This window comes from Triticum urartu, chromosome 1 (genome assembly GCF_003073215.2).
Source record: "Triticum urartu cultivar G1812 chromosome 1, Tu2.1, whole genome shotgun sequence".
NCBI classification, from domain to species: domain Eukaryota; kingdom Viridiplantae; phylum Streptophyta; class Magnoliopsida; order Poales; family Poaceae; genus Triticum; species Triticum urartu.
The window spans coordinates 218,643,672-218,715,499 of NC_053022.1; the positions used below are offsets into that span (position 1 = coordinate 218,643,672).

The following is a 71,828-nucleotide window of genomic DNA, read 5'->3' on the forward strand; positions in this document are numbered from 1 at the left end:
GGTGAACATCAATATGTTGATCATATCTACTATATGATTCACGTTCGACCTTTCGGTCTCCGTGTTCCGAGGCCATATCTGTTATATGCTAGGCTCGTCAAGTTAAACCCGAGTATTCCGCGTGTGCAACTGTTTTGCACCCGTTGTATTTGAACGTAGAGCCTATCACACCCGATCATCACGTGGTGTCTCAGCACGAAGAACTTTCGCAACGGTGCATACTCTGGGAGAACACTTATACTTTGATAATTTAGTGAGGGATCATCTTATAATGCTACCGTCAATCAAAGCAAGATAAGATGCATAAAAGATAAACATCACATGCAATCAATATAAGTGATATGATATGGCCATCATCATCTTGTGCTTGTGATCACCATCTTCGAAGCACCGTCATGATCACCATCGTCACCGGCGCAGCACCTTGATCACCATCATAGCATTGTTGTCGTCTCGCCAAAACTTATGCTTCCATGACTATCGCTACCGCTTAGTGATAAAGTAAAGCATTACAATGCAATTGCATTGCATACAATAAAGTGACAACCATATGGCTCCTGCCAGTTGCCGATAACTCGGTTACAAAACATGATCATCTCATACAATAAAATTTAGCATCATGTCTTGACCATATCACATCACAACATGCCCTGCAAAAACAAGTTAGACGTCCTCTACTTTGTTCTTGCAAGTTTTACGTGGCTGCTACGTGCTTTAGCAAGAACCGTTCTTACCTACGCATCAAAAAACCACAACGATAGTTTGTCAAGTTGGTGTTGTTTTAACCTTCGCAAGGACCGGGCGTATCCACATTCGGTTCAACTAAAGTTGGAGAAACTGACACCCGCCAGCCACCTGTGTGCAAAGCACGTCGGTAGAACCAGTCTCGCGTAAGCGTACGCGTAATGTCGGTCCGGACCGCTTCATCCAACAATACCGCCGAACCAAAGTATGACATGCTGGTAAGCAGTATGACTTATATCGCCCACAACTCACTTGTGTTCTACTCGTGCATAACATCAACGCATAAAACCTAGGCTCTGATACCACTGTTGTAGAACGTAGTAATTTCAAAAAAATTCCTAAGCACACGCAAGATCATGGTGATGCATAGCAACGAGAGGGGAGAGTGTTGTCTACGTACCCTCGTAGACCGGAAGCGGAAGCATTAGCACAACGCGGTTGATGTAGTCGTACGTCTTCACGGCCCGACCGATCAAGCACCGAAACTACGGCACCTCCGAGTTCTACCACACGTTCAGCTCGATGACGATCCCCGGACTCCGATCCAGCAAAGTGTCGGGGAAGAGTTCCGTCAGCACGACGGCGTGGTGACGATCTTGATGTTCTACCGTCGCAGGGCTTCGCCTAAGCACCGCTATAATATTATCGAGGATTATGGTGGAGGGGGGCACCGCACACGGCTAAGAGAACGATCACGAAGATCAACTTGTGTGTCTAGAGGTGCCCCCCTGCCCCTGTATATAAAGGAGCAAGGGGAGAGGCCGGCCGGCCCTTGGGGCGCGCCAAGGAGGGGGGAGTCCTCCTCCTAGTAGGAGTAGGACTCCCCTTTCCTAGTCCAACTAGGAAGAGAGAAGGGGGAAGGAAAGAGAGGGAGAGGGAGAGGGAAAGAGGGGCCGCGCCCCCCTCCCCTAGTCCAATTCGGACTCCCCATGGGAGGGGGAGCACCACCTCCTAGGCTGCTGCCCTCTCTCTCCCCTCAGGCCCACTAAGGCCCAATACTTCCACGGGGGGTTCCGGTAACCCTTCCGGCACTCCGGTTTTCTCCGAAATCACCCGAAACACTTCCGGTGTCTGAATATAGCCGTCCAATATATTGATCTTTATGTCTCGACCATTTTGAGACTCCTCGTCATGTCCGTGATCATATCCGGGACTCCGAACAACCTTCGGTACATCAAAGTATATAAACTCATAAGGAAACTGTCATCGTAACGTTAAGCGTGCGGACCCTACGGGTTCGAGAATAATGTAGACATGACCGAGACACGTCTCCGGTCAATAACCAATAGCGGAACCTGGATGCTCATATTGGCTCCTACATATTCTACGAAGATCTTTTATCGGTCAGACCGCATAACAACATACGTTGTTCCCTTTGTCATCGGTATGTTACTTGCCCGAGATTTGATCGTCGGTATCTCAATACCTAGTTCAATCTCGTTACCGGCAAGTCTCTTTACTCGTTCCGTAATACATCATCCCGCAGCTAACTTATTAGTTGCAATGCTTGCAAGGCTTATGTGATGTGCATTACCGAGAGGGCCCAGAGATACCTCTCCGACAATCGGAGTGACAAATCCTAATCTAGAAATACGCCAACCCAACAAGTACCTTCGGAGACACCTGTAGAGCACCTTTATAATCACCCAGTTATGTTGTGACGTTTGGTAGCACACAAAGTGTTCCTCCGGTAAACGGGAGTTGCATAATCTTATAGTCATAGGAACATGTATAAGTCATGAAGAAAGCAATAGCAACAAACTAAACGATCAAGTGCTAAGCTAACTAAATGGGTCAAGTCAATCACATCATTCTCCTAATGATGTGATCCCGTTAATCAAATGACAACTCATGTCTATGGCTAGGAAACTTAACCATCTTTGATCAACGAGCTAGTCAAGTAGAGGCATACTAGTGACACTATGTTTGTCTATGTATTCACACATGTATTATGTTTCCGGTTAATACAATTCTAGCATGAATAATAAACATTTATCATGATATAAGGAAATAAATAATAACTTTATTATTGCCTCTAGGGCATATTTCCTTCACATTTATGATAAGTTGAGCCGGCCCTTGGGGATTACAGGTGAAGTTTATGCTATTCTATTGGACTTTTGATAAATTTAGAGAAAAAGTATCAACCTATATTATAAAGTCTACAGATCATTCAAGTTAATCGCCTGAAGACTTGGGGGCTGGCAGAGTATAAGTCAACTGGAGAACATACCTCATATTTTAACTGCAATTGCTTGACCATCTCAATTTCCGACTCACGGCTGGTATGCACATGACTGAGATAGCCGGACAGTATATCACTAGCATTCAGATGAGTATAGCGAGAGATATCAAGATGTACTTTCTGCCTTTCTAAGGCCTCCTGTTTGGCAGAATGCCTGGCTAGCACAGTCGGATTACCCGACGCAACAAATCTGCTGCCAGTAATCAGAACGTCATGATCAGAAGACGTTGGCGGGTTAACTGAGCCGGATGGTCTGATAGTAGAGGGATTAATAATAGTTTCATTAGCTGACGGCTCAGGAGGGTCCGATTGAGCATGGACAGTCGGATCTTCTAGCACTTCAGATTGAGCGGGAGGAGTTGATGTCTCCGGTTCAGGTGCAAGATTTCTTGGGTCTTCTGCTGGTTTAAGAACCTTAGCTTTCTTGGACTTCGCTTGACCACTGAGAAAGATTTTTTATAAGACAGTTAGTATAAGGATGCAGTTTTAAAGATGCAGAGGAAAGACGATTTTCCTTACCCAGGGGCAGTCTTGAAAGCCAGAAATTGAGTCTGGGATGAGTCGCCAGAAGAGCGAGAAACCTCCTGCAAAGGTAAAATAACGTCAGTGAGGCAAGGGAATAGTTTCATTTAATGAAAGCAAAAGATGAAGATGAAAGAAACCTCATTCGGGCGCTTTCGAGGAGTTTTTTGTAAAACAGAAGGCGGTTCATCGTCGTCATTATTCCGGGCCTGACGGCGGCTCTCATGTTGCTGCTTTTTCAAAAGAAAATGAGGGTCCAAATAAGCCAAAGGGTGTGAAAACCTTACTTTCCGGGTTACCAGTCGAAGTTTCTGTCTTGGCAAAGGGTCTGAGTCGGAGGAAATAGTTACCTCTTCTTCTACGGCCTGGCTGGCCCTCGTGTCGTCCTGGCAATAGTCAATGTCAATAAGGTTATTAAAAAACTGGCCAAGGGAGTCAAGGGCTACCTCCGACTCAGAAACATCGTCAAGCTTTAACAGGTCTGAAGCAGTGCTCCTTTTCTTCTTGGACCTCCGGGTCATCTTCCTGGTGGTTATGGCGACGGCTCTAGCTTTCTTGGCAGCTTCATGGTCATACTTGGCCTTCCAGAAGTCAGATTTGGCCTGTAAAACAAGTAAACAGGATGAAAGGTCATGCAAATGTTTAAAACTACTGAGGAAAACACAAAAAGAAAAAAGAGGTAAGGGTTTTTTTCACCTCTGGTGCCGGGTTAAGTTTGTAGAAGGGGTTTAATCCAACCTTACTGCAGTCCTCATATTTTTCGTTCACAAGGATGATGGACATTGCAACAATGTATTCTTCAGTTAGTTGTGCAGAGCTGTGACATAGAGAGTCATTTGGGCCTCCGCCATATTCATACATCAATTTGGATCGACGGCTTAGAGGGATGACCCGCCACGAGATCCAGCAACGGATCAAGTCAACTCTGGTTAAGCCATTCCCCAGTAAGGCATTAATCCTTTTAATAGATGGAATGAGCTTCTTGCGTTCAGAGGCAGTAGTTTGTCAGGGAGCACAAACTTGGAATCCAGACGCTCTGCACGATAACCCGACAGTGGTTTTTCATTGGCTGGAGACGTATCTTGGCAATAGAACCAGGTCTGATTCCAATCTTGGGGATGACTCGGTAAGACTATTAAGGGAAAGACGGCACCCTGTCGGCGCTGAATTGAGATTCCACCGAGTTCCAAACTAGGGCCATTGGTACACTCATTCTGGCGGTTCAGATAAAAGTACTCTCTGAAGAGTTCCACAGTCGGCTCTTCTTGTAGATACACCTCATAGAGAACTTGAAAATTGCAGATGTTGGATATGGAATTGGGTCCAAGGTCTTGAGGGTGAAGTTTGAAAAAATGAAGAACATCTCTGAAAACCTTTGAGCCGGGTGGTGAAAAACCCTGATTCATGTGGTTAGTGAAGACAATAACTTTACCGTCTTTGGGATTAGGTCGTTCCTCGTCCGGGTCAGGAGCACGGTAAGACATATCGTTTCTCTCTGGCAAAAATCCAATGGTGACAAACTCTTTTAAGTTATCCTCAGTTACTGTGGAGGGGACCCAGTTGCAGACTGTCGGTGCTTTTGACGACATGATGAAAAAGGGGAAGCTGAAAAGAAACTAAATTGCCGGTTCAATTTATTTTACGAAGTTACAGGTTCATGATCATGATACAGATGAATCATGGCGGCTTAAATAAGGGCTAATGACATATAAAGGAAAAATGAGCTGGCGTGATAAACCGCCATGACTATAGATAGTTGAGAGATGCCAGAGACAGAATTGGCTAAGTGTTGAGACAAACAAGTTTCCTAATTTCTCGCTATTATTCTGGATCAAATGGCCGTTCAAAAAAGAAAATATTCTAGACCTAAAAGTCTAGCACAGATGAGTTCGTAAGTTTTAGGAGGCCTTTATACCACAAAAAGGAATCTACTGGTATCAAGAATGGGCACAAAACAACTACCGCACGAGTATGTATTCTTTTTGGATCAGAAAAAGCTGCGGTGGAGGAACTACGAAGAAATTGTGAGGAACTATGAAGAACAAAGAGAGAAACTTAGAAACCCTAATGCAGATCTGAGGTGCAGGGAGATGAACACTTACAGCTACAGATCTTCTATGGAGAGTCACCGCCGTTCTCTAAACCGATTCAGGTTGATGCAGCGGATAAGGTCGACGAAGATGAGGAGCTCTGTGACGGCGGCAGAGCTCGAGCAGCAGTCGGGTCGCGAGGAAGAAGACGAAGAAAGGGAAGAATGAGGAAGGTCCAAGCCAAGCCTATTTATAAGGGGATAAGTGAACAGGCAGGTGCGAAAATTGAGGAAGACCAAAATAATGATTATCCAGCTAAACGGACGCCTAGATTCTCAGAAGACATTAAAAGATAAAAGATCCGTTGAAGATGACGTCATAGTAGGCTTTCATGTTTTCAGAAGATGACGTCATGGCGGGTTACAGAGTTTTTCAGACAGTGGAGGATGGATTGCGTCTAAGTGTTGAAGATTGACAAAGAACAAATTTCAAGTCAACCTGGGGCCTAATGTTGGGGATATAGCTACCACGTATGACCCGCCCAGGAGGGGCCCGGTCAACCCCAGCGGCGGGTTACAAAAGAAGCCCAGTAATATTCAAGGTGATAGTCTATTAAGACTTGTAGAAGGCCTAAGCCCAGAGGCGGCTTAAGGCCCAATATTGTAAACCGCCGTATGTAAAGAAAGACTTGTAAAGAAAGGCATATAAAAGAAGTCACCGAGCCAGACACGTTTTATGAGCCGGCCGGGACTCTGTAGGCCGCCGGGCGTCAACCCGTGTATATAAGGGGACGACCCGGCAGCGGCTTAGGATAGAAAAACAACAACTCGAGAGCCAGGCATAGCGGATTCGCTCCCTGGTCATTGAAACCCTAGCAATTACACAACAACTGGATCGTAGGCTTTTATCTTCACCGCAAGGGGCCGAACCAGTATAAACCCCTCGTGTCCTTTGTCCCGATTAACCCCTTTAAGCTTCCTAGTTGTGATGGCCCTACGACTAAGTCCTTTCACTAGGACATCTGTCATGACAATTCCACGACAATTTTCGATCATCAGTATGTCATTCACATATACTTATCAAAAAGGTTGTAGTGCCCCCACTCACTTTCTTGTAAATACATGTTTCATCGTAAGTCTGTATAAAACTATATGCTTTGATCAACTCATCAAAGCGTATATTCCAACTCCGAGATGCTTGCACCAGTCCATAGATGGATCGTTGGAGCTTGCACACTTTGTTAGCACCTTTAGGATTGACAAAACCTTCTTGTTGCATCATATACAACTCTTCTTTAAGAAATCCATTAAGGAATGTAGTTTTGACATCCATTTGCCAAATTTCATAAAATGTGGCAATTGCTAACATGTTTCGGACAGACTTAAACATCGCTATGAGTGAGAAAATCTTATCATAGTCAACACCTTGAACTTGTCGAAAATCTTTTGCGACAATTCGAGCTTTTGTAGATAGTAACACTACTATCAGCGTCTGTCTTACTCTTGAAGACCAATTTATTCTCAATGGCTCGCCGATCATCGGGCAAGTCAATCAAAGTCCATACTTTGTTCTCATACATGGATCCCATCTCAGATTTCATGGCCTCAAGCCATTTCGCGGAATCTGGGCTCATCATCGCTTCCTCATAGTTCGTAGGTTCGTCATGGTCTAGTAACATGACTTCCAGAACAGGATTACCGTACCACTCTGGTGCGGACCGTATCCTGGTTGACCTACGAGGTTCGGTAGTAACTTGATCTGAAGTTTCATGATCATTATCATTAGCTTCCTCACTAATTGGTGTAGGAATCACTGGAACTGATTTCTGTGATGAACTACTTTCCAATTCGGGAGAAGGTATAAATACCTCATCAAGTTCTACTTTCCTCCCACTCACTTCTTTCGAGAGAAACTCCTTCTCTAGAAAGGATCCTATTCTTAGCAACAAATATCTTGCTTTCGGATCTGTGATAGAAGGTGTACCCAACAGTTTCTTTTGGGTATCCTACGAAGACGCACTTCTCCGATTTGGATTCGAGCTTATCAGTTTGAAACTTTTTCACATAAGCATCGCAGCCCCAAACTTTAAGAAACGACAGCTTTGGTTTCTAGCCAAACCATAGTTCATATGATGTCGTCTCAAAGGATTTAGATAGTGCCCTACCTAACGTGAATGCAGCTATCTCTAATGCATACCCCCAAAACGATAGTGGTAAATCGGTAAGAGACATCATAGATCGCACCATATCTAATAAAGTATGGTTACGACGTTTAGACACACCATTATGTTGTGGTGTTCCAGGTGGCGTGAGTTGCAAAACTATTCCACATTGTTTCAAATGAATACCAAACTCGTAACTCAAATATTCGCCTCCGCGATCAGATCATGGAAACTTTATTTTCTTGTTACGATGATTTTCCACTTCACTTCTGAAATTCTTTGAACTTTTCAAATGTTTCAGACTTATGTTTCATTAAGTAGATATACCCATATCTGCTCAAATCATCTATGAAGGTCAGAAAATAACGATACCCGCCGCGAGACTCAACACTCATTGGACCACATACATCAGTATGTATTATTTCCAACAAGTCAGTTGCTCGCTCCATTGTTTCGGAGAACGGAGTCTTAGTCATTTTGCTCATGAGGTATAGTTCGCAAGCATCAAATGATTCATAATCAAGTGATTCCAAAAGCCCATTAGCATGGAGTTTCTTCATGCGCTTTACACCAATATGACTTAAACGGCAGTGCCACAAATAAGTTGCACTATCATTATTAAACTTGTATCTTTTAGCTTCAATATTATGAATATGTATATCACTAATATCGAGATTCAATAAACCATTTATATTGGGTGTATGACCATAGAAGGTTTTATTCATGTAAACAGAACAACACTTATTGTCTGACTTAAATGAATAACTGTATTGCAATAAACATGATCCCATCATATTCATTCTCAACGCAAACACCAAATAACATTTATTTAGGTTCAACACTAATCCCAAAGGTAGAGGGAGTGTGCGATGGTGATATTATCAACCTTGGAATCACTTCCAACACACATCGTCACCTCGCCCTCAACTAGTCTGTGTTCATTTTGTAACTCCTGTTTTGAGTTACTAATCATAGCAACTGAACCAGTATCAAATACCCAGGGGCTACTATGAACACTAGTAAAGTACACATCAATAACATGTATATCATATATACTTTTGTTCACTTTGCCATCCTTCTTATCTGCCAAGTATTTGGGGAAGTTCCGTTTCCAGTGACCATTTCCTTTGCAGTAGAAGCACTCAGTTTCAGGCTTGGGTCTAGCTTTGGGCTTCTTCATTGGAGTAGCAACTTTCTTGCTATTCTTCTTGAAGTTCCCCCTCTTCCCTTTGCCCTTTTTCTTGAAACTAGTGGTCTTGTTAACCATCAACACTTTATGCTTTTCTTGATTTCTACCTTCGCCGATTTCAGCATCGCGAAGAGCTCGGGGAATTGTTTTCATCATCCCTTGCATATTATAGTTCATCACGAAGTTCTAGTAACTTGGTGATAGTGACTAGAGAACTCTGTCAATCACTATCTTATCTGGAAGATTAACTCCCACTTGATTCAAGCGATTGTAGTACCCAGACAATCTGAGCACATGCTCATTGGTTGAACTATTCTCTTCCATCTTGTAGGCAAAGTATTGCCAGAGGTCTCATACCTCTCGACATGGGCATGAGTCTGAAATACTAACTTCAACTCTTGGAACATCTCATATGCTCCATGGCATTCAAAACGTTTTTGAAGTCCCTGTTTTAAGCCTAAAGCATGGTGCACTAAACTATCAAGTAGTCATCATATCAAGCTTGCCAAATGTTCATAACATTTGTATCTGCTCCTGCAATAGGTATGTCACCTAGCGGTGCATCAACGACATAATTCTTCTGTGCAACAATGAGGATAATCCACAGATCACGGACCTAGTCCGCATTATTGCTACTATCATCTTTCAACTTAGTTTTCTCTAGGAACATATCAAAAATAAAACAGGGGAGCTATACGCGAGCTATTGATCTACAACGTAGATATGCAAAAACTATGAGGTACTAAGTTCATGATAAAATAAAGTTCAATTAACCATATTACTTAAGAACTCCCACTTAGATAGACACCCCTCTAGTCATCTAAATGATCACGTGATCCATATCAACTAAACCATGTCCGATCATCACGTGAGATGGAGTAGTTTTCAATGGTGAACATCACTATGTTGATCATATCTACTATATGATTCACGTTCGACCTTTCGGTCTCAGTCTTCCGAGGCCATATCTGCATATGCTAGGCTCGTCAAGTTTAACCTGAGTATTCTTCACGTGCAAAACTGGCTTGCACCCGTTGTATGTGAACGTAGAGCTTATCACACCCGATCATCACGTGGTGTCTCGGCATGACGAACTATAGCAACGGTGCATACTCAGGGACAACACTTATACCTTGAAATTTAGTGAGAGATCATCTTATAATGCTACCGCCGTACTAAGCAAAATAAGATGCATAAAAGATAAACATCACATGCAATCAAAATAAGTGATATGATATGGCCATCATCATCTTGTGCCTTTGATCTCCGTCTCCAAAGCACCGTCATGATCACCATTGTCACCGGCTTGACACCTTGATCTCCATCGTAGCATCATTGTCGTTTCGCCAACTATTGCTTCTACGACTATTGCTAACGCTTAGTGATAAAGTAAAGCAATTACATGGTGATTGCATTTCATACAATAAAGTGACAACCATAAGGCTCCTGCCAGTTGCCGATAACGGTTAGAAAACATGATCATCTCGTACAACAATTTATATCTCATCATGTCTTGACCATATCACATCACAACATGCCCTGCAAAAATAAGTTAGCTGTCCTCTACTTTGTTGTTGCAAGTTTTAAGTGGCTGCTGCGGGCTTCTAGCAAGAACCGTTCTTACCTACGCATCAAAACCACAATGATTTTTTCTCAAGTGTGTTGTTTTAACCTTCAACAAGGACCGGGCGTAGTCAAACTCGATTCAACTAAAGTTGGAGAAATAGACAACCACTAGCCACATGTGTGCGAAGCACTTCGGTAGAACCAGTCTCATGAACACGGTCATGTAATGTCTGTCCGGGCCGCTTCATCCAACAATACCGCTGAATCAAAGTAAGACGTTGTTGGTAAGCAGTATGACTATTATCGCCCACAACCCATTGTGTTCTACTCATGCATATAACATCTACGCATAAACCTGACTCGGATGCCACTATTGGGGAACGCAATATTTCAAAAAACTTACCTACGATCACGCAAGATCTATCTAGGAGATGCATGACAATGAGCGGGGAGAGTGTGTCCACGTATCCTCGTAGACCGAAAGCTAAAGCGTTTAGTAACGCGGTTGATGTAGTCGAACGTCTTCGTGATCCAACCGATCCAAGCACCGAACGTACGACACCTCCGCGACCAGCACACATTCAGCTTGATGACGTCCCTCGAACTCTTGATCCAGTTGAGGCCGAGGGAGAGTTCCGTCAGCACGACGGCGTGGCAACGGTGATGATGAAGTTACCCGCACAGGGCTTCGCCTAAGCACTACGACGATATGACCGAGGTGTGTAACTGTGAAGTGGGGGCACCGCACACAGCTAAGAGAAGACTTGGTGTGCCCTCCTCCCACGTATATAAAGGGGGGAGGAGAGGTGGCCAGCCCAAGGGGGGAACGCCAGGTGTGGGGAGTCCTACTAGGACTCCCTAGTCCAAGTAGGATTCCCCTCTCCTTTTTTCCTTTTTTGGAATAGCAAAGAGGGAAAGAGAGGAGAAGTAGGAGAGGGAAAGGGGGGCGCCGCCCCCACCCCTTGTCCAATTCGGACTGGGCAAGGGGGGCGCGCGCCACCTCCGTGGCCGTCCCTCTCTCCTCCACTAAGGCCCATGTATGGCCGGGTTCCGGTAACCCCCGGTACTCCGAAACTCATCTGATATGACCCGAACCATTCCGGTGTCTGAATGTAACCTTCCAGTATATGAATCTTTACCTCTCGACCATTTCGAGACTCCTTGTCATGTCTGTGATCTCATCCGGGACTCCGAACAAACTTCGGTTCATCAAATCACATAACTCATAATACAAATCGTCATCGAACGTTAAGCGTGCGGACCCTACGGGTTCGAGAACTATGTAGACATGACCGAGACACATCTCCGGTCAATAACCAATAGCGGAACCTGGATGCTCATATTGGTTCCTACATATTCTACGAAGATCTTTATTGGTCAAACCGCATGATAACATACGTTGTTCCCTTTGTCATCGGTATGTTACTTGCCCGAGATTCGACCGTCGGTGTCATCATACCTAGTTCAATCTCGTCACCGGCAAGTCTCTTTACTCGTTCCGTAATGCATCATCCCGCAACTAACTCATTAGTCACGTTGCTTGCAAGGCTTATAGTGATGAGCATTACCGAGAGGGCCCAGAGATACCTCTCCGATACTCGGAGTGACAAATCATAATCTCGATCTATGCCAACTCAACAAACACCTTTGGAGATAGCTGTAGAGAATCTTTATAATCACCCAGTTACGCTGTGACGTTTGATAGCACACAAGGTGTTCCTCTGGTATTCGGGAGTTTCATAATCTTATAGTCAGAGGAACATGTATAAGTCATGAAGAAAGCAATAGCAATAAAACTACACAATCATTATGCTAAACTAACGGATGGGTCTTGTCCATCACATCATTCTCCTAATGATGTGATCCCATTCATCAAATGACAAACACATGTCCATGGTCAGGAAACTTAACCATCTTTGATTAATGAGCTAGTCAAGTAGAGGCATACTAGGAACACTCTGTTTTGTCTATGTATTCACACATGTACTAAGTTTTCGGTTAATAAAATTCTAGCATGAATAATAAAAAATTATCATGATATAAGGAAATATAAATAACAACTTTATTATTACCTCTAGGGCATATTTTCTTCAGACTTCTTTAGTGTGACCTTGATACATTCCCCACAAACTTTTGTGGTAGTTCTTCCATTGCCAATGCATGCAATCAATTGATCTGAGCATTTCTAAAAATCATTGTGTGGCCTCTCAAATAGCCCACAACTTTTCTGTGTCCTGCATATTTGGTTATCTTAAAATACTCTGCTCCAAATACCTGCATCATGGCGCGGGCAAACTTGACAGCGGTCTTCAGTCATGTGCTCTCCCACATCCAGACCATCTCACCAATGGCATCTGCGGCCTCTGTTGGAAAAGGCAGTGCCTAGGAGACGCTTAGGCACGCTTAGGCGCTAGGCAATGGCCAAACACCTCACCTAGGACATAAGCGCAAGTCTAGGCAGGGCTAGCAAGAAGTTGTCTACCCGAGTGAGAAATCTTGTGATATTGCACTGATATGCCAAACATGTCATATTCAAATGGCAGTAGCTGGTAATTAAATTATTAATGTGACTTAAACTAATATTGACACACATATAATACCACAAATACATTCTGATTGTAAAAACTATATTACCGCCTAGGCACTAGGCGAAGGCCAACTGCCTTGCTTACGCCTACCGCTTTTTCTAACCTTGTCTGCGGCAGTACCAAGTGCAAGCATCCTCAGAGCAGCCGTGCATTTCTGCTTAGCAGAAAAAGAAAGTTGGTTGCACCAATTCCTTGTGAGGTTGAAGTAGTCATCGTGTGCCTCCACTCCCTCTAAAATGCGCAAAACCAATGGTTTGCGCATCCAAAAACAACGAGAAACCATGGATTATCGGGAAAGTTAGGTCCGGAGCAAAGTAGTCCCTGTGCAGTAGTCGTGCTTAAGAGACCCCATCCCAGTTGATCGTTCTTTCTTTCTTTAGTTGAGCCCTTAAAGCTGAGAATGTGCTCCACTTGTCGGTTCATTTTCTCTTGCATGGTCATAGCATGATCATATCCACTTCTTCGTTTGAATGTGACAAACTAAAGAACTCGGCTTCAATCATTTTATCAAGCTCCGTCGGTCCATACTCCTCGTTTGACGAAGCATCGGAATTCATTGCTTTCTATACAAATAAATCACAAAGTCATGGTCAAACAATGTGTCGAACACACAGGGCGCAAAGGGCAGTACCACAGTGGCGTCCGTGCCAACAGCAATGTCCGCGGTGGTAAGCACGGGAGAGAGGACTCTTGTGCCCGTGTCCGGACATTTGAGACCCATTTAAAACACCCGTCTGAATCAAGTTTTTTTTTTGATTGGTCACTGACCGGCCCAGGCATTTGAGGTGCCGGGCTGTAGAGGCTCTAAAAGGGTTATTATTGGGAACTTGGTGAAAACAATCTCAAAAGCCTTCCCACTGAGGGGCAAACAAGTTTTTTTTTAGGCGAAGGGCGAAACCGTATAATCCATGCGTGCCATTGTTCGATCCGGTCGAAGTTGGGTCCACGGAGTAGGTGACTATGTGACTCGGATACGAGTCGGCCAGATTTGCGTGACCGTGCGTGCTTATCCTGACCATGACCCGGATCGATCCATCTCCGGCCTGGTCGTACATGAATAAACAACGGGAGAAAAGGGTCCGCGTCGGCGTGGTTGTCAGAGAAACAAAACGGTGGAACGGTACGGACTGGATAGATGGTCCAGCCGCGTCGACGTGCCTGCCCGCCGGGACACGGCTGGTCACAGGCACGCACGCCCAAGCGCAGGCGCCAGGCACCCACCCGTGCCGTCCGCTGCTCATGTTGTCGACTCGCATATACGGTCAGCTAGTACTCCCTCCGTCCAAAAAACTTGTCTTAGATTTGTCAAAATACGGATTTATTTAGACATGTTTTAGTGTTAGATACATCTATATCTAGATAAATCTAAGACAAGCTTTTTGGGACAGAGGTAATACACGTTTTCTCGCTTGTTTTTTACAACTTTAATTCTGGCCGCCTCTGTATAACTTTTTTTTTGCGATGGAAATAGGGTGCAACAAGTTCAGAAATAAAAAGAGGGAATTGGTTAAGCCAGCACACAGTGTTATTTGCTAAGCAATGTGTAACTTTGTTTTGATCACGAGAAACTTTAACACGAACAAACACTCTATTCTCCAGTAAACCTTTAATTTCTGCCAAGAGATGACCATATGCTGATCTGTCCAGTGAATCATTAGACAGTGTTGATAAAGCTGCCAAACAATCAGATTGTAAGTCGATTCGACCGTTGAATTGCGAGACTTACTCCTTCCATAATCGCATGTAACTGCGCTTCCAGCGCCTCATTACAGTAATAAATGCGTCGGTAAGCCGCAAAAATAACACCACCCTTGTCATCACGTAAAACCATACCTGATCCTGCAGCTCCATCTTCCGTACAATAAGAACCATCAACAAAGAGAGCTATCCAGCCTGGCGGAGGAGCCGGCCAAGGAAGACATGGCGATGATGACCGAGTTTTCTCAATCACTGGTTCCATCAACATTAGAGCTTTACCTTTGATCACCTCTTCCACACCCATACAGCTTAATTGTAGCCTCTGTATAACTGTATTGCTTGTCTCTTTATTATCTAGACTTACATTGAAAAATGAGATAAAATATCAAAGAAAATAATATTCTTAAAACTTATAAATAGTTTGGATTGCTTACCACAAAACTTGATCTTTTTAATGTCTATATATTCATGTAGGGAGAGATGTTCGAATAAGTAGCGTGCACATTTGTTTTGCAAAAATAATAGTAAAAAAAGCGTCCACACTTGGAGATATGCGAGGTAGAAAGGTATATATTTCCTCCGATTCAAATTAATTAGGAGTAATAGAATTCCCGGTCCGGTGAAACAAGTCCACCTGGTTTAAGTCTTGGATTTCATATGGATGTTTGTATTTTTCTGGATTTTTTCATGCCTTTACAGTGTTTATTTTTCGTTGCTAAAAGACATCTGCAAGGCCAACACATCATCACCAACAGGACGTCCATGACAATATTACAACTATTTATGAAATTCACGACATCATCCTCAACCAAAATCAACATAAATTATCAACTGATTCCGGCCACGCCTTAAAGATGAGGGAGAAACGGGATCCCCGAGGCCACCAAGCAGAGTCAGTCTCGACGCCACAACGATTAGGATCTAGATGAGCGCGGTGGGTGGCATTCGGGGGTTTCTTCCCGAGCACCAATTGGCACTGAGCATGGGTACCAACTGGCACGGCCCATCAACCCCAAGGATGACCGATGGGTATCGAGGGAGCCCATGCTGCCTGGCATGGCTCACATCGTAGGGATGCAATGATGACACGAGGGGTGTGTTGTCTAGGACGCATCGTTGAAGGCCTCAAGGAGCAGGTAGACTAGCATTGACGTGTGTCACGAAGATGCCACTTCCAAAGACGACTTCTCTGCACGCCCAATCCCTAATGGGTCACCTATGTGACATGCAAGCTAACATTGTCTCACTACCGAGTTGTTGTCATCATGTTTGGACCAATGATGTAATCTTCTCCGCGCTATATAAGTCGCAAAGGAGACCGTCTACGAGGATGGATCCCCATTAGAACACTTAGAGCTTGTTGCACCCTTGTAAGCAGGAGATCTCTCAACATACAATCAAGAACACAAGGCAGGAGTAGGGTGTGACACCTCGTCGGTGGCCCTACGAGTCGTTGGATTGGACCGAAGCGTACGTCCAGGATTGCGTTGACTAGGCCGTCTTTTACCACCCGCAATGCACATCCAACGACTAGGGAAAAAAAATCCCCCAACGTCTCCCCGCGCGCCTTCCCCCGACGAAAAAAAGTCGCAACACCTCCGTCGCAAAAACTCGCTGTAGGAGCACAATGCATTCACCGCTTGATGCGGAGCATTCTGCGGACATCACCATGTCAAGAGTTCCATTATCAAGTGACACGTGCCACATCTACTTCATGTACATAAAGATGAATAATCTCCTTTACACGTGTTCACTTGATCCTTTCTTGGATGGTATACTACTTAACCCTCCATCGGCATATATAGGTTTGAGCCAAGCTTCACGAATTGTCGTCTGTAGTGATGACAACATCGTTGCCGCATTAGCATGCTACGACCGCCACACATGGCTAGCACCGCCACCCCCGTTGCAACACTACTTGTCTCTGGTAGTATTGCGCAGCGTTGCCGGTTGCAGGAGCGGAGATCCCTTGTCCTAGCATCTTGCAGCAGTTGGGTGCGGTGCGGGCCGCGATTCCAACATGTGGTTACCGTGGTCCCAGCATTGATAGATGTCGGTTCCAGCATGTGGTTAGCGCGGTCCCAGCATCTTGCAGCAGCTGGGTGCGGCGCGGTCGCTCGCAGTCCCAAAATTGATCGATACCGGTTCGAGCATGTGATTACCGCGGTACCAACATTCACCTATGTCAGTTCCAGCACGAGCTGACCGGGGTCGCAACATCCATCGATGCCGGTTCTAGGACGTGGTGACCGTGGTCCCAGCATTCGTCAACGTCGGTTCTAGCACGCGCTAACCGCGATCGTAGCATTAGTCGTAGCCAGTGGCGGAGCTAGATGCAGACTACGCCTGGGGCTGTGCTATGTTGAGTGATAAACTTTTATGATTTTCTATACTTTGCATGAAGAAATTACAAAAAAAGTTGTTTCTAGACCTGGGGCTATAGCCCTAGCTACCCCAGGCCTGTCTCCGCCGCTGGTCGTAGCTGGTTCCAGCACCATGGTCGCCTCGCGGGTGCAACTTTGTCGTAGCATGACAACCTCGCAGCAACACTGACCATAGCAGAAGCACGGAACCGCACCAACACCAATCGTGTGCGAAGCCGATGACACATCATCACCCCGCTTCGCAGAAGTACTTGGACCTGCCCGAGGCCGGCCCTTTGCAACACATGTGGCGGCGTTTCGCAACATCAGCGGCGGCCCTCCACGGCAGCGGTGGGTGCCTCTCGCACCGAGCGGCCATAGGCGGGTGTGGCTACGACGGGTTTTAGATGTGACACGAATGAGAAGCCTGAGCACGTGAAAAAGAATGGAGCGGATAGCTGCGCGTGAAAGAGATAGGAGAGGGTATGGACGGTTCACGGGCCCCACGCGAGGACTCTCATCGTGCACGAGGCAGCCGGCGGAAGCTGAGACCGGTCGGCCGGTTTGAATCACTTACATAAAACTAGGAGCTGCGTCTGTACTACAAACATAATACTACTTACTATGGAGTAGATTTCCCTCGCCGTACCCCGTCCTATTTTTTCTTATGCACAACAGCACATACCTAGCAACACTCGCGCACCCACACAAACTCCCCATTTCTCCCCCGCAGCGACTGGCACTTGCTCTTGCACAGTTTCCTCGACGTGTCTTCGGCCCCAAAAAATCATCCGTACGTTCACTTACGAGCTGCCGCATTTTTTGCACCCTCCGTCAGGAGATTCATGCCAGTAAAAGGTCTTTGTTGAACAATCTCCTTTCGTAGTCAGGGCCGTGTAGGAGCAAAAGAAGAGATCCGGGAGAACTGTCTCGTCATCTGGACAGAGTTCAGCTGCCAAAACAAAATACACGAAATGTCAAGTTTCGGCACAAGGTATATTTCACAGGGCGAAAAAACCAACGCGTGGGTGGGGGTCGGAGCCGGTACCCGTATCAGCCGCTCGTCACGGAAGCTTGGAGCCCTGTGCTTCAGTTCTCCACGGTGAGTCGTGAATTCCTCCATCACCTCGGCAGTATATTCAGAGGGATCTTCGATGCCTCGTGTGATGGATTCGCCATCACCCTGGGCAAGGGAACCAAATGAAATCCTAGCAGCAGCGACATGCTAAACCGCACATGAGACTAAAAGATGCAGTAAATGCAATCGGGAGTGACAGAAGCCCATACCTCTGGTATCGATGGGTCACGGTGCACCCCCTCGCATTCTTCGTACTCGGACGCATCCAGCTCCCACAGGTGGCGCGTGTCGAAGAATTTCGGGAGGAGATGCTCCCTGATGATGACAAGGAAGAAGAAGAGGAGCGGGAACAGGATTCCCGCCACCGGTATCCATGTCATCCCCCAGACGATCAACAGATAAATCAGCTGGAAAACGGTGAAGGCCAATATCTGGTTGAAAGGCACCGACTCCAAGAAGGACGCATGGGCGCCTTCAAGAACCCTGTCCAAAATTAGAACAGATGAATATTCACCCCAACTCCCGGTTTTCCTGAATGAACCGAATGAGACCAAGATGCATAAGGCTGCGTTGCATATGATGGAAAGAAATGAACAGACACAAGAGTCGCCAATAGAGCGTACTTGTAGCGCCGCCGAGGGGCGATGAACAGAAGTTGTAAGCGCTCCCCGAACTGGTTCCCAGGCAGGCTGTCGATGGACATATAGCCAAAGTACCCCCACAGGACTGATGTGGGTATCTTCTGAATGACCGGCACAACTCCAATGCAACCCGCGACCAGCAGGGACTGAAGCAGATTGCTTACTCTCTGCTCATTCACCCGTACAGGCAAGTAAGCTTCCAGATGTTTTTCAGGGTCAAATACCTCAGGCGCAGTCACTGCCCCATTCCCCTCTGTGATTTTTTTCCCCTCTGTGATAACGGCGTCTTTCAATTCCTTGAGCTCTTTGTGAGCAGAATCCTCCTGCGCGACGTTAAAGATATATAGTTTTAAGTAACAAATCTGAGATCATATGATTCTTACATGCATATTTTGGCGAGTGACTACTTACGTTGCCTTTGTCGTCCATTTTAATGAAAACTTCTTGCATCTTGCCGTAAACTTCTGAGCTGCTAGCATTGTTCATCATGCCTTCCTTGGCGGTTCGGACCATCTGTTTGCGGAGCGCCTAATTTGAGCCAAGAGAGACGGCAGATGAGCAAGGTGAAACTGAATAGCTCATTGAAAAGCCAAGAAGACCACAAACTACCAACCTGCCTCCTGAGGACAGCAAGACTTCGCGTGTGCATGGGGGCCTGGGGAAGGACTCCATTAGATGGAGGAATGCCAAGAAGGCCACAAATCAGCACCTGCGTAGCATTTCTATACCATGAGAACAGTAAACAATTCTCCACATGTTGCCTAATTTATAACAGTTTTTCTATTTTCTGTAAGCACTTGGAATTCACAGATAAGATCTTCAGAATTCTATTAGGACTGACATCCATAATGCCAGAAGAAGAGAGAATAATAGATCATACTGAAAAGCTCAGGACCAAAATGTCGTAATGGTATGCTGATGGGTTTTTCAAATTGAACTCTTTCTGCTGAGCCATCTGTGAGGCTACACTATGGTCAAAGAAATAGAGCCCCGCAACCATCACAGCAGGCACAATCGCCAAAAGTATGTAGGCTAGAGGGACAGAAAATAACTCCTGCATGTTCATCACCACCCATCAGGATTATGAGTTCACATTTGTGACATATCTACTGTTTGATCCTGGATCCAAGTAAAATGCCTTATTACCTTGGCTACCGTCCAATGTTGCAGTGACTTGGGTTCCCAAGGAAGTGGGGTGAACAGCCTCCTAGGAACACCTGAAGGTATCTTGGTGGGCAACGAATATGACAACGCGGTCCACAGTATCACCATAAGTGGAACACCATAGTCAGCAATCACGTTCCTTAGCCATCCTGAAAGTTTTACCTGAAGCATTGATAGTTTGTACGTGGAGAAGATTGGTTGATCAAATGTACTACATGGAGAAATATGACAAACCAGCTCCGTAGAGCGATGACCTTGCACTTCTGCTCTTTAACGCAGTATAGAGCAGTCCCATTGAAAAGATAACTCCAAGCAGACCATTAATATATACCCATTGGAATTGGTATATGGGTAGGCTCTGATCTTTACCCTCAGGCACACTGAATTCACTCAACATTCCCTGCGGAAAACAGGCCACGTAGTGAGTAAGCGTCTACCAGAATGCTCCCTTTACTCCAAAATATATAGTGCTTTGAACAAGGCACAATCTTCAATAAGAAAAACCTGACAATCTATTTTTATGGTTATATATTAATTATCATGTAATTTTATTATTTCGAGAGCACTTTTCTGCTTTCATGTTTCTAACAGATACATCTTTTTTTGAAGTAACAGATGCAATCATACTATTTTCATATAACTAACATGAATAGTTTTGAGGTAAAAGCAGCTGCTGATGCAATTGAATGCTCGCTTTTGCCTAACCGAAGCAGTAGCTGATCCTAGTTCGGTTATGGCTCTCTGGCTCTGACCCAATTCAGTTTCGTTTTGTATGATCATAAATATTAGCGGCCAAAGTCGAGAAAGATGGACCACCCAACTCCTAAAATATCATATATCTCTAAACATTGGTAGCAGTACACAGTAACATTTAGCAAATTTTATACCTTGATAGCTTCTTGCATGAACAGGATTGTGATCAACATTCCAAACAATTCTCCCGCAAATCTTGTAAATCTATTCAAAGCAGCTGCGGCATTAAACATTGCCATGAGGAACAACATGACCGCAGTCCAGATGCAAACCCTATCAGAGGATAAAAATGGAAAACAATGAAATAAATATAGAGGTACCATTTGGCGTAACTGAAAGACAATCACAAGAAGTAATTCTTATTTATTTATCATCCCTTACCATCCAGCCCATGCCAGGAATAATCGTTCTCCAAGGTTTGGCTGATTTTTGGCAAAACTGTACAAGTATGTGTACATTATAATTGTTGGTTCTGCAACTCCCACAATCAGCAGTGGTTGTCCGCCCAGTACAGAATGTATGATGCCACATATAGCAGTTGATGCCAACGTCTCAACTGTCGTTAGCGTACCATCTGAAACACGACAAAAACTTATTTTCATTCTTCAGTGCCTAAGAACAAGGATCCACGACTACATTCTCCTTATCTTTGTCAAGTGCCACATGCAAAGATAAAAGTAAAGGATGTAGCATATCATGACAGTATTTAGAAATGGGAAAAATGCTACTGACCTAAAGTTCTTGACAGTGCAAGGAAGAATAAACAAACCTGTATCTTTACTTAGTTGCTCCCCAAAGGCGATAACAGGTAGTGCAGATGCAAAGAAGATGTACAGAGTAGGTGCCAATATCCTGACAGTAAGTAGGTTGCATTCAACACAGTCAACACAACTGGAAAATTTTGGTAAGTGTCGTAGATTTAAATAAGCATTGACTTGTTAGGTGCAGCAAACCTGAACCCAGAACTGAACCCATTGTGCCAATCTTGTTTGTAGCAAGATGCTCTTCCTCTAAAATCCTCAATCACTCCCTTAAATAGGGTTTTCTTAGGTTCCATTGCCTGAAAGGGGGACTAAAACATAATCAGATATCGTGCGTGCAAAGGCATGGTGTACAGAGATGAGTCATATATTCCCTGTCTTAATTTTTATAAGACATCCACAGATTTCTAATTCAAGATATAATGTTTACCAACAGGGAAAAGATGTGGCTATACCAACAACTATTTCAACAATACTTAGGTTTGGCAGAAAAAAAGGTGGCACCTCTTGAGTCATATTTGAAACTACTTGTTCATGATCACAGTTTTGTGATTATGAACAACATCATGTAAAAATGAACTAAGACTAGAAGTTCTATTTTGGACGCCACAACAAGTAAAACAGCATCTCGTAAAAATCAACTGAAGATGTCATGTTGTTCCCACACAAACAAAGCCAAGAGAATTTGCAAAGAAAACTGTGCATGAAGACAATGGACAGAGCTGCATTACCCCATACAATGTTGCTTCATAACTTGAGATTTCGTCTGTGAAAGAATACGATAGCTAGCACGTGAAGCATCAGCCAAAGGAAATAGCAAGGTTGGCCCAATTTGGCTTGCCTCTGTTTGTTATGCTATATTTAGCATGCTGGATGGGCCAAATTTTGACTGGTCATTAACCACTGAATGATAGCCTTTGGTATGCCCAGTATCCTTCATTTAACAAGATAGCCAAAAAGGGAGGGTTTTCAACTTTCAGGAAAACCAAAAAAAAAAGGGAGGGTCATTAAAGCAGACCATTTGGACCAGCTGAATTAGGCAGACGCAAGCATCCTATCGACCAACAGACATTTGAAACTAGCCCCAAAGGCTGGGGGCAAATATTATGTGACAATAGGCCATAGCAAAGGGAAGCAAACGCCATACATGGATGAACATGATACCACAAGCTTATGCGATGGCCATGCTCTGCTTAAGGAAATCAATCAAGCTGCCTGATCTCCTCTGTATGCAAGCTTCACGCACCGCAATCGTGAAGAGAAGTTGAAGCAAGCTCCAAATTCACATAAATAAAAAGCGGGTACAAATCATGCATGTTTGGGGCCATGTTAATAACAACCAAAAGTAGTGAAATGACGCTACAATTTTGCAGGGGATTGCATATTTGCATCCATGCGACAAAGCTGCAAGTAATTAGAACGCTTCAAACAGAAGTGCTAGGAGATGGCCAAAGAAATGTTACAGAGATAGAGAGAAATTCACCCTACGTGCTCATTGCTGCTGCTGCAGATGAACAAATTGGCGAAGAATCGCATTCTTCCAAAAAAACATGTACGGCATCAAATTCAAGAGCTACATGGAAACATTTCCTTCAGGCGCACATAATCACCCCGAGTTGAATCAACAAGAGCAACAGACAGAAACACGGACGCGTCAAATTTGACATATCCGCACGGCTGCACCCAGCAAACCCAAGCAACCAACCCGTGGAGGACCTTTCGAGGTGAGGGGATTGAGGGATTGGAACGGAGCGGAGCCTTACCAGCAGCGGAGTACCAGGTCGAGGCGGGGTGGGGGAGGCGAGGCGAAGCGTGGCGCCGGAGATGCGCCGTAGTGCAACGGCAATGCCGCCTCCACCGGCGACGCAGGGTGCGAAACCCGGCGTCGGCAGGCGGAGGAGGCGAGCTGGGGCCGGGGCCGGGCGGGGTTGCAGCCTTCTTTCCTTCCTTCCCACTCATTTCCTCTGCAATGGCCGCCTATTTGTAGACCCCGGCGACCCCATCGGGGAGAGAAGACGAGTGTGCGCGCGCCTGCCCCCCGATTTCCCTCTCTGTCACGTGGGCCCGATGAAAATAGTAAACGTGGTGCCGGGACTGCGTGGGGCCGAGGTGTCACCGGCGCACGGCCCTTGCGGGTTTGAATCGAGGAGCATCGCGGCCGTCCGTTCGAGCCGATGGTACGATCTGCGTGGGGCCAGTGCGAGTCACCGCGCGTGTCAGCCAGCAGGACAGCTGCCCCCGATCTGGTCCACATCGTCCTCTCGCCTGCTCTGAGCCTGATCGAGCACGTTCGCTCCAAGCACCGGCTGGGCAACTCGCACGCGGGGGCTAGCAGACCCGATGATGCCGTGACGACGTTTCCGCCGTTTGGTTCGGCCTCGGCCAACCCGATCGAAACTTGATGCACGTTTCCCTTCCAAACTTAGACGAGACGTACGCGAGGGATGCACCCACCAGCTGGCCTATCGACTATCGAGACATGGCGATCAGGGAAATGGGGCGATTGGGCAGGCTCTGCTGCCATTACGACTTACGAGCGTACGGGGTGCTGCCCTCTCGCAGCCATGTCATATTCAGCGTGACCTGTACAATGGGAGCATGGTTTTATCAAGCAGAAGAACTGCACGCGTGCTTCGTGTGGAATGAGGTGCAACTATACATACATGCATGCTAACATCGATCCGTAACCCGTTGTGTAACCTCATACCACTAGCCTGAGGCTGAATTCAGTACCATAACAATAGCAATCACATCCTGACTGAAACAAACAGAAGGATCCACGCTGCTTGATTCAGTATAATATCAAATTGGCACCACAAGTTGGTTCAGGATTTAGCTACCAGTAAACATCACGTGGATGGAGCCACATGGGAGATGGGGCACAAATCTGACTACATCACCTCGGGGAAAACCTCACAACTAACAACACTGCTCGTGCCATAATATATTCATTCCCACGCAAATTCATGCAAGCCTACATACAAATCGGCAAAAATAAGGCATGCATCCAGGTGAACGAGGAATATTAGGAAACGGAAAAGATTAACCTGCCATGGCAATCATTTAAAACAGAACCGCGCCGCAATACTTGCATGTCTGGAAGATTGACCACGCTGATACCAACAAGTAAAAGCAATATTAGAAATCATTCAAAACATAACAAAAATGACATCGCTTCATATAGCTCAAGTAAGCTACCAAGACAATGTTGTGGTCCTTCACAGAGAAAACGCAGAAGCTTTGCGACTTGATGCATTGATAGAAGTACGCACAACCCTCCGAGTAAGCGCCCCCATGAACATGACTACAAAAAAAAATGCACCCATTGTGCTGTCAAAAATGAAGAAAAATCATGAGGCCGGAACGAAAAGACGCAAATCAGAACTCAAACTCGAAGCACTCACATCCTTGTTGTTTGTGAACTGGATAGGTCAAGGTTGGCCACAGCTTTACTGGTCAAGGCCCACTGCCTAACCGAACCCTAGCTCAGAGGAGTAAAATGTGTGCTAGAGCGTCCTGGAAGGGTGAAACGGAGTAGGGGCATTTGCTGCTATATCCTGTAAAAACAAGGGGTGACTACAAGCATGGTGGCAAGTGGCAATAGAAGGAGATTGTGAGGGTTGGCAGAGCCAAGTCCTAGATCATTGAGTTCTCGTTGGTTTAAGTTTCATGCAGCACATGTGGGTGGAGATTGTTAGGGAGGAGGGTGGAGCAAGGAAGGTTTTGAGAGTTCACGCTTAATAAATCTTGATATCGCTTGTACATTTTTAATGGAGTGGACCATGTAATGGTTTCCAACATTCCATGTTTCCACTGAATGTGGTTTCAATGTGATAATCTTAAGAGGAAAAAAACAACATCATAGAACCTATTTTTAAGTACTCAGAGGACCATAATATCAGAGTGCAACATTTGGCTACCGTACAACATTTACATCTACTAAGAGCAATAAAATATGATATTGAGACAAAGAAACAATTCATCTGAACGTAATAAGCAAATAATTGTACCTGCCACTTTTCTCTGTCTTCTATAAAGAGCTCCATGGAGAGTAACCCCAACGCCTCGTGCTATATGCACTCTACCTATTGTAGATAGAGAAGAATACACATAGCAACCCCAGCACCTCGGTAATCAAATTTTATCTGAACCAGATAACAAGAATCCTGCCAGCACAAATGATTTAGGATACTCCTTTTGAAATTGCAACAGCATGCTATCATAGGAAAATTATTTAAAATACCAATACCTTCAAAGAAGATATAAAAGATGAAAAATATATTGATTTCAGAACTTCATGGTCATCAGAGTCCTATTAAGAGTCATGTGTCTACTACACAAATTACCGAAAAGACACGGACACCCGGCAAGATTACACTCACAAAAGACTGGTGCAGTAAAAGCACATGTTTGAGTTACATTCGAATCCCACCTGTGCAGCATGCTGCTGATTACAAAGCTTGCAGAAAACAGGAGGTTAAAGTAGTGCAGATATAATAGAAACAGGATTCATAGATTAAACAGTGAAGCCAATATGTTGTATCACAACAAGGTTCCGACTGGCCTAGACCAAATGTACATACTGGTATGCCGACACATGCATTAAGCTGCTTATGCTTTTGTCATTGCTTCGCACAAAAAGGGCCAGCAGGACCTTATTGCCTTGGGAGCCCTTTGGTATTTATTTATATTTGTGACTACCCCCCTTTAAATTAGCAAGGTGGTACATATCTCAAATTAGTATCCATGCTACTGACCAGCCACACTTGGGCAGAATTTCAACCGGGCAAGGCTAAGGTGTCACAGTTGTGGAAAATAGAATAGACAACAGGAGAAATGCATCCTAGTAACTAAAATATTTGTAACATAGATATGTATGACAGAACTTGTATAAAATTCAAAGAGACGATGATACCAATGTCCAAGAGAATTATGATATCAGCTATAAATATTTCTTGCTAGATCTTACTACTAGTTTACAACACCAGATACAAAAGTAACACCATTTATGTAAATCAATGTAATTTCACTTCAGTACCCACTACAAAAATCTTTCTATGTTGTCAACTAAGTCTGGCAATCTTTCCAGAACTCACCAGTTAGACTTCATCTGTCAAGTGGCAGTGTGGAATATGTTAACATGAACAGGCATGTGGCCATCTTTGTACCATGTACAGAGTGTTATAAAAGCCAGACACTACATGTGTCAGTATCTTTAGTAATGTCGACTCTTCATTCATGTCTGTTGGAAGGAGGGAAATAATTAAAAGAAGAAATACGTTCCTGAAATGTGAGATGTATAACTTAAAGAAAACCTGAGTAAAAGATGAGGGAGTTCTACTTTGTGCAAAGTTTGGATAAAAAGACCAACTCGAATCGCATAGTGTGCTAGAGGAGGCGTTGTTCATAATAGTTTGGGAGGTATACCAAACATTATAGGATATTTCAGCTGCCAAAATATATATTAAAAAATTGGCACAATTGCCAGACTAAGGCTTTAAATCATAAAGTATTGGTTCCAAGTACCAACAGGTAACCTATGGTTAAATATACGATCCTAAAATAAATAAATGTATCAATAAAAATCACTAGAGGTGTGTCTCACTTGAGAATCGGGGTGCAAATGGCTACCCTTTTGGTATTCTCTGGCCCTCTTTAGTTCAACCAAATGAACTAAACTTTTAAAAGTCACATCACTTTGAAAATTTAGTCCATTTGGTTGAACAAACAAGGGTCAGAGGGTGCCCTGAGGGTCAGAAATTTGCATCCCTACTTGAGAACCGGGCAGACAAACGAATATAACTACTCCTATATGTTACTCAATCATAATGTGCTACAAAGAAAATGTTTGTTTAGGCACAAGAACTTCCGTTTTCCCTCAAAAGGGACAAATTTTCTTATTATTTAGCACATTATGTCTGATTTTTATGGTACAGGCAACATTTCTGAGAAGTGAGAACACATAATAAAATATGGTTAGAGGAAAATCTAGTGATGATTGTTTGGAACAAAGATCATTGAGAGCCATTGATAATTACACAGCACAACAATTTGGCATGCAACACTTAAAGTTTCAGATTCCGTAATCTCAAATGCTAATTGCAATGGTTAGAACAAAGTTGCTAGTTCGGTGTAAAATATACTATTGTTATTCATCCGCAAGTATTCAGCAGTGAGAACAACATTAATCCATCTAAATTGAAATCACCAGAAGAACAGAAAGAAAGAGTATGCTACCTTCAATTATTGCCGGCTTTCCTAGATACACAAGGGTTCAGTTCACTGCTTTCCCAACATCGTATCCAGAATAAAGTTAACCTTAAACATATCTGTGTCGTGACAATAACCAGCCCTACAGAATATTCTGATTGTGAGGTCAAATATAGAACTATCGGGGATAAAACCTTTTTCTTCCATTCCCTTGAATATGTGAATTGTCTCCCAGATTTTGCCATTGTGAGCAAGCCTGTTTGTAAGGACAGCAAAAAGATCCCTTGACAGTCCAATCTCAAGCGATTCTAGAAAGTAACTAGTGGCTGTATCAAAAAATCCATCTCTGCATAATCCATCAACGATTATAGTGTAGGTAACTTCATCTGGAGCAATCCTCTCTGCTGTCATGTCAAATATTAGGTCCTTCACCTCACTGAGCTTTCGACTGTAGTAAAAAACAAAATAAATGAGTGTATTGTATGTCACGACATTTGCAGCAAAACCTTGGTTACTTGCGAGGCTCTTGGCTATGGAGAACTTTCGGCGAAAGCAAAGACTACGAATGACAATGTTGAATGTCCTCGTGTTTGGCATGACACCTCTCTTGATCATGTCTGTCAACAACTTTAGAGCACTCATCCAATGTCCCATTTCACCTAACCTGCTCATCACAGTGTTGTATGCAACAACACCAGCATAGCATTTCAATGATGTGCTCCTCTCCAGCAAGCATACGGCATCATGAATCCTCTTGTCATGGCAAAGGCAATTCAGAAGAATACTCAAAGTGAAATCTGTGGGATCCAGCCCTTCGCCTAGCATAACATCCAACTGCTCAAGTGCTTCTTTAGCCATACCTTTCTTGCAGAGACCATTCATAAATGTGTTGTAGGTGACAGTACTGGGTTTCCAATCCTTGGTTCTACTATCCGTTAAAACTTGCCTGACTTCGTCAAATCTGGCAGCATCACACAAAGCCCTGATCAGAATATTGTAGGTGACTACATTGGGAGGACAACCAGCATTTTCCATCGTGGACATCAGCTCCTTGGCCTCGTCGACACGACCTTCACGACAATACCCCTGTACAATGGGCGTGTAAGTTTGCACCATGGGACGGCACCCCACTTCCAACATCCACTCGAGCACGCCCCATGCCTCGCCCACTCTCCCCACACGGCACAGCCCCGTGACAAGCGTGGAGTAGGTGCCCACCTCAGCTTCCACCCCGAGCTCTTGCAACTGGATGATCACCTTGTACGCGAGGTCAAACCGCGCAGATCTCCACGAATGCAGCTTGACAAGGATGTTGAGCGACGATGCATTGGGCGCCACCCCTGCTGCAAGCATTTCATCGAACGCGTTGTGGGCCTCCTCCACCCGGCCAGCTTCTGCGAGCGCATTGACGAGAGTGTTGTAGCAAAGCACATTGGGCGGCGAGGCACCTCCCGGCCCGGTTCTGGAAGCCCTGAGCTCTCTGAAGAGGGCGAGCACCTGGTCGACTTCGCCCGCACGCGCCAGGGCCTTCATGGCCACGTTGCAGTCGCGCTCCAGCTGCCACCACCGCGGCCTCTGCTGATGCTGCGGAGGAGGGCGGGTTTCTCCCGACGCGGGTGGAGGCGGGAGGGGCTTGGCGTCGTCAGAGTCGTCGGAGGAGGGGCAAGTGGGAAAGGGGAGTGCGGTGAGGGCCGCAACGGAGGCGGAGGAGGCCATGCGCCCGCGCAGGAGGAGCCGAGCGGTGGGGAGGGCGGTGGCGAGCGCGATGGTCGCCAACGGAGGGGTTCACCGGCAGGCGCCGTGGCGGCGGGGGTGGCGGCGCAGGGAGGAGAGAGACCGAGGAGAGACTGATTTGGGATGGGGCAGCTGGGCTGAAACGGCGGCGGGGAAGCGCTAGCCCTTTTGGGCATGCCAAGGCGGGTTTTTGCGTGGGGTTTTGTAGACGTGGGCCGGAGCTGCAACCAACCGGAGTATAAGCTTCAGCCCAGATAGGAGGAGCCTTCGCTGAAGTCCAGCGCAAATGGGACGGCCCACTCTGCCCATGACCGTTTTTTTTTCTTCGGTTTCTAAGACTATTTTTCATACAAAAAAACCGGCTGTTGTTTTTAGTAGCTAGGTATTTTAAAACCTATTAAAAATAGAAATATATAGTCTATAAAATTGTTCAGTATGTGTTATATATAAAAGTTCAATGTCTGTTAACAAATGTTATGTGCGTATTACAAAAATGTTCATCATATATAATTAGAAAAAGTTCACCATATATTAAGAAATGTTCCATGTATATAACAAAAAATGTTCATCATATATAGAAAAATCAATGTATATTTAAAAATGTTCATTGTATACTAGAACAAGTTTGACGTGTATCTGAAATAAATGTTCACCATATATTGTGAAAACTGTAAAAAAATAACAAAATGTGGAAAAAAACTATAAAAAATAACAAAATGTGAAAAAGCAGAAGAAATATAAGAAAAACCAAATCTGAAAAACGAAAAGACAAAATATAAACCTAACAAAAACACAAAACAGAAAACTGAAACCAAATAACCACACACAAGGAAAAACAAGAAAAGAAAAACGTGCGCACGCATAAAATGAGAGATAGGATGAGAAAGACTAATGAGAGAAACAAAAAAATATAGCCTTGTGCATAAAGACTGGCCAAACCCATGTTAGCTCAGCACCGAAATGAACTCATTCGTATTGAGGGTGTAAGATGTTTGGTTTAGGGACCAAAATCGGCCCAGTCAAAGAGTTGAGGGACCAAACATTGACTTTTCTCCCTTTTGGAGGTTATTTACTCGAATAGTCTGCATTTGTTTCGGGAAGGTTAAATATCGATAATATCATCTTGGCCTTTGGATGCTTACACTTTATGAAACTAACAAGGGTAAGAAGCATAGAAGTTGTGCCCTAATGATTGACATGGTGAAAGTATGTGATTGTCTGATTTCGGGTTCCGGCAGACCCTTGAGGTTCGAACACTGGGGTGCGCGCGGAGATTTCGCCTCCTACCTACCTACACCCCTCCACCATGCTAGGATCTAAACTAAGGAAAGAACAACACAAGAGACACATGGTTTATACTGGTTCGGGCCACCGTTGTGGTGTAATACCCTACTCCAGTGTGTGGTGTGGTGGATTGCCTCTTGGGCTGATGATGATGAACAATACAAGGAAGAACAGCCTCGCGAGGGTCTGTTCTTGGCTGGGGGATGAACTACTGAGAAGAGTTCAGTCACCTTTCCCTCTCTATCTCTTCCTCTCTCCCCCTCTCACTTCCGATCTCGAACCCCTTGCTATGTGGGTGGCTGGTCCTATTTATAGAGGTCCTGGTCCTCTTTCCAAATATCGAGCGGGAAGGGAGCCAACAATGGCGGGCTAATTTGAAGAGGGACAGCAAGTATCAGCTATCCTGACAAAAGTAGTCTTCGTCTGCGCAAAGCTCTGGTGATGACGCCGTCTTAGGCTCCACGATGACCTCTGTCTCGTAGTCCTCCTGGTCTTGGTCTCGTTGCACCGAAATGGCAACCTTTGCCTGATGCCTCGGTACTCCGCGGCTGCGCTTGCCCCCTTTGCATCAAAGAGGAAAGGAGGACGCTGCGCGGGCTGGCACCCGCCTGGCGCCTTGAGTCGTCATGGCTTGCGTCACGGGCACCTCGCGAGGTACCCCGCCTTGATCTCTCCGCCTCCTCGTGAGCCAGCCTGACGAGGCCGTGCCTGAGGAAGCTCCACGTCGTCCGCCCCGCGAGGCTTGGCCCCTCGCGAGGGTCTTGGGTTTGTGTTGGTGAAGACGGGCCGTGCTGGCCCCCCTTTGAGCCATGCTGCAGGCCGCAGGCAGGCAAGTCTGGGGACCCCCGTTCCCAGAACGCCGACAGTAGCCCCCGGGCCCAAGGCGCGCCCGGACTTGGCCGTGCAGGGAGGCGAAAGGGCAAGAGTGAAGCGCCGCGGGCCCTAACAGCCTGCGGCCTTGGGCGCCGCATGGCGGTTGACTGGACGTGGGCGCCTCCACTTCCCCACGACGCCTCGGCAACTGCACGGATTGGACAAGTCCCTACATGCAAAAACGGGTCATGATTACCTGCGATCGTGGAGGTCGGCGGTTGGCCTTCGCCGGTCATAAGTACGGAACGGTGCGCGCCCTTCCAGTCCATCCCTCCTTGCTTCTCCTTCTTCCCGATCCTTGCTCCGTCTTGCCGTGATGGCTCCGATCCGCCGGTTCTCGACGGCAGAGAGGGGAAAGGCTCCCCGAGAGGGACCAGACCCACTCCCGCCGAAGAAATGGCTCATCCCCCGTGGCCCGGACGAGAGGGCCCTTCAGGTGGTGTCGAGGCCTTTGTGCGAGCGGGCGCTGCCGGGGTTCCCGCTTCCATTGTACGCCCACGTCGAGGGCCCCGAAGGAGCTAATGCTGACCGCCACGGGCGGCGCCGCTGGTTCACGAAGGTGTGGGTCGTCCCCCCTGGGGTCCACACCGGGGGCTCCTCCCAAGAGTTCGTGCTCCACGTCGCCATTCCTCTTCAGTCTTGGATCCGCCTTTCTCCCTTCTTCGCCTCCATCATCCCGCAGGGGGAGCCCCTGGAGCTCTGGCTGCAGCATGCCGGCTGCAGCACCCTCGCGACCGAGGCAGAGGTCGCGGTCGTCGCCCCGGGCGAGGTCTACATGACTCGGGGCTGGAGAGAGATCGCCCGGGTTTGCAGGACAAGGGGCGTCTTCGCGATCCACTTGGACTACGATGGTGCTTCGGTGATGCTTTTCAAGGTCTTCGATGCGAGCGGGCGTCGGCTGGAGTGCTGCCCCGGGGAAGGTGGCCAGGGCCCTGCTGCGACGAGGACTGGGCTCGCCCCCCGCTCCCTTGGAGGCTCCTCAGGCGGTGGAGACGTCGGAGGTTCCAGCGACTCCGGCGAGCCCTTCGCAACTCCAGAGATGAGCGACGATAGCTACGAGCCCCCGAGCCGGCGCCGCTCCTGGAGCAGGGCGGGCTCGTCGGGCCGTCGCCGACTCTGATCTGGATGGGGTTGGCGTCGATGCTTGACGACCCACTGTTGATGATGGCGTCTTTTGTAGGGATGCGCGTAGTTTGCGTTCCTTTAGGATCTGTTCCCTGCGAGAAATCAAAGACGCGCCCCGTTGGGGCTTGTAAGGTGCTTTTGTAACACCCTCGATGCGACTATAGCTCCCACGTGTCGAGGCACGACTTAGAGGCATAATCGCATTGAAGGCATATGTCGCAAGTTAGGCAATCTTCACAACATCCCATGTAATAAAAATATGTAATAAAAGGGAAGATAACATAGTTGGCTTACACTCGCCATGTCAATCAAGTACATAAATAACATTACATCATCCAAACACTCATGGCCCGACTACGGCGCCAAAATAAAGATAACCCAACATGCGACACGGTCCCGATCACCCCCAACTGGGCACCACTACTGATCATCAGGAAAAGAAACATAGTATCGTTGAGAGTCTTCGTCGAACTCCCACTTGAGCTCAAGCGCGTCACCTGGAGCGGAATCATCAGGCCCTGCATCTGGTATAATAGTAATATGTGAGCCACAGGGACTCAGCAATCTCGCACCTTCGCGATCAAGACTATTTAAGCTTATAGGTATGGCAAGGTAATATATATGTGGAGCTGCAGCAAGCGACTAGCAAAAATGGTGGCTATCCTGTTCGCAAAAGAGAGCGAGAAGAGGAGGCAAAGCACGAGCGAGAAACTAGAGAGCAACCTGCACCAACATTACTCCAACACCGTGTCCACTTCCCGGACTCCGCCGAGAAGAGGCCATCATGGTAACTCACACGGTTGATTCATTTTAATTAAGTCAAGGTTCAAGTTATCTACAACCGGACATTAACAAATTCCCATCTGCCCATAACCGCGGGCACGGCTTTTTAAAGTTCAAATCCCTGCAGGGGAGTCCCAACTTAGCCCATGACAAGCTCTCACGGTCAACGAAGGAATAGACCTCCTCCCGAGACGTTCCGATCAGAATCGGTACCTCGGTTCTTCAAAACACTTCGACAGGTTAAAACAAGACCAGCAACACCGCCCGAATGTGCCGACAAATCCCGATAGGAGCTGCACATATCTCGTTCTCAGGGCACACTCAGATGAGCCAGACGTCGAGTAGGCCAGCCCAGAGTTGCCCCTGGTAGCCCCGGACATCGCTTGGTTGGACCAACACTCAGAGGAGCACTGGCACAGGGGGGGGGGGTTAAAATAAGATGACCCTCGGGCTCCGGAAACCCAAGGAAAAAAGAGGCTAGGTGGCAAATGGTAAAACCAAGGTTGGGCATTGCTGGAAAAGCTTTAATCAAGGCGAAATATCAAGGGGTTCCCATTATAACCCAACCGCGTAAGGAACGCAAAATCCGGGAACATAACACCGATATGACGGAAACTAAGGCGGTAAGAGTGGAACAAAACACTAGGCGAGAGGCCGAGCCTTCCACCCTTTACCAAGTATATAGATGCATTAAGATAACAAGATAATATAATGATATCCCAACAAGTAAATAAATGTTCCAACAAGGAACGGCCTCCAATCTTCACCTGCAACTAGCAACGCTATAAGAGGGGCTGAGCAAAGCGGTAACATAGCCAATCAACGGTTTGCTAGGACATGGTGGGTTAGAGGTTTGACATGGCAATTTGGGAGGCTTGAAAGCAAGTGGTAGGCATCGTAGCATTGGCATAGCAAAGAGCGAGCAATCTAGCATAGCAAAGATAGTAGTGATTTCGAGGGTATGATCATCTTGCCTGCAAAGTTGTCAGAGTTGACTGGATCCTCGAAAGCAAACTCAACGGGCTCCTCGTTAGCGAACTCGTCTCCCGGCTCTACCCAAATAAGACAAACAAGCAACAAGGACACAATCAACCACGTGCAAGGATCAAACAATATGGTGCAATGATGGTATGCTATGTGGGATGCGATGCGGGATGCATATGCAAGATGTGACAAGGAATGCATGAACCTGGCCTCAACTTGGGAATCCAAGTGTGCCACTGGAAATATGAGATGAAATCGCTTGAAAACAATATAAATAACGCCGGAATCGGAGTTACGGTTAGGAAATGGCAAGCAATTCAAATATGGCCATGTTCTGCGATTTACAGCGAGTAGCCATCTAAATGCAACGAGATGAACATGCTACAGCACCCAAACATGACAACAAAGTACATGGCTAGGATGCATTCAAGATGCTTAACAAAAGTATAGCACTGAGCTACGACCAATTCATCCATTAACAGGTTCAAACAAGCATGGCAAAAATGCATATGGCAAACATATTTCAGACTTAGTGAAATTAACACTTGTCTGGAATCTCAGATCAGATAGCACTCTTCGGAGCAACAAAACTACATGCTACGGGACCTGAACATGGCAAAATAAAGCATGGCATGGAGCTACTCAAAGAGATTAACAAAAGTCCCTTGGTGACCTTGAGCCAAAAGGGATTAGAAAATACAATTGCAAGCATGTGAACATGGCAAAAACATAATCAGTTCTCAGACTTAGTGAAAACTGGAGCATGCTGAAACAGATATCAAGTAGGCATGTTTACGAGCTCAATGCACTCACTACGGATCAAGTCATGACAAACTAAGCATACACCCATCAAGAATAGCACGGCAAGAACAATAGCATGGCATGCACGGATCAACTACAACATCCTCGGCAAAATCGCCAACTAGTAGACAATCCGCCCAGATTCACAAAGTAGCAAAAGTAGAGCTCGATTGACTCAAGCTAGGGTGCTCCATAATTGCAAACAAAGACATGGATGGATAGAGCACTACAAGATTAACAAAACATCCTTACTGATAATCCTTAAAAGAGGCACGGATCTCTAGGAAACAACATGAACATATGGCCATATGAGATAAACAGCTCAAGGACTGTGGAAATGCTAAGTCCCTGAAATCAGCATTACCAAGTGCACCACTTTGCAAGCTTGTGCTAGTCACCACACACATCACAAAAATACATGGGTTGCACCTCTGAAAAGATGGCAAAACCCTTAACAAAACATATGTAGAGCTCTTGGGCATATCATGCACACAATAATCATGGCAAAAATGACAAATATCCAAATGGAGTAGCAGATCTGACAATTATCTCAAGTAGCCCTCTTCTAACAGCATTTCGGGCATCAAAATGAACTCAAATGAAAATGATGCAATGGAATGAAATGATGTACTCTCTGAGATGAACATTTTGATATGCTATATGTATGAATCGGAGCTACGGATGCAAAGTTACGGCACGATGAACATGGGCACATGAAATCTGGGAATTCGGGGACATAGACGAATTTTACCCTCGCGGAAAAAAAATCAACGGGTGGAGGAAGCAGGCCGAAGTGGGGTTGCTGGGCCTCAGGCGGAGGTGGGCCGGAAACGGGGCGGAAGCTGGCCTGGCCCAGCTCGGAGCCGCGGTCAACGACGATGCGGATCGGGGGCTCCTCCCGATCTCGTCCGGCAGCGGCGGCGCGACCAGAGCTCCGACGACGGAGATGGCCGGAACCGCAGCGGCGGCGCCGGATCTGGAAGCAGGTGGCGGCGGGGCTCCTCCTTGGCCTCGGATCGAGGCCGTTGCACCTCGGGACGGCGGCGGGGAGGCGTGCGGTGGTCGGGTCCGGCCAGCGAGGAGCTTGGTGGCGGAGGGCGGCGAAGTCGGTGGCGACCGGAGAGGGAAGAGGCGGCGGCGCTCGGTCGGTGGCTCCCAGGCGGCGGGGCAAGCCGAACGGGCTTCGGGGGCCCCGGCCGGGCCGAGCGGGCCGGCGGGGATGTGGTCACGGGGGCGCCACGTGGCAGCTCCCGGTTGGGGCGGCGGCGATGTCCGGCGCGTCCGGACGTTGTCCGGCACGCAGAGAGACGGGGAGCTAGGTTAGGGTGGGAATGGATCCGGGATTTTGGGGGAGATGCCTATTTATACATAGGAGGAGGTAGGAGAGTCCAAATGAGGTGCGGTTTTTAGCCACACGATCGTGATCGAACGCTCTAGATGATGGAGAGGGTTTTGGTGGGTTTTGGGTCAAAATGGAGGGGTGTTGGGCTGCAACACACACGAGGCCTTTTCGGTCCCTCGGTTAACCGTTGGAGTATCAAACGAAGTCCAAATGATACGAAACTTGACAGGCGGTCTACCGGTAGTAAACCAAGGCCGCTTGGCAAGTCTCGGTCCAATCCAGAAATGTTTAATCCCCACACACGAAAGAAAGGTAGAAATGCCCACCGGAGGAGAACGAAGCGCCGGAATGCAAAACGGACAACGGGGAAAATGCTCGAATGCATGAGATGAACACGTATGCAAATGCAATGCACATGATGACATGATATGAGATGCAAGACAACGATAACAACACACGGAGACAAAAACCCGAACCCGAGAAAATAAAATAACTTAACGCCGGAAACGGCAAGAGTTGAAGTACAAATTGGGAAATTCATATCCGGGGTGTTACAGCCTGTGATCCTGTTTTGTTAATATAACCCTTGTCGTAGAATTGCGCGAGTTGCTCATCCCGTCTTAACTCAGTCCTCCCTTTCGAACCTCACAAGGGCTTGGTGCTCTGTGCCGACAGGTCCCAGTCCCAAGGCGGCTTCAGCCATCGCTGGTATGCCAGGTCGCGATGCTGTGGTCAAGGCCAGGAGGTGAGCGACCCGGAGTTCGGTAAGAGCCCCTGAGTCACGATGCTCAAGAGGTCCCCTTTGGCGCCCAAGCAGCCTTCGTTCGGTGAGAAAGGAGAGCGGCATCGCTAACATGGGATAGCATTAGGTGCGGGGATGGTGCCACGGTAGCTGGCGCTTCCGGGCGACGACTTATCTCGAGGATCAGGGGCCGCTCTCTGGTGTGTCACCGGGTCCGTGCATCGGCAGGCGCGAGGTTGCTCGGCGAGGTCCTCGTGTGTCTCTCCCCTCTCGCTTTTGCTCCCCTTTCTGCTCTACGTCCTCGGGTCCCGGCCCTCGAGCGAGTCTCAGCCGTCGCTGGTATGCCAGGTCGCGATGCCGTGGTCAAGGCCAGAGGGTGAGGGCTGGAGAGCCAGTAGGAGCCCTGAGTCGCGATGCTCAGGCACCCCCCCTTTAACGTGCAAGTGGTTCGCGCGGTCGAGAGCGAAGGAGACACCGCAAGGGCCTCGCCTGACGCAGCTCCTTCAGGAGGTCCTGCAAGTCCATCATAGAAAAAACAAGGGGTTGCCATGACAATTGACGGTCAGCTGTTGGTTGCTTCCGAGGGGTAGTGAGGCACTGAAGGCTTGACGAGGTGACGCTATGCGGGGCTGCCGCGGCCAGAGCTCAGCCATCCAGGTTTGTCGGCGTTGCAGGGACGGACCCATGCGCAAGCGTCATGCCGTTTGGGAGCAGCTCCATTAGTTGGCGTCAGCTGAGCAGGCAACTAGGTAAAACACATTAGCCGCGAAGGAGTGGATTCGTTCAAAGAGATGCTGGGAATGCGGACATCACTGGGTCAGGCCCGAGCGACTTGGGGGGTCATGCAGCCCGAGGGGCGCCCTCAACAAGGTAAGCTAACAACGCGAAATAAAAGGGATACACGCCGCAGGGATGGACCCACGCGGCCTGGGAATAATGCAGCCCTGGGGGCGCTCCCAGCTGGAAGTGAAACTTGAAAGATGTTACCTGATGATTCTGAAGACGAAGGGGTGTTGGTGTAGCAGACTCGGTGGGCTGCGGAAGCCGATCCTCATGAGCCCCCGGGCCTAGGGGCCTCGGGAGGCTCCGGAGGCGCTGGTGGCTCCTCGCGGGCCATCTCCACCCCTGCCAGGGCAGCGAAACGCCTGGCCTCTCGTGCCTCCGTGATGCCCCTCATGAGGCGCTGGTACGCGTCAGTCGCACTCGGCAAGCCGTAAGGCATGCGAACGTAGCTGTGGGGTGGGCCTCCGCAGCGCCCCACTCGCGAAGGCCAGAGGCGCTCCAGAGAGGTGACTCGGTTGAGCCCTGGTATGTCGATGCAGACGCACAGCCCACCATACTCGCCTGGATGGGGAGCCACTGCTGGTAGGCGGCGGCCGCCTTTCATGACTCTTGACTCCTGTAGCTCCTGAATGGCCTTGCTGACAAACTCCTGAGGGTCTGGATCTCCTTGCCTTGCTCCTTCTTGAGGGAAACGTGCCTCGAAACACGCCTCCATGTGGTGCCCAAGCGCCTCCCTCGTGACCCTAGCTAGGTCGGTGGCCCTCCAGGGGAGAGCCCCCATGCCCTGCCTGAGGAGGGCATCGGGCGCGCTTTCCTATGCGATGGAAGGAGGTTCCCCCTGGGCAGGCGCGGGCCCAGAGGGGCCTGCCTCATGAGTGATCGGGCCGGACGATGTCTTCTTCTTCTTGGGGGCGATCTCGGGAGGCCTCCTGCTTCCACGATCCGGGTCTTCCAGTGACGCGGCCTGAAAGGCTCTTTCCAGGGAACACACTGCGTCCCTCTCTTCACAGAGCACCGTGATGACTCCGCCGCTTCCTGGCATCTTGAGGACGTTGTAGCCGTGGTGAGTTACGGCCATGAACTTGGCAAGCGCTGGGTACCCAAGGATGGCGTTGTATGGCAGGCGAATGTGAGCGACGTCGAAGTCGATGAGCTCGGCGCGGTAGTTGTCGCGTGCCCCAAAGGTGACAGGGAGGCGGACCTGCCCAATCGGGACCGTGGAGCCGTCGGTGATACCGGAGAAAGGCTTGGTTGGCTGAAGCTGGCTGTAGGGCACTTGGAGGTTGTTGAATGTCTCCACGGACTGGACGTTGAGCCCTGCCCCTCCATCGATGAGGGTCTTGGTGACCACCACATTGCTGATAATTAGGGAACAAAGCATCGGGAGGACTCGGCTGTAGCCGCACACTTGAGCTGATCTGCTGAGCTGAACGTGATGGCGCACGCCGACCACCTGAAAGGGCGCGTGGCTTCGAGCCTGGGGAGGACTGCGTTCACTTCGCGGGCGAACTGCTTGAAGATGCGTTGAGAGGCTGGGGCTTGAGCCCCGCCCAGGATGCAGGCGATTGCGCGCGGCTCCTGGAAGCCCCCAGCCTCCTCATCCTGGTGGCGGTCCTCGTTTCTCCTTGGCTGCGGCGGCAGCGGTGGGAGGCCTGTGTTGCCTTGCGGGCGGTCCTCGCGAGGCTGATCCCTCCAGTCTCCCTCGCGAGGCTGATCCCTCCATCCTCTCTCGCGAGGCGGGTCTTGCTAGCGATCCTCGTGAGGTTGGTTGCGCCACCCTTGGCGCGGGCCGCGGTCTTCCCAGTGTCCTGCGTTCCTTCCTCCTCCTCGACCGTAGCCCCGGTCACCGCGGTCGGGGCGACGGCCGATCCTTCCTTCTCACACGGCTCGGAGTTCTTGACATTCGTTGGTGTTGTGGGTGTGGAGGTCGTGGTACACACAGTACCGGCTGCCCTTGGAAGGTTTGGGCTGATCTCTGCCCCGCTTGGTGTCTGGTTCTGCCGCGAGCACGGCAGCCCCCTTGCGCTTCACATCCTTGGCTTTGAGCTTCTTCTCTTCTGGGTCTGCGGCAGGCAGCTCGAGGAGGGAGAGACGCCCTTCCTCAGCCCTGGCGCACTTGTTTGCCAAGTTGAATAGCTCCAAGGAAGTGTACAGGTCTTCATGCATCGCCAGCTCCTCCTTCATCTTGACATCGCGCACGCCGTCGGAGAAAGCTGAGATGATGGCCTCCTCAGTCACCTTGGGAATCTTGAGGCGTGCGTTGTTGAAGCGCTGGATGTACTTCTGCAGGGTCTCCCCGGGTTGTTGCTTGATGCGGCGCATGTCACTCATGACGGGTGGCCGGTCGCGAGTGCCTTGGAAGTTGGCGATGAAGCGGGTGCGCATCTCTTCCCAGGAGGAGATTGTGCCTGGAGCCAGGTTCAGATGCCAGGTGCGGGCCCCGTCCTTGAGCGCCATGGGAAACCAGTTCGCCATGACCTTCTCGTCTCCGTTGGCAGCTTCGATGCCCAGCTCGTAGAGCTGGAGGAACTTCGCAGGGTCGACCGTGCCGTCGTAGCGAGGGGGCAGGTCTGGCTTGAACTTGCCGGGCCACGCGACGCTGCGTAATTCGGTGGTGAAGGCGCAGCAGCCTGCTGTGGCCACAGGAGGCCTTGGGTGACGGAGAGCTTGGTCTTGCATGTCCCCACGTGCTGCAGCTGGGAGCAGCGCGGGGTCTTGACGCGCGGGAGCCGGAGCATGGTCGCGACGTGCTGGAGCAGGGAGCGCCCTGGCAGCTTCTTGCGGGCGAGGGATTTCTTGGCAGCTCTGTTCTTGCTGCGCTGGCACCTGACGGAGCGGGTTCCGCCCAGGGGCCACGCGTCTCGGAGCCATGGCGTCTTCTTGAGGAGGAGGCGGCCGGGGCGCCGCCGGAGCCTCGTCGCCCGCGCGGGGTGGGGTGCGGTGCAGTGGAACGGACGACGCAGGAGAGCCCCCCGCGGCGCGGACGAGCTCGGCGATGCGGTCGAGCCATTCTTTGTAGACGTCGTCGACGGGACGGTAGCGCAGGAGCTCGTTTGCCGCGATGAGTGCAGCCCGAGCCTCCATGGGCGCGCGGAGCGCGCGAGACGAAGATCCAGCTGGGGCGAGCGAGGGAGTTGCGGTGCGGCCGTCTTGCCGCACGGATGGATGCTGGGACGATGCTTGCTGCTTGTCCCCCGCCGGACCGGTGGCGGCGTTGACGGCAGGTGACGGGGAACGGCGAGGACGCCCGCCGACAAGGGCCGTCTGGGCGACGCGGGAAGCGAGGGCAGCCCGGCGCTCGGCGCGGGCCCGACGGGCGTCAAACATGGGCGCGATGGTCGGAGAAGAACGGGGCGGTGGAAGATGAATTCCGGCGCACCCCTACCTGGCGCGCCGAATGTCTGATTTCGGGTTCCGGCAGACCCTTGAGGTTCGAACACTGGGGTGCGCGCGGAGATTTCGCCTCCTACCTACCTACACCCCTCCGCCATGTTAGGATCTAAACTAAGGAAAGAACAACACAAAATACACAGGGTTTATACTGGTTCGGGCCACCGTTGTGGTGTAATACCCTACTCCAGTGTGTGGTGTGGTGGATTGCCTCTTGGGCTGATGATGATGAACAATACAAGGAAGAACAGCCTCGCGAGGGTCTGTTCTTGGCTGGGGGGATGAACTACTGAGAAGAGTTCAGTCACCTTTCCCTCTCTATCTCTTCCTCTCTCTTCCTCTCACTTCCGATCTCGAACCCCTTGCTATGTGGGTGGCTGGTCCTATTTATAGAGGCCCTGGTCCTCTTCCCAAATATCGAGCGGGAAGGGAGCCAACAATGGCGGGTTAATTTGAAGGGGGACAGCAAGTATCAGCTATCCTGACAAAAGTAGTCTTCGTCTGCGCAAAGCTCTAGTGATGACGCCGTCTTGGGCTCCACGATGACCTCCGTCTCGTAGTCCTCCTGGTCTTGGTCTCGTTGCACCGAAATGGCAACCTTTGCCTGATGCCTCGGTACTCCGCGGCTGCGCTTGCCCCCTTTGAACCAAAGAGGAAAGGAGGACGCTGCGCGGGCTGGCACCCGCCTGGCGCCCTGAGTCGTCATGGCTTGCGTCACGGGCACCTCGTGAGGTACCCCGCCTTGATCTCTCCGCCTCCTCGTGAGCCAGCCTGATGAGGCCGTGCCTGAGGAAGCTCTGCGTCTTCCGCCCCGCGAGGCTTGGCCCCTCGCGTGGGTCTTGGGTTTGTGTTGGTGAAGACGGGCCGTGCTGGACCCCCCTTTGAGCCACGCCGCAGGCCGCAGGCAGGCAAGTCTGGGGACCCCCATTCCCAGAACGCCGACAGTGATAGAGTGTAATTTGATTATTTGGAAGCTATTCTTGAGAAGTTGGGTTTTAGCCTTGTTTGGATTTGTTGGTGATGCATGTGTACGAAACATATCCTTTTTAGTTCTATTCAATGGAAAACTATTTGAGAATTTTAAACCGACCAGAAGTGACTATATATCTCCTTATCTATTTTTGCTAGCAACTGAGGGATTTTGTCTTCCTTGTTGAAGGAAAGCAGTAGGAGTCTAAAGATGATTGGTCTGAAAGTTGCACCAAGTGCACCAAATTGGGTCATTTATTATTTGTCAATGATAGCCTATTCTGTATGAAGGCCAATGCACAAGCATCACATGAGAAAGTGCCCAGCTTTTGAACTATATTACAGTTCGTCATGGCAAAAATAAACTTAAATAACTCATTGATCTTCTTCAACAAAGGGTGTTCTCATGAGCTGTGAGGGGGAGTTAAACAAACATTAAATGTGCATGTTAAAACTTTGTTAGACCGATACCTTGGTATGATAACCGAGGTGGGAAAATTAGAAAATAGAGTTTTCAAATACTTTAAAGATAGGGTATGGAAGTTCATACAAGGATGGACTAAACAAAAAAATTCAATTGGAGGCAAAGAGGTCCTTATAAAATCGGCAGCGCAAGTGCTACCTACTTATGCTACGGGTGCTTTAAATTGCAAGAGGGCTTTGTGAACATATTGGTGGTATGATTAGAAAATTTTGGTGGGGTGCAAAGTAGGGACAAAGGAAAATAGAGTGAGCATCATGGAATGATATGACCCAACCAAAATACATGGGCAGAATGGGATTCAAGAAAATGGAATTGTTCAACTTGGCTTTGTTAGCAAAACAAGCATGGAGGCTTGTCCACGAGGTGGATACATCGAGTGCCCGAATTCTTAAGGCAGTCTATTATCTCAATGGAGATTTCTTGACCGCACAGGTGGGTTCACGCCCATCACAAATTTGGCGATCTATTTTTGAAGGGCGCGAGGTGTTAAAAGAAGGTTTGATCAGAAAGATCGTAATGGACAAACAACTCCTAAAGATGTTTGTATTAAAAAAGTTTAGAGTGGTCAACGATAAAAGTCGTGTTTGTATTAAAAGATGTTGGCACACACCTTTTTGTGGATTTCCCCATTTCTAAAACAAAAACAAAGGAAGTTCAAATTAAAAACGAGTAGTTCGATGTTTACAAAATTGAAATTTACTTTAATAATGCTTAGAGGAGGAGCTCATGTGAAAAATAAAATTAAAGTTCACTAAATAACAATATAATTAAAAATGAACACTCTAAGTTCATGATGGAAAACCCGAAAAGCTCTAGGTACAAAAGTACATGAGTTCTGGAACAAAAAATAAAAAAATGAAAAGTATATTCACAATATAAAGTTTTTGATAGTTCAACGATTACACAAGGAGAAGTTGAGCAAGTCTATCCAGAAAATAAACAAAAACTTGAAAGGTTCATGAAAACTTTAAAATTTCATGAGACAAAAAGACAAAAGTTCATGGTCGTAACAAGGAAAGTTCAATTTTTTTTTGATAACATCAACAAAAATCCAAGAAAGTTCTATTTATAGCAGAGGGAAGTTCAAGACGTTAGTGCTTCACATACAAAACAGGACATTTTGAAGAGAAATCTCTAAAATATTCATGGGAATACAATCTAGAAGTTTATGTGTGAAATCCAAGGAAGTACAAGGAAGAAAATAAATAAATTAAAACAAAGAAATTTATCGAAAAATTCATGCCTTTCACAAAGGTAAACCCGAAAGTTCAGACATGCTAAAACCAAAAGTTTGGCAAAGAAAAAACTAAAAACTGAAAAGTTTGCCTTGGAAGTTCATGTGCTCATCTTAAGACGGTGCAAAAATATCTGGTCAAAGAAGTCCAGTGTTCACTTGGGAGTTCAAAAAACAAAGAATTTGACGTAAGTTTTTGACGTTTTCAAAACTTCTCTTAAACTGTAACGAATATGAAAAAAAAATTACATGAAAAGGTTGCTCCTTTCAATAGCTTCCCAACGTTATCTTATATGCTTCATTCCAACAAAGTATTCAAAAGTTTAGCGTATGATATTCGGAACGCGTTTTACTGTATTCAAAATTGCTCTCTAAGACCATGGTGAATTTAGAAAAAAAATATTCAACACAAAAAAGTTGCTCCATTTCAATAGCTTTCCAATGGTATATAATTTTCCCAAATTTGATAAATGGTTGAGCAGCCACGAAAAAAATCTGAGTGTCGTTTAGAGGTGAAACACATAGTAGTTCAAAAGCCACACGTAGTTCATTTGAAAATGAGAAAAAGAGTAGAAAACCTGAAACCACAAAGGTTTTTTGCTAAAAGTTCATGTGCTCTCCCTGGAGAAATTAAAAAAAAATCTAATTGGAGAAGTCCATTGTTCATTTGGAACTTAAAGGAACAAAAAAATTGATCTCCTTCTGGCGTTCCCAAAACTGCTATTGAACAGTGGCGAACTTGAACAAATGATCTACATAAAAGAGTTGTTACTATTTATCAGCTCCCAATGGTATAGTGTATGCTTCATTTCCACATATGGTTCAAAAGTTGGGGCATATGTTGTTTGAAATGAGTTTTACCGCATTCAGGACTACTCTTAAACCATGTCGGATTTGAAAAAAAAAATCCACATAAAAAAGTTTCTCCTTTCAACAACTTTCCAACACCGTACCATTTGATCAATCCCAATGAATAGTTGAGTGGCTACAATTTATAAACAACACATGAAAATAGAGTAAAGTTAGGATAGAAGCACCACGAAGTTCAAAGCGTGCACAGGGTGTTGGGGAACGTAGCATGCAATTTCAAAAAAATTCCAACGCTCACGCAAGATTTATCTAGGAGATGCATAGCAACGAGAGGGGGAGAGTGTGTCCACGTACCCTCGTAGACCGAAAGCGGAAGCGTTAGATTAACACGGTTGATGTAGTCGAACATCTTCACGATCCAACCGATCTTAGTACCGAACGTACGACACCTTCGAGTTCAGCACATGTTCAGCTCGATGACGTCCATCGAGCTCTTGATCCAGCAGAGGGTCGAGGGAGAGTTCCATCAATACGACGGCGTGGTGACGGTGATGGTGATGTGATCTGCGTAGGGCTTCGCCTAAGCACTACGACGCTATGACCGGATGTGACGCCCCCGATTCAATCATACACTAATCATACACGCAAACGTGTATGATCAAGATCAGGGACTCACGGGAAGATATCACAACACAACTCTACAAATAAAATAAGTCATACAAGCATCATATTACAAGCTAGGGGCCTCGAAGGCTCGAATACAAAAGCTCGATCATAGACGAGTCAGTGGAAGCAACAATATCTGAGTACAGACATAAGTTAAACAAGATTGCCTTAAGAAGGCTAACACAAACTGGGTTACAGATCGAAAGAGGCGCATGCCTCCTGCCTAGGATCCTCCTAAAATATTCCTAGTCGTCGTCAGCGGGCTGCACGTAGTAGTAGGCACCTCCCGAGTAGTAGTAGTCGTCATCAACGGTGGCGTCTGGCTCCTGGACTCCAACGTCTGGTTGCAACAATCGGATATAGGAAAGGGGAAAAGGGGGAGAAAAGCAACCGTGAGTACTCATCCAAAGTACTCGCAAGCAAGGAGCTACACTACATATGTATGCATTGGTATCAAATGGAATAAAGGTATCATAAGTGGATGAACTGCAGAATGCCGGAATAAGAGGGGGATAGCTAGTCCTATCGAAGACTACGCTTCTGGTAACCTCCATCTTGCAGCAGGAGAAGAGAGTAGATGGTAAGTTCACCAAGTAGCATCGTGTAGCATAATCTAACCGATGATCCTCTCTTTGTCGCCCTGTGAGAGAGCGATCATCGGTTGTATCTGGCACTTGGAAGGGTGTGTTTTATTAAGTATCCGGTTCTAGTTGTCATAAGGTCAAGGTACAACTCCAAGTCGTCCTGTTACCGAAGATCACGGCTATTCGAATAGATTAACTTCCCTGCAGGGGTGCACCACATAACCCAACACACTCGATCCCATTTGGCTGGACACACTTTTCTGGGTCATGCCCGGCCTCGGAAGATCAACACGTCGCAGCCCTACCTAGGCACAACAGAGAGGTCAGCACGCCGGTCTAAATCCTATGGCGCAGGGGTCTGGGCCCATCGCCCTTTGCACACCTGCACGTTGCGAATGCGACCGGAAGCAAACCTAGCCTAGCAGGCGTTCCAGTCCAATCCGGCGTGCGCCGCTTAGTCGCTGACGTCACGAAGGCTTCGGCTGATACCACGACGTCGAGTGCCCATAACTGTCCCCGCGTAGATGGTTAGTGCGTATAGGCCAGTAGCCAGACTCAGATCAAATACCAAGATCTCGTTAAACGTGTTATCTTGAAATAACCGTGAACGCCGACCAGGGCCAGGCCCACCTCTCTCCTAGGTGGTCTCAACCTACCCTGTCGCTTCGCCATAAAGATCCACTCAGAGGGCCGTCGGGACAAACGTCCTTTCGGACCCAATCCGTGAATCACTCGCGGGTACTCCTACGAGCCGACCCGTCTTTAGTCACCACAAGTATCATATATCTTGTATAGGTATATACCCGTGATCAACTCCCGAGTGATCACGGCCCGATAGTATAGCATGGCAGACGGACAAGAATGTATGGCCATTGATGGTAAACTAGCATCCTATACTAAGCACTAGGATTGCAGGTAAAGGTAACAACAGTAGTAGCAATGACAGGCTATGCATCAGGATAGGATTAACGGAAAGCAGCAACATGCAACACTACTCTAATGTAAGCAGTATAGAGAGTAGAGTAGGCGATATCTGGTGATCAAGGGGGGGGGCTTGCCTGGTTGCTCTGGCAAGAGAGAGGGGTCGTCAACATCGTAGTCGTAATGGGTAGCAACGACATCGGTCTCGGTGTCTAACGAGAGAAGAGGGGGAAGAAACAATAAATATAATGCAAACATAAGCATGACGATGGAAGACATGACAATGCGCGCTGCTAGGTGTGCCCTAACACGGTAGGAGGTGGTACCAGCGAAGGGGGGAAACATCCGGGAAAGTATCCCAGGTGTTTCACGTTTTCAGACAAGTGAACCAGAGGGGGGAAAGTTGCGAGTTCGATAGGTTAGGTATGTGTGGCGGACGAACGGGTCACGTATCCAGATTCGTCTCGTCGTTCTGAGCAACTTTCATATACAAAGTTTTTCCATCCGAGCTATGGTTTATTTTATATTAATTTTAAAAGGATTTAATCATTTTCTAGAATTAACAGAATTAATTTAATTAGAAACTGTAATTATGACATCAGCATGATGTCAGGGTGATGTCAGCAGTCAACTAGTCAGGACCTAGTCAAACTAACGTGTGGGTCCCACTGTCATAGATTGTTTACCTAAACAGATAATTAAAGTTAATTAACAGGGTTAATTAGATTAATTAACAAGATTAATTAATTAGTTAATTATATTGTTATTATTATTTTTATTTCATTTTTGTTTTCTTTTGTTTCCTTGGAAAAATACAGGGGCGTGGGCCCCTGTGGTCAGTGGCACAAGGCCAAGCCCACACGGGTGCACGCGCGCACACGTGCGGAGGCAAGCTGGTGGCCAGCGGCTACGGCGCTTGGTCGGAGAACAACGGCAGCTGCGGCGAGCTCGCCCGGGAGCAGCCAGTGGCGCGGTTCACGGTCGGGGCAGGGAGGGCGCGTGCACAAGGGGCTCATGGGCGCAACGATGGCGACGCGAGCTCGCCGGAGCTCATGGGGCACCGGACGGCGGGTATGGCGGAGGCGTGGGTGAGAGGAGCTCGGCGCGGGCATGGCCTGGGTGGTGTTCAGCGCGAGTGGGGCCGGGGTGAGCGTGGCGACCGCGACGACGAGCAGGGGAAAGGGGAGGACGAACGGGTCCTCACCGGCGTTGGTGAGCAGGGGCGTCGAGGTGCGTGGTGGCCGTTCGGGGAGGAGGACGGGGACGACAGGCGAGCGACGACGGGGATGAGGCGACTAGGTCGAGGGAGGTTGTGGTGCTCCGGCGAGGGCAGGATCCAGTGGCGTTGGATGTGGCTCGGGGTAAGGCGACGGGATCGGGGCGGCGTCCGGGCCACCGGCGTCGAGGGCGATGGGGCGATGGCACGCAACGGCATCAGCAAGGGGGTCGGGGGCGTTGGTTGCCCCCGATTCAGATCCACCCGTGGGTGGGGTGGGGAGACGAGCGATTGGGGAGGAGTGGGGGGTTACGTGCTAGGGTTTCGGGGTGAGGGGCCATATAGGCCAAGGCTGGGCCGGCCTGCCCGGGGTGGCTGTGGCCAGCCGGCTGGGCCGAGGCCCAGTTGGCCATGTGGGAGGGGAGGGGGTCTTTTACTTTTTTTGTTTTACATTTTGTTTATTTATCTTTCAGTCTTTAATGTATTTTAGTTTAATTAAAAGATAAAACAGACTTCTAAATTAGTATTATCTTTTAACCCACAGCCACAAAAAGTTTGACCCCTAAATAAAATGTTTAAATATTTTATAATTTAGAAAGGGCATTTAATTAACATTTTAGCTAATGTTTTAATCATCTTAGTGCATTTATTTTATAAAGGTGTGGTTTCTCCACCATAATTACCTATGCAATATTTGGTTCACAACAAACATTTTAGTTTTAATATTTGAAAACTTTTATTGTTTGCTTGATTTTAAATTTGAATTTGAATTGATTTCGAACTAACGTGAGATTAGCAACAGTAATCGTGGTGACGTGGCATCATTATCAGAGGGTTACTGTAGCTTAACTATCCGGGCATCACACCGGAGGAGTAAACTATGGAGGGGGTCACCGCACACGGCTAAGAGAACAATTGATGTGTTATGGGGTGCCTCCTGCCCCCGTATATAAAGAAGGGGAGGAGGAGGTCGGCCACCAAGGGGCGTGCCATGGGGGGAGTCCTACTAGGACTCCACTCTTAGTAGGATTCGCCCCCTCCCCTTTTTCCTTTCTCACCAGAGGGGAAAAAGGAAGGAGAGGGAGAGGGAAAGGGGGGTCGTGCCCCCTCCTCCTTGTCCTATTCGTACTCCCTTGGAGGGGGGCGCGCGCCACCCCTTGCAGGCTCCCCTCTCTCTCCACTAAGGCCCATGTAGGCCCAATACTTCCCCATGGGGGTTCCGGTAACCCCTCGGTACTCCGGTAAAATACGTGAACCACTCGAAACCATTCCGATGTCTGAATACTACCTTGAATCTTTACCTCTCGACCATTTCGAGACTCCTCATCATGTCCGTGATCTCATATGGGACTCCGAACAAACTTCGGTCACCAAAACACATAACTCATAATACAAATCATCATCGAACGTTAAGCGTGCGGACCCTATGGGTTCAAGAACTATGTAGACATGACCGAGACACATCTCCGGTCAATAACCAATAGCGGAACCTGGATGCTCATATTGGTTCCTACATATTCTACGAAGATCTTTATCGGTCAAACTGCAATAACAACATACGTTATTCCCTTTGTCATCGGTATGTTACTTGCGCGAGATTCGATCGTCGGTATCATCATACCTAGTTCAATCTCGTTACCGGCAAGTCTCTTTACTCGTTCGGTAATGCATCATCCCGTAACTAACTCATTAGTCACATTGCTTGCAAGGATTATAGTGATGTGCATTACCAAGAGGGCCCAGAGATACCTCTCCGATACTCGGAGCGAGAAATCCTAATATCGATCTATGCCAACCCAACAAACACCTTCGGAGACACCTGTAGAGCATCTTTATAATCACCCAGTTACCTTGTGACGTTTGGTAGCACACAAAGTGTTCCTCCGGTAAACGGGAGTTGCATAATCTCATAGTCACAGGAATATGTATAAGTCATTAAGAAAGCAATAGCAATAATACTTAATGATCATTATGCTAAGCTAACGGATGGGTCTTGTCCATCACATCATTCTCTAATGATGTGATCCCGTTCATCAAATGACAACACATGTCTATGGTTAGGAAACTTAACCATCTTTGATTAACGAGCTAGTCAAGTAGAGGCATACTAGGGACACTCTGTTTTATCTATGTATTCACACATGTACTAAGTTTCCGGTTAATACAATTCTAGCATGAATAATAAACATTTATCATGATATAAGGAAATATAAATAACAACTTTATTATTGCCTCCAGGGCATATTTCCTTCAGTCTCCCACTTGCACTAGAGTCAATAATCTAGTTCACATCGCCATGTGATTTAACACCAATAGTTCACATCTTTATGTGATTAACACCCATAGTTCACATCGCTATGTGACCAACACCCGAACGGTTTACTAGAGTGAATAATCTAGTTCACATCATTATGCGATTAGCACCCAAAGAGTACTAAGGTGTGATCATGTTTTGCTTGTGAGAGAAGTTTAGTCAACGGGTCTGCCATATACAGATCCATATGTATTTTGCAAATTTCTATGACTACAATGCTCTGCACGGAGCTACTCTAGCTAATTGCTCCCACTTTTAATATGTATCCAAATTGAGACTCGGAGTCATCTGGATCAGTGTCAAAGCTTGCATTGACGTAACTCCTTACGACGAACTCTTTGTCACCTCCATAACCGAGAAACATTTCCTTAGTCCTCTTTAGGTACCTAAGGATAATTTGAACGCTCTCCAGTGATCTACTCCTGGATCACTATTGTACTCCCTTTCCAAACTCATGGCAAGGTACACAATAGGTCCGGTATACAAAATGGCATACTTTATAGAACCTATGGCCGAGGCATAGGGAATGACTTTCATTCTCTCTCTATCTTCAGCGGTGGTCGGGTTTTGAGTCTTACTCAATTTCACACCTTGCAACACAGGCAAGAATGCTTTCTTTGACTGATCCATTTTGAATTTCTTCAAAATCTTGTCAAGGTATGTGCTTTGTGAAAGTCCTATTAAGCGTCTCAATCTATCCCTATAGATCTTGATGCCCAATATATAAGTAGCTTCATTGAGGTCTTTCATTGAAAAATTCTTATTCAAGTATCCTTTTATGCTATCCAGAAATTCTATATCATTTCCAATCAACAATATGTCATCCACATATAATATCAGAAATGCTACAGAGCTCCCACTCACTTTCTTGTAAATACAGGCTTCACCATAAGTCTGTATAAAACCATATGCTTTGATCACCTTATCAAAGCGTATATTCCAACTTTGAGATGCTTGCACCAGTCCATAGATGGATCACTGGAGTTTGCACACTTTTTTAGCACCTTTAGGATCGACAAAACCTTCTGCTTGCATCATATACAACTCTTCTTTAAGAAATCCATTAAGGAATGCAGTTTTGACATCCATTTGCCAGATTTCATAAAATGTGGCAATTTCTAACATGATTCGGACATACTTAAGCATCGTTATGAGTGAGAAAATCTCATCATAGTCAACACCTTGAACTTGTCGAAAACCTTTTGCGACAAGTCGAGCTTTGTAGATAGTAACACTACCATCATCGTTCGTCTTCCTCTTGAAGATCCATTTATTCTCAATGGCTTGCCGATCATTGGGCAAGTCCACCAAAGTCCACACTTTTGTCTCATACATGGATCCTATCTCAGACTTCATGGCCTCAAGCCATTTTGCGGAATCTGGGCTCATCATCGCTTCCTCATAGTTTGTAGGTTCGTCATGGTCAAGTAACATGACCTCCAGAACAGGATTACCGTACCACTCTGGTGCGGAACGTGCTCTAGTTGACCTACGAGGTTCGGTAGTAACTTGATCTAAAGTTTCATGATCATTATCATTAGCTTCCTCTCTAGTTGGTGTAGGTATCACGGGAATGGTTTTCTGTGATGAGCTACTTTCCAATTTGGATGAAGGTATAGTTACCTCATCAAGTTATGCTTTCCTCACATTCACTTCTTTCGAGAGAAACTCCTTCTCTAGAAAGGATCCATTCTTAGAAACAAAGATCTTGCCTTCGGATCTGTGATAGAAGGTGTACCCAACAGTTTCTTTTGGGTGTCCTATGCAGACGCACTTCTCCAATTTGGGTTCGGGCTTATCAGGCTGAAGCTTTTTCACATAAGCATCGCAACCCCAAACTTTAAGAAACGACAGCTTAGGTTTCTTTCTAAAGCATAGTTCATACGGTGTTGTCTCAATGGATTTAGATGGTGCCCTATTTAACGTGAATGCAGCTGTGTCTAATGCATAACCCCAAACGATAGTGGTAAATCGGTAAGAGACATCATAGATTGCACCATATCTAATAAAGTACGGTTACAACGTTCAGACACACCATTACACCGTGGTGTTTCAGGTGGCGTGAGTTGTGAAACTATTCCACATTGTTTTAAACGAAGGCCAAACTCGTAACTCAAATATTCGCCTCTGCGATCAGATCGTAGAAACTTTATTTTATTGTTATGATGATTCTCAACTTCACTCTCAAATTCTTTGAAATTTTCAAATGTTTCAGACTTGTGTTTCATTAAGTAGATATACCCATATCTGCTCAAATCATCTGTGAAGGTCAGAAAATAATGATACCCGCCGCGAGCCTCAACACCCATCAGAAGTAAAGTGCTATAAATGTCCATAAAGCTATGACTTAAACCCCGACCGTTGCAGAGTGAAGGACTTCACATCTTCTGGTGGTCGAGTGGTTGTTAGCATGGTCGAGTGTCTTCAAGGTGGTCGAGTGAACACATCTTCATGGTCGAGTGGATGATGGTTTTTCTTCGACTGCTTCTAGTTCTTTGTAGAGATGTCCTTGGGGAGGGTATGTTGGACAGATCCATGACCCTACCCTAGGTACATGGCTTCATCATTAGCCCCCGAATGGATCAGGGTTTGAGTGAGGAAGGAGTTGGGAACACTTCCGACTCATTTTTTGTGCTATGAGTATACCTTGTTCTGGAACAATTAACTGAGGAGACGACGTCAACTCCTTTTTCAGTCGCCTTGGTCCATTCTTGGTTTTTTGTCGAGTGAATTTTCACGGTAGAATTCCGAATGATAATGTAGAGGGTGTTTTCAGTCTGGCAAGTTGCTCTGCTCTCCGCAGATTTTGCGGGATTTGAATTTCGGGAAGCGCACCAGACGGGCGAGACCGTGGTAATTGGGACGGATTAGGCAAGTCTCCTCGATCTCCGCGCCACCTTTTTCGCCACGAACTGCACGCGCGACTGTTGCGGGATTTGTTTAGATCGTCCGGGTCCACCAGTCAGTCACTCGGGGAACGACCTTATAAAAGGCACCGGACCAGGCCTCTGCCCCGTGCGCTCCCATTCTCTTTTCTTCTTCCTTCGACCTCCTCGCCACGCTCGCTCCTGCCCTCATCGGCGAACCCTCGCTCGAACTCGACCCGCCGTCATGGGGAAAGAGAAGACGGTGGCGAAAAAGGTGACCGTGAAGAAGGCGACCGTGAAGGCGAAGGGAAAGCGGACTAGCCGGGGTGGATCCTCATCGAGATCCGGCCTGCCATCGGGCTGGATCCAGGGCGACTGGATCCGCTCGACGATCAACCAAGATGACCTGGTGGAGGGGGAGACTGATCCCCCGCAAGTCGGCGCGGCTCCCGGGGAACGAGACCGAGCCGCAGCCAAGGGAGGGTGAGTGCGTTCTCCTCGCCACCCACGTAGATCGCAGATTCTCACTGCCTCCCCATCCTTTCTTCCTGGGCTTTTTGAACTTCTTTGGGGCTCAGCTCCACCATTTCACTCCAAACACCATAGTCTACCTGGCTGCTTTTGTGTCAATGTGTGAAAATTTCTTGGGCTGTCGACCACACTGGGGTCTTTTCAAACACATCTTCACCTGCCGCTCCCAGTCGGTCAAAAAGGCCAATCCGAGTGATGAGAGGACGCACGTGATCCAGATGTGCGGGGGCCGGGGGATCCAGATGAGGAACAAGAGCACCTTCCCAGCAATGATCCTTCCCGACTCGGTCCGGGGTTGGCAGTCGACTTGGTTTTACTGTAAGGACCAGCCGACCCCGGGTCAGTCGACTGGACTTCCTCCCTTTTCTTTGGCTCGAATGGAGAAGCCCTCCTCCCTGAAGGTGGTCCCAGAAGAGAAGGCGTAGGTCAAGGTGCTGGTCGAGCGGGTCGTCCAACTCGTCCGCGATGGGGTGACTGGGATGGACCTACTGGAGGTCTTTCTTGGTCGACGCGTCCAACCGCTTCAGGCACGTGATCATCCGATGTGGATGTACTCTGGGCTCGAGGACTCCACTTGGATCCACCCGGAGGACGTCAGTGAGGACATCTTGGAGAAGTGGCTGATGGGAATCACCAGCAACAAAGACAACCCTCGGGGATCTAGGAGGGTGATTCCATTCGACCACTCGCGTCAGCCGGAGCAGGTATGATTCTGTTTTATCAAGTATCTTTCCAATTCACCGTGTGACACCTTGTTGACGGTCGACTGTACTCCTTTTGCTCGTTGTTCTTTCAGGCTCTCATTGACATGTACTCGATGCCCAATGGAGTGCAGGAGCAAGACATCGAGGAGGGAGCGAGCGGGGGCGAGAGCGGTGAGTGGCACTCGGATGCAGAGGAGGACGAGGAGAGCGACGACTCGAGCGATGACGAAGAAGTCGACTCGCCTCCTCGCAGAGAGAGGAGATCCAAGCACACACACGACCTGGCGAGCACCCCGGACCTGGCGACCGTGCCAACTGGGCAGTCTTCGAAGCGCCCCCGGTCGTCTTCTCCAGCGCCGATTGAGAAGGCCCCAAAGCAGCCCAAGGTTGTGCCACCTCCAGCTCCAAAAGCACCGAAGGCCACCTCCTCCAAACTGCCCAAGGCTTTGCCCAGGATCAAAGTGACCGTCCCTACCATCTCCGGGTAATCATCTGACTTGTTCTTTTCGTCGACTCGAGCAACAGAATGTAACCGACTGAGTACAGACACTTGCAGAGCTGCTACATCGGGAACCTCTTCCCTCCAATATTGAGACGAGGAGATGGAAGACGCGGTTACCTCTAACCCAGGTAGAAACTCTTATGATCTTGTTCTTGATTCCTTGGTCGATTGCATTCTAGCGGTTCACTTGGGGTCAAATGATCTGTCTTGCAGCTCCACCCAACATCATCGATCTTCCAGATGACGATGAAGATGTGGCTCTTAAGCCCAGGAAGAGCAAGAAGGTAGCAGCTGGCAAGATGTCTTGGCAAGGGCCAACAACAACACCACCCGTCCGTCAACCTGAAGACGCGGGCAGGGCCTCTGTAACCTTCGCTGCACCCTTGTCGAGTGAACACCCCGCGCCGTCGATTGCACCGGTGATTCCTTCAGTCGTCCAACTCCACGCCACGGAGCTCCAAGCTGCCACACCTGGGTCGTCTGCTCTCTTCTTCACCAGCTACCCCGTCCCGGACAACCAGTCGGAAGCGGCTGCGGAAGCCATCCGACAGGCTGACGTGATGATGGAGCGGATGAAGACGGTGCATGAAAATAACCAGGCTGCCTACGACGCCAGCGCTGCTCACCGGGCCAATGTCCAGGTAAGTAGACTTTTCGACTGCTCTTGTTCTATCAGGATATGCTACCCAAAAAGTTTTCTTCTACACAATCTCCTGTTGTTTGCGTCGAATCAGTGCACCCACTGGGTGTTTTATTGTCTTTGGTAGTTACGTTCTTCCACTCGGTCTGGGCGAGTAGGATCTGAACTGGTGGGGGCACGCTAAGTGCACCCACTGGGTGTAGTCCCCGAGACCGCGGTCGACTACTGGTAGTCGACTGGGGTCTGAGTTCTACCTTCCTTTCTTTTCTTCTACCTGACTCGGGCGGACCGGTCGAGTAGGATCTGAACTGGTGGGGGCACGCCAAGTGCACCCACTGGGTGTAGTCCCCGAGACCGCAGTCGACTGGGGTCTAAACAGCTTTTTTTTGACTTGATCCGGGCGGATCGGTCGAGTTGGGTTTTAATCAGTGGGGGCACGCCAAGTGCACCTGCTGGGTGTAGTCCCCGAGACTACAGGACTGTGTGCAGTCGGTTGGGGTCTCAAGTGACTTCTTTAGGTTTTATTCACTCGGAAGTAAACAACCTTTGATCTTGTCGACTGACCCGTCTTTTGCCTTCTGCAGAAGTCTTGTACTCTTATTTCCAAGTTTGCTGAACTTGAGGAGAACCAGAGGCAACTCAACCTCGACTTGGAATTGGCCCAGCAGAATCTGAAGAAAGCTCAAGACGAAGCTGCTGGTATGGAAGGTAACTGCCTGTCGACTGTCTTTCAATATATTTCTTCAATCTCTTGTTTGATTCGATTGCTTTTTTTGCAGAGAAAATGAAGTTGGCTCTGGAGAAGAAGGACTCGGACCTTGCCACCGCGCAAAAAGCAGCCCAAGATAAAACTGCTCTCACAGACTAGAAGCTGGCTTCAGTCGGAACGCTGGAAGGGGAGGTGAACAGGCTGAAATCTTGCCTCAATGAATCTAACCGTGAAGTGACTAGTCTGAAGAAGGACAAGGTTGCCCTAAATGAAAAGCTGGAGTCCGCGATCCGCAAGAGGAATGACACGGAAGCTTATCTGAGGACTCTTGCCAAGAAGCTCTATCTCACGCTGGAAGGTATTTCTTTTAAACCGACTGTGTTGATGCTTGCAAACGGATCTTGCTCGGTCGACTCACTAATTTTTGGCTGCAGAATTCTGCCAAGACTTTGACGAGGAAACTGGAAAGGTCGAGACGGGTCTGGACCCTATCGCTTCTCCAGTTTGCGATGAAACTGCAATGAACGTGCTTCGACTGGAGTCCCATATCGCCAGCGCCACAAGCTACCTCGTGCGCCTGAAGGAGGTAGTCTCCCGAATCGACTCATCTCTTTGGCCAAGGGCGACGCTTCAAAATGACCTGGAATCCCTGATGGCTTGACTGAACGAGATCCCTAACCGAGTGCAAGAATGGAAGAAGTCCTCTGCCCGGTGTGGTGCTCACGTGGCGCTGTCCTTGGTGCGAGTCCACTGCAAGGAGGCTCGTGAACACAAGCTGGCTGCGATCAAGGTCGCTAACACCAAAAAGCATGATTTCCAGTCCTTCATGGAAACTTTCATCACTCCTGCTACTCGGATCGCGGATGGGATCGACCTGGACGAATTCGTCGAGCCTGCCAGCCCTCCTCCTGCCGAGTGAACAAACTTATGAGACTTGAATCTGCTTTATATTTGCCTCGGAATGCCGAGTGGTTGCTGTAACCATTAAACTCCTTCGGGCTTGATGCTCGAATACTTTTGGTTTGCTGCTTGGAACTTTAGGATTTATCTGAATTTGGTTTATCTCCGAATACGCTTGTGTTTTGCCTTCGAATGGACTTTGTTCACTGCTCGGAATAGTCTTTGCGCTGGAGATCCAGCTCTGAAGTGGTGGCTCCAGTCGACTTGCGCTTCGTCGTCCTTGCAGATAGGGATGGAACACACATTGTACTTGTGGCGTAGCTCCGAAGGAGAAGGTTGTAGTCGACCTGCACCTCGTCGTCCTTGCAGATAGGGATGGAGCGCATGTTGTATTTGTGTCGTAGCTCCGAAGGAGAAGGTTGCAGTCGACCTGCACCTTGTCGTCCTTGCGGATAGGGATGGAGCGCACGTTGTACTTGTGCCGTAGCTCCAAGGAGAAGGTTGCAGTCGACCTGCACCTCGTCGTCCTCGCGGATAGGGATGGAGCGCACGTTGTACTTGTGGCGTAGCTCCGAAGGAGAAGGTTGCAGTCGAACTGCACCTCGTCGTCCTTGCGGATAGGGATGGAGCACACGTTGTACTTGTGGTGTAGCTCCGAACCTCCGAGTGGGAGGGTTGCTCCCCACTCGGTAGGATTTTACAAACTTAGGCGAGTACTGGACTGCAGCTAAGCCTCCGAGTGGGAGAACTTAGGCGAGTACTAGACTGCAGCTAAGCCCCCAAGTGGGAGGGTTGCTCTCCACTCGGTAGGATTTTTTAAACTTAGGTGGGTACTGGACTACAGCTAAGCCCCCAAGTGGGAGAGCCTAGGCGAGTACCAGACTGCAGCTAAGCCCTCGAGTGGGAGGGTTGCTCTCCACTCGGTAGGATTTTTTAAACTTAGGCGAGTACTGGGCTACAGCTAAGCCTCTGAGTGGGAGGGCTTAGGTTAGTACTAGACTGCAGCTAAGCCCCCGAGTGGGATGGTTGCTCTCTACTCGATAGGAGTTTTTAAACTTAGGCGGGCACTGGACTACAGCTAAGCCCCCGAGTGGGAGAGCCTAGGCGAGTACCAGACTACAGCTAAGCCCCCGAGTGGGAGGGTTGCTCTCCACTCGGTAGGATTTTTAAACTTAGGCGAGTACTGGATTGCAGCTAAGCTCCCGAGTGGGAGAGTTGCTCTCCACTCAGTAGGATTTTTTACACTTAGGCGAGTACTGGACTGCAGCTAAGCCCCCGAGTGGGAGGATTTCTCTCCACTCGGTGGGATTTTTCTCAAACTTAGGCGAGTACCGGACTACAGCTAAGTCTCCAAGTGAAAGAACTTAGGCGAGTACTGGACTGCAGCTAAGCCCCTGAGTGGGAGGATTGCTCTCCACTCGGTGGGATTTTTTCAAACTTAGGCGAGTACCGGACTGCAGCTAAGTCTCCAAGTGAGAGAACTTAGGCGAGTACTGGACTGCAGGTAAGCCCCCGAGTGGGAGGATTGCTCACCACTCGGTAGGATTTTCGTTCGAACTTAGGCGAAACGGATTCGTGGCTAAGCCCACCCACTGGGGGATTTTAGAGGTAAATAAAAGCAACAACAATCATGCGAGAAGACTGAAAAGCTCTTGTCTTTGACGAACAAATTACAAAGGTACTTCTTATTAAATTTTATTCGAATGAATGCTTAAGTATAAAAGGGGTGGAGCAGCTCCGCGTTCCAAGCCCGTGGCTCGTCTTTCTGATGCTCAACACTGTAAAGATGGTATGCTCCATTGTGGAGGACTTTGGTGATGATGAAGGGGCCTTCCCAAGCCGGGGCGAGCTTGTGCGGTTTTTGTTGATCCACTCGAAGAACCAGGTCTCCTTCTTGAAAGGCTCGACCCCTCACATTTCTAGCGTGGAATCGACGCAAGTCTTGCTAATAAATGGTCGACCAGATCAAGGCCATCTCTCTTTCCTCCTCTAAGAGATCGACTGAATCTTGCTGGTCCTGCTCTGCTTCCTCTTCGGAGAAGAGCTCGACTCGGGGTGCGTTGTGGAGCAGGTCACTTGGCAGAACAGCTTCGGCTCCATAGACCAAGAAGAAAGGACTTCGTCCAGTCGACCGATTAGGGGTTGTCCTTAAACCCCACAGAACTGACGGAAGTTCATCAACCCAAGCGCCTACTGCGTGTTTGAGATCACGCATCAGTCGGGGTTTCAGTCCTTTGAGAATTAGGCCATTGGCTCTTTCTGCTTGTCCGTTCGACTGCAGGTGAGCGACTGAAGCATAGTTGACTTGTGTGCCTTGAGAAGCGCAGACAGCTCTAAACTCATCATAATCGAAGTTCGACCCGTTGTCCGTGATGATGCTGTGTGGAACTCCATATCTGAATGTCAATTCTCCGATAAAACTGACAGCGGTGTTGACCTCAAGGTTCTTGATAGGTTTAGCTTCGATCCATTTGGTAAACTTGTCGACTGCAACGAGCACATGAGTGAAGCCGCTCCTACTAGTTCTCAGTGGTCCAACCATATCCAGTCCCCAAACAGCAAAGGGCCAGACGAGGGGGATGGTCTTCAGGGATGACGCTGGCTTGTGAGACATGTCGGAGTAAAACTGGCAGCCTTCACATCTGTCGACTATATCTTTCGCCATTTCATTTGCTCGTGGCCAATAGAATCCAGCTCGGTATGCTTTAGCCACGATGGCCCGAGAGAACGCGTGGTGACCACAGGTCCCCGAGTGGATGTCATTGAGGATCATTCGACCTTCTTCTGGTGTTACACATTTCTGACCGACTCCAGTCACGCTTTCCCTGAACAGTTGTCCTCTTATCACAGTAAAGGCCTTGGATCGACGGACGATCTGTCGAGCCTCTTCCTCGTCCTCTGGGAGTTCTTTCCTGAGGATGTACGCAATGTACGGCACTGTCCAGTCGGGAGTAATGGCCAAAACCTCCATGATCAGGTCGACCATGGCTGGGACCTCGACTTCAGTCGGGTCTATGGCGCTCTTAGGCTGCGGGGGCTCTTCAGTAAAAGGGTCTTCCTGAACTGTCGGCATGTGAATATGCTCCAAAAACACGTTGCTGGGAATGGCTTCTCTCTTGGAACCTATCTTTGCCAAGTCATCGGCTGCTTGATTTTTCAGTCGGGGTATGTGATGGAGCTCTAACCCCTCAAACTTCTTTTCCAGCTTCCTCACCGTGTTGCAGTAACCAGTCATGGCTGGGCTTCTGACGTCCCACTCCTTCATCACTTGATTGACTACCAAATCCGAGTCGCCATAGACCATGAGGCGATGGACGCCGAGTGAGATGGCCATGCACAACCCATACAGGAGTGCTTCATATTCTGCTTCATTGTTGGAGGAATCAAAGTGAATCTAGAGGACATATCTGAGCTTGTCTCCTCGGGGGGATACCAGTACTACCCCAGCACCAGAACCATTTAGCATTTTGGATCCGTCAAAGAACATGGTCCAGTGCTCCGAGTGAACTTGAGTCGGCAGTTGCTGTTCGATCCACTCGACGAGGAAATCTGCTATTGCTTGGGACTTGATAGTTTTCTTTGCCTCAAACTTGATATCTAAGGGAAGGAGTTCAATCGCTCATTTTGCCACTCGACCAGTTGCATCTCTGTTGTGCAGAATCTCTGACAATGGAGCATCGCTGTCGACTATAACAGAGTGATCGGAGAAATAGTGTGCAACCTTCTTTGTGGTCATGTAAATCCCATAGACGAGCTTATGGTAGTGCGGATATCTCTGCTTTGACGGAGTCAGGACTTCAGAAATATAATAAACTAGGCGCTGAACTTTATAAGCTTTTCCTTCTTCTTCCCGCTCGACCGTAAGTACTGTACTGACGACTTGTCCAGTGGCTGCTATATAAAGCAGTAAAGACTCTTTGCTGATTGGAGCAGCAAGCACCGGCTGGGTGGAAAGCAGGGCTTTTAGCTCTGCAAATCCTGCATCAGCTTCTGAGGTCCACTCGAACTTATCTGATTTCTTCATAAGTCGGTAAAGCGGCAGCGCCTTTTCACCAAGGCGAGAAATGAATCGACTTAGGGCGGCCAAGCAACCAGTAAGCTTCTGGACATCATGCACACGCACAGGGCGTTTCATTCAGAGTATAGCACCCACTTTCTTTGGGTTAGCATCGATCCCTCGTTCGGAAACTAGGAAACCGAGTAATTTTCCGCCTGGAACTCCAAACGTGCACTTTGATGGATTGAGCTTGATATCATACCTTCTGAGGCTGGCAATGGTTTCAGCAAGGTCATTCAGTAGGTCGGAACCTTTACGTGACTTGACCACAATGTCATCCATGTATGCTTCCACATTCCGACTGATCTGAGTGAGCAGACACTTCTGAATCATCCGCATGAATGTGGCTCCAGCGTTCTTCAAACCGAATGGCATTGTGACATAATAGAAGCACCCAAACGGGGTAATGAAAGCTGTCTTTATCTCGTCGGGTCCGTACAGACGGATCTGGTGGTACCCGCAGTAGGTGTCCAAAAAGGACAAATGCTCGCACCCCGCAGTCGAGTCGACTATCTGGTCGATGCGAGGGAGAGGAAAGTGATCTTTCAGGCAGGCCCGAATGATATGCTTGAAGTCAATGCACATGCGAAGTGAGTCATCCTTCTTTGGGACCATGACAACATTGGCTAACCACTCGGAGTGGTAAATCTCTCGGATAAACTCAGCTGCCAAAAGCCGAGCCACCTCTTCACCGATTGCCTTTCTCTTCTGTACGGCGGACCGTCGAAGATGTTCTTTGATTGGTTTCACTTTTGGGTCGACTCGCAAACGATGCTCAGCCAGTCCCCTGGGAACATCCGACATGTCAGAAGGCTTCCATGCAAAGATGTCCCAGTTCTCACGGAGGAACTGGATGAGCGCTTCTTCCTATTTGGAGTCGAGTGTGGTTGAAATGTGAGTCGGAGCGGCATTGGGGTCTGTCGGGTGAATGTGAATCGACTTTGTTTCACCAGACGACTGGAATGCTGAATCTGTGGCTAGCTTCTTGGCTCGCAACAAATCACTCGGATCTGCATTTTTCTGGTATTCTTGCAATTCTACCATGGCCATCTGAGCATCGGCGATCTTTGAACCCTTCTGGAAGCACTCTTCTGCCTTCTTCCGATTACCAGAGATAGTGATCACCCCTTTGGGACCAGGCATCTTCAATTTGAGGTACACGTAACATGGTCGAGCCATAAAACGTGCGTAAGCTGGTCTGCCCAGAATGGCATGATAGGCACTCTGGAAATCCACAACTTTAAATGTCAACTTTTCTTTGCGGTAATTCTTGGAATCACCGAAAACTACGTTGAGACCAATCTGACCGAGGGATGCAACCTTCTTGCCCGGAATGACCCCATGGAAACTCATATTGCTTTCACTGAGTCTGGACATCGGAATGCCCATTCCCTTCAACGTCTCTGCATACAGTATGTTCAGGCCACTACCACCGTCCATCAGGACTTTTGTCAGTCGAGTGCCTTCGACCACCGGGTCGACCACTAGTGCTTGTCTCCCAGGGGTGGCTATGTGCGCTGGATGATCAGACTGGTCGAATGTAATGGCAGTTTGTGACCACTTCAAATAAATGGGTGTCACCGGAGCGACCATGTTCACTTCTCTGTTGATGACTTTCAATTGACTTTTGCTCTCAACGTCAGCAAAAATCATCAGAGTGGAATTCACGTGGGGATAACCATCATCACCCCCTTCCTCATCCTCAGCCTTGTCTGCTTCCTTCTCCTTTTCCTTCGGCTGTTTCTCTCGGAATTGCTGGATTAGGAGCCGACACTGCCGAGTGGTGTGCTTCGGGTAAATGAAATTACCTTCTTCATCTTTTTTGGTGTGGATGTGGCACGACAGATCCAACACGTCATTTCCATCTTGATCTTTTACTTTCTTGGGGTTCCACGACCCTTTGGGCTTCCCCTTGAACTTTCCTTGAACCACAGCCAAGGCTTCACCAGGAGCAGCTGGCTCGGCCTTGCGCTTCTGTTTCCGACCTGAGTTTCCTCCTCCGGCTTCGTGGGTGACTGCTTTGTGCTTGCCACTCCGGAGTCGTTCTTCTTCTTCACCATTGGCATACTTGGTGGCAATCTCCATCATCCGAGTCAGAGTCATATTTCCTGTCCGGCCGAATTTCAGATTCAACTCCCGATACCTGACACCTTCCTTAAAGGTACAAATTGCCTGATGATCAGACACATCCTCCACCGTGTGGTGTAGGGTGATCCATCTTTGGATATAATCCCTCAAAGTTTCATTCGGTTTCTGAACACAACACTGTAATTCCGTCAAACCTGCCGGCCGTTTGCAAGTGCCCTCGAATGTTCTGACAAACACTCGGGCGAGATCTTCCCAAGTATAAATACTGCCAGGTGCCAACTGATTCAGCCATGCTCTAGCCGAGCCCTCCAACATCAGAGGAAGGTGTTTCATGGCCACCTCATCATTGCCGCCACCAATCTAGACAGCTACTCGGTAGTCTTCAAGCCAAGTGTCAGGCTTGGACTCACCAGTGAACTTACTGACTCCAGTCGCCAACTTGAAGTTGGGGGGAATCATTGCAGCTCTGATAGCTCTGCTGAAGCACTCTGGACCTGAGACATGCACCCTGTTACTAGTTTGCAGATCCCTGTCATGGCCCTCTCGGTGAGCTCTGTTTCTGTCGACCAAGCCCTGAACGAGAATAGATCTTGCATCAAAGCCTGGCTCCCTGGGGTCGACTGGAATTCCTCGCCCAACACTGTGAGGGCGTCTGTCTTCATGTTGCCGAGGCATGTATGACCCACTCCTTGGGGGAGGCGTGGGCACTCGACGACGATCATCGCGATCGACTCGGTGATCATACTGCTCACGGTTTCTGTACTAATCTCGTCGATCCCCACGTCCCTCACGCCTCGGGGGCGATCTTGGGCTATCGGCTGACTGAACTGTGTCTGCAACCACGGATCTGCTATGGATCCTATTCCGCGACTGAGATACAACCGTATTCTGTTCTCCCGCCGCCCGGAGCAAGGCTCGAATCTGCACCAGACCTCGGCCAGCTTCTGACTGGGAAGGTTGGATCGACTCCGCTATCCGGGTAGCAGCTGCTAGATTCTGGATCGGGGTTCGGTATACCTGAGTCGGAGGTGGAAAAAGTTGGCGTCGACTGGATTCGGGAGCACGCTGCCGAGCGCGATCGTCGAGTGCGCGCTGGAGGTTCTCCAGTCGAGTGCGCTCAGCCAAGTTGGCCAAGCGCGCCTGCTCCAAGGCCTGGGCCTCAGGGGTTTCTCCAACTATAGGAGTATGTAATGCATCCATGTTCCAGCGGCGAAGTTCCTCCCTCTGCCGTGAAGAGAGGGGTTCGGGGCGGTACTCTTCATGAACGCGCAACGGATCGCCGTTCCCGTCGCCTCCGTCTTCACGGGTGAAGCCAGGAGGACTACGTGGTCCATTGACCATCAAAACTTCTGTCGCTAGGTCGCTGCTGTCGCACTCGGATGCAGTCTCTACGGAACCAGTTGACAGATCGAACAGGCCATAGAGAGTTTCGTCGGGCTCGATTGCCACGACTTGAGGGGTGGCAGACTGGCGAGCCGCCGCATGCCTCACCCACCGCTGAAGCCTCGACCGACCGGAACATTTGCTCCGACGGGCCACAGGGAGGGTGAAAGTTGCTGGAGCCGACTGATACTGGGTCGACGGCTGCTGCAGGAGGACATCGCGGATGCATGCGCAAAAGTGCGTCGCCCCGCGGGCGGGGAGTGCGTCGACGTCGAGTGGAGCCTCCTGAAGCCAAGCGGAGTCGTCGGCGACAAACACGAGCGCGCCGAGACGGATCTCGCGGCCCTCAGCCAAACCTCCGCCTGAAAACATGATGAAGGGGATCGGAAAAATTGCAACTTCTCCAACAAGTCGCTAAGACACCTGCCCCAAGGTGGGCGCCAACTATCGTGGTTCTAGGACTGACAGTAGAATAGGGGGGTAGGAATGTAGAGGCAAGATCCTAGCTATGGAGGAGTTGTACACGCGAGTTTTACGAGTTCAGGCCCTTCTCGGAGGAACTAACAGCCCTACGTCTCGGAGCCCGGAGGCGGTCGACTGGATATTTGCGTGTGAATTACAGAAGGTGCGAACCCCTGTCCTAGAGGAGGGGGGTGGCTTATATAGAGTGCGCCAGGACCCCAGCTCCCCTCCGTTACACAGGGTTCAATGTTCATAAAGGAGGAGCGTTACTGGTAACGTCCGAAGTAAAGTGCTATAAATGTCCATAAAGCTACGACTTAAACCCCGACCGTTGCAGAGTGAAGGACTTCACATCTTCTGGTGGTCGACTGGTTGTTAGCATGGTCGAGTGTCTTCAAGGTGGTCGAGTGAACACATCTTCATGGTCGAGTGGATGATGGTTTTTCTTTGACTGCTTCTGGTTCTTTGTAGAGATGTCCTTGGGGAGGGTATGTTGGACAGATCCATGACCCTACCCTAGGTACATGGCTTCATCAGAAGCAACCTTGTCTATCCCACCATGGCCGTCGCCCACGAAGGACTTGCCTCACTAGTGGTAGATATTCACGAAGTAAGCAATCTCCTTGCCCTTACAAACTCCTTGGTTCAACTCCACAATATTGTCGGAGGCTCCCAAGTGACACCTAGCCAATCTAGGAGACACCACTCTCCAAGAAGTAACAAATGGTGTGTTGATGATGAACTCCTTGCTCTTGTGCTTCAAATGATAGTCTCCCCAACACTCAACTCTCTCTCACAGGATATGGATTTGGTGGAAAGAAGATTTGAGTGGAAAGCAACTCGGGGAAGGCTAGAGATCAAGATTCATATGGTAAGAATGGAATATCTTGGCCTCAACACAAGTGTAGGTGGTTCTTTCTCAGAAAAGGAAGTTGGAAGTGTAGGTTTGTTCTGATGGCTCTCTCCACGAATGAAGAGGTGGTGGAGGGGTATATATAGCCTCCACACAAAATCTAACCGTTACACAGCTTGCCAATCTCGGTGGGACCGAATAGTTAAACTCGGTCGGACCGATTCAGCAAAGCTAGTGACCGTTAGGGTTTTTGGTGGGACCGACATGCAACTCGGTAGGACCGATATGATTAGGGTTAGGTCATAACATAATCTCGGTGAGACCGATTACACAAACTCGGTGAGACCGATTTTGGTAATAAGCTAACCAGAGAGTTGGTCAGGTAAACTCGGTGGGACCGATCGCTCATTTCGGTGAGACCGAAACATTACGAAGGGAAAACAGAGAGTTTACATTGCAATCTCGGTGGGACCGGTCGCTCATCTTGGTGGGAACAAAATGTTACGAAGGGAAACAGAGAGATTACAATCCCATCTCGGTGAGACCGAGATCCCTATCGGTGAGACCGATTTGCATAGGGTTTGTGGCAGTGGCTATGACATTTGAAACTCGGTGGCGCCGGATAGAAAGAATCGGCGGGGCCGAGTTTGACTTTTGGTTTAGGTCATATGTGGATGTGAGAAAGTAGTTGAGGGTTTTGGAGCATATTACTAAGCATTTTGAGCAAGAGCCTCATTAAGCAACACCTCATCCCTCCTTGATAGTATTGGCTTTTCCTATAGACTCAATGTGATCTTGGATCACTAAAATAGAAAATGTAGAGTCTTGAGCTTTGAGCTTGATCCAATCCTTTTGTCCTTAGCATTTTGAGGGGTCCACTTTTTTCATCCATGCCATGCCAATCATTGAGCTTTCCTGAGATATTCATCTTGAAATGGCATTAGCTCAATGAGCTATATGTTGTTAGGAATTACCAAAACCACCTAGGGATAGTTGCACTTTAAGAGTTACAAATCTTTGCAGCTGAACTAGTATCAAATACCGAGGGGATACTATGAACACTAGTAAAGTACACATCAGTAACATGTATATCAAATATACCTTTGTTCACTTTGCCATCCTTCTTATCCGCCAATTATTTGGGGCAGTTCTGCTTCCAGTGGCCATTTCCTTTGCAGTAGAAGCACTCAATTTCTCGCTTGGGTCTAGCTTTGGGATTCTTCATGGGAGTGACAACTTGCTTGTCATTCTTGAAGTTCCCTTTCTTTCCCTTGCCCTTTTTCTTGAAACTAGTGGTCTTGTTAACCATCAATACTTGATGCTATTTCTTGATTTCTACCTTCGCTGATTTCATCATCGTGAAGAGATTGGGAATCATTTTCATCATCCCTTGCATTTGCATATTATAGTTCATCATGAAGTTCTAGTAACTTGGTCATAGTGACTAGAGAACTCTGTCAATCACTATCTTATCTGGAAGATTAACTCCCACTTGATTGAAGCGATTGTAGTACCCAGACATTCTGAGCACATGCTCACTAGCTGAGTTATTGTCCTCCATCTTGTAGGCAAAGTACTTGTCAAAGGTCTCATACCTCTTAACACGGGCATGAGTTTGAAATATCATTTTCAGCTCTTGGAACATCTCATATGCTCCATGGCGTTCAAAACATTTTTGAAGTCCCGGTTCTAAGCCGTAAAGCATGGTGCACTAAACTCTCAGGTAGTTATCATACCGAGCTTGTCAAACGTTCATAACATCTGCATCTGCTCTTGCAATAGGTCTGCCACCTAGCGGTGCATCACAGACCTAGTCCGCATCATTGCTACTATCATCTTTCAACTTAGTTTTCTCTAGGAACATATCAAAAATGAAACATGGGAGCTATACGCGAGCTGTTGATCTATAACATAGATATGCAAAGACTATCAGGACTAAGTTCATGATAAATAAAAGTTCAGTTAATCATATTACTTAAGAACTCCCACTTAGATAGAAATCTGTAACGCCCCGAGACCGTTGCGCCAGGTGTCGTCCAATTATTCGCCGTCGTTGCCATGTCATTTGCTTGCGTGTTGCATCTTGTCATGTCATCATCTGCATTGCATCATCATGTTTTAAAACTTGCACCTCTCCCGGCCTCCTCGTTCCGTCCGTTGTCCGTTCTGAGCCCAACCACACTTGCACGCGCCCGCGGCATGTCTGAAATAGTATTTTTATAAGTGGCCGGAAAATGTTCTCAGAATGGGTTGAAAGCTGGCATGCGGTGTTGTTATAGTGTAGATAGACCGCCTGTCAAGTTTCATCGCAATCGGAGTTCGTTTGACGCCCCAACGGATAATTATAGCGGCAGTATAGCCGGTCTATCGTCGGACGTTTTCGGTCTCCGGAAACAGTCGCCGGGCCTCTCTCTTCTCTTCTCTCAGCCTAAGGCCTTCTGCACAGTCCACTACCTACCGCCAGGCTTAGCCGGAGCTCTCTCGTCAGCCCGCGGACCTCCTCGCGCGCGCGTCCAAAAGCTGTCACGGACCCAACCCGGACAGTCGTCACCGTTGGATCCGGATCATCCCCAAACGTCTACAAAATATCACCCTTTTATTATTTGGACTCCCTAGCTATATTATTCGCGATCGTTTGATTACGATCGGAGGGTCCAACCACAATCCTATTTCCATATATATAGTCCAACTCCTGCCAAATCAAGCCAACCCTAATTTCTAGGGGGTTTGTCCCATCGCCGCCGCCACTCCACCAAATCCCTCTCGGGATCCATCCCCTCCTCGATTGCACACACCAGCCAACCAAAACCAATCCCTCCCGATCCACCCATTCCACCAGCGACCAGAGGAGCCCGAGCCTTCCTACAGCTGCCTCCTCCAATCATGGCGCCGCCAGCCATGGAAGTCCACCACCGAGCCGCCCCGTGCCGTCCCAGAGCCTCCTTCCCTGTTGACCACGCCCATCACCGCAAAGTCGCGGTCCCATTCCCGCCGTCCGCTGCCCTGTTCTAGTGCCCGCGTGACCTGCGCCGCCAAGCTCCTCCCATGGCCGCCCCGCCTCCACCGACCACCGCCAGGCGCAAACCGTTGCCGATGTGCAGCAACAGCCACCAGGACCCCTCGTCGTCTGTCTCTCCCTCCCTTCCTCTGTTTTGCTTTTCTCCTCCTCTCACATCTTGATCTCTTTCTCATTCTTTTCTTCTCTATCAGGGAACGAACAGCACCATCGTCTGCTGCAACGGTCGTCTCGATCCAGGCGGGGTCGAGCTCGACGTCGACGACTAGCGCCTCGTCCAGTTCCTCACGTTGACCAGCGTGCCTCCAAGTTCTAGCGCCAAGTCCCGCGCCCTTTCTTTGGCGAGCAGTCATAGCCGCCGCTGCGCCCTGCTTCGACTGAAGCCGATGCCCTCCTCGTCCCCGCGCCTCTGCTTCGCCAGAGACTGACCTCGTCGCCGCCCAGATCCGCCGGATCTCGCCGCCTCCGCCATGGATTCCTCATCCCCGACCTCTTCTGCTGCTTCTGACGTCCCACCGCCTTCTTCCCGGGGCCCCAAGTTCCCTCGCCGCCTTCTGCATCGCGCCGTTCCCTGCTTCTGCATGCGAGCACGCGAGGACGACGACAAGCGCCGAGTCCTCCTTCTCCCGTTGACCGCTGCGCGAGGCCCAGCTGCCCGGCCTCCTCCTCCAGTTGGGCCTAGGCCCAATGTGAGCACACCCCTGGCGCCCCACCCTTTTTTTCCTGTTGTTGGGCCAGCAGATCCGACCCAGTATTTTTTAGGCTCTGCGAATTTAGCTAATTTCCAGAAAACTGATGTTTTACAGAAAACCCCTTGTAGATCATGCATATAATAACTTAATAACCATGCATCGGTTTAAAATGATCTAAATATGAAAAATGTTTAGAATTTTGTGTAGATTAATAATTTGCAACTTTCATCTATGTTTAAAATGTTTAAAATGTTGTTTGTTTAAATTTGCTCCTATGCCATGCTAAAATGGTTTAATTCATAACTAAATAACCGTAACTCGGAATTTAATAATCTTTATATGTAAATGGGGTAGAAAAATGCCTAGTTTAACATGGTGGCTTTACTTTACATGTTTACTAACTCTAAAATTGTGTTTAGGGAAGATCAGCACCAAATCTAAAATATGCATATGGGGATTTACCGGAATTTGTTGTTTGTTGTTCCCGGCCTCATTTAAACTTGACTAGATGGGTAGTTTTCATTTGCTTCACCCTCTTGCCATGTTTAAGAACATTTAATATTGTTGGGTACATAAACGAGATCGAACTAAATAACGTGTTGTGGTGTTTTGTCAATATGCAACTCGTTGCATATTGAGCTTCACTTAATTTGTAGTGTTGTTTGTTGCACTTTGCCATGCCATGACATGTATCATTAAACCGGACATGCATCATACTTGTTTGTGCATCATGCCATGTCTATGTTTTGGTTGTTTACTATGTTGTGTGCTTCTTTCCGGTGTTTGCTTCTTCGGGTTGGTTCCGATAATGTCGCGTTTGTGAGGAACCGTTTGACTACGTCAGTTTGTCTTCTTCATGGACTCGTTCTTCTTCCTTGCGGGATCTCAGGCAAGATGACCATACCCTCGAAATCACTTCTATCTTTGCTTGCTGGATGCTCGCTCTTTTGCTATGCCTATGCTGCGATACCTACCACTTGCTTATCATGCCTCCTATATTGTTGAACCAAGCCTCTAACCCACCTTGTCCTAGCAAACCGTTGTTTGGCTATGTTACCGCTTTGCTCAGCCCCTCTTATAGCATTGTTAGTTGCAGGTGAAGATTGAAGTTTGTTCCTTGTTGGGACATGGAGATGTTGTTCCTTGTTGGAACATGTTTACTTGTTGGGATATCACAATATATCTTATTTAATTAATGCATCTATATACTTGGTAAAGGGTGGAAGGCTCGGCCTTATGCCTGGTGTTTTGTTCCACTCTTGCCGCCCTAGTTTCCGTCATATCGGTGTTATGTTCCCGGATTTTGCGTTCCTTACGCGGTTGGGTAATAATGGGAACCCCTTGACAGTTCGCCTTGAATAAAACTCCTCCAGCAATGCCCAACCTTGGTTTTACCATTTGCACTAACAACCTACCACCTTCCCTTGGGTTCTGCAGACTCAAGGGTCATCTTTATTCTAACCCCCCCGGGCTAGTGCTCCTCTGAGTGTTGGTCCGAACTGAGCTGCCTGTGGGGCCACCTCGGGGAAACTTGAGGGTTGGTTTTACTCATAGCTAGTCTCATCTGAGTGTGCCCTGAGAAAGAGATATGTGCAGCTCCTATCGGGATTTGTCGGCACATTCGGGCGGTGTTGCTGGATTTGTTTTAACTTGTCGAAGTGTCTTGTAGAAC

General features: G+C 48.1%; 2 protein-coding genes across 6 annotated transcripts; both read right to left on the bottom strand.

The window, feature by feature from the left end:
- Positions 1-17,647: 17,647 nt before the first annotated feature.
- LOC125554555 (boron transporter 4-like) lies at positions 17,648-24,772 on the bottom strand. Of its 5 annotated transcripts, XM_048718090.1 has the most exons (15): positions 24,702-24,772; positions 24,551-24,616; positions 21,696-21,802; positions 21,512-21,594; positions 21,124-21,316; positions 20,877-21,015; positions 20,224-20,389; positions 19,972-20,138; positions 19,706-19,879; positions 19,439-19,534; positions 19,237-19,353; positions 18,808-19,148; positions 18,394-18,715; positions 18,155-18,289; positions 17,648-18,058 (listed from the first exon to the last, which is right to left on the bottom strand). In XM_048718090.1, exons 3-15 carry the CDS (start codon positions 21,797-21,799, stop codon positions 17,993-17,995), a joined length of 2,103 nt encoding a protein of 700 aa, XP_048574047.1. In that variant the 5' UTR covers positions 21,800-21,802; positions 24,551-24,616; positions 24,702-24,772; the 3' UTR covers positions 17,648-17,992. The 5 variants fall into 5 exon arrangements, with proteins under 5 accessions (XP_048574047.1, XP_048574043.1, XP_048574038.1 ...); XM_048718086.1 differs by lacking the exons at positions 24,551-24,616; positions 24,702-24,772 and adding an exon at positions 23,267-23,543 and having other exon boundaries at positions 21,696-21,814; XM_048718081.1 differs by lacking the exons at positions 24,551-24,616; positions 24,702-24,772 and adding an exon at positions 23,267-23,542.
- On the bottom strand, positions 24,219-29,623 carry LOC125554594 (pentatricopeptide repeat-containing protein At1g09900-like). The gene is made up of 7 exons (XM_048718109.1): positions 27,741-29,623; positions 26,600-26,745; positions 25,514-25,669; positions 24,908-25,060; positions 24,702-24,807; positions 24,551-24,616; positions 24,219-24,477 (listed from the first exon to the last, which is right to left on the bottom strand). The coding sequence occupies exon 1, from the start codon at positions 29,427-29,429 to the stop codon at positions 27,783-27,785; it is 1,647 nt and encodes a 548-aa protein (XP_048574066.1). The 5' UTR covers positions 29,430-29,623; the 3' UTR covers positions 24,219-24,477; positions 24,551-24,616; positions 24,702-24,807; positions 24,908-25,060; positions 25,514-25,669; positions 26,600-26,745; positions 27,741-27,782.
- Positions 29,624-71,828: the final 42,205 nt, after the last annotated feature.

Bases quoted from the DNA above. Each gene is read 5' to 3' on its own strand.
- LOC125554594 (XM_048718109.1), bottom strand. From the start codon at position 29,429: ATGGCCTCCTCCGCCTCCGTTGCGGCCCTCACCGCACTCCCCTTTCCC.
- LOC125554555 (XM_048718090.1), bottom strand. From the start codon at position 21,799: ATGGAACCTAAGAAAACCCTATTTAAGGGAGTGATTGAGGATTTTAGA. The intron at 20,139-20,223 runs GTTTGTCATATT...TAAAACTTTCAG, and splicing joins GTCATCGCTCTACGGAGCTG to GATGGCTAAGGAACGTGATT. The intron at 19,880-19,971 runs GTAATAAGGCAT...ATGAACATGCAG, and splicing joins AACATTGGACGGTAGCCAAG to GAGTTATTTTCTGTCCCTCT.